We start from the raw sequence: 68077 nt of genomic DNA on the forward strand, positions 1-68077 counted from the left end.
AGTGTGTCTTCTCCTTTAGGTGTAGATAGACTGCTGAGTCTTGTCCTGAGGAGTTTGGCCTTCTGTGTTGGGCCATCCTTTTGTGTAGTGGTTGTTTGGTTTCTCCTATGTATAGGTCAGTGCAATCCTCATTGCATTGTACAGCATACACCAGATGCTTTTTTGGGTGTGTGGTACACGGTCTTTGGGATTCTGAGTGTCATCACCAGCCAGTCAGACTAGCTTCGTCTAGTCAGAAAGGCACGAACTGAGGAAGCCTCTTGGATGAGAGGTGAAACATCTTCACAGATATATACCAAGTCCAGTTGCACTTGATTCAACTCCTTTGGATAACCATGACCTGGATGAATGAGAACATTCACAGACACGATCAGTTGTATGGTTTCATGCCATAAAATATCACTACAGATGTGATGTTTGCTTTGAGAATGTTGATGGAGAAGTATAGCGAAGGTCAGAAGGAGTTACATTGTGTCTTTGTGGATTAAGATAAAGCATATGACAAGGTACCGAGAGAGGAGGTGTGGTATTGTATGAAGAAATCAGGAGTGGCAGATGAGTATGTAAGAGTGGTGCATGATATGTATGAGGGCAGTTTGAAAGTGGTGAGGTGTGCGGTTGGAATGACAGATGGGTTAAAGGTGGAGGTGGGATTACATCAAGGATAGGCTTTGGGCCCTTTATTGTTTGCCATGGTGGACAGGTTGATGGACGAGATCAGGCAGGAGTCTCTGTGGACTGTGATGTTTGCGGATGACATTGTGATCTGTAGTGAGAGTAGGGAGCATGTTGAGGAGAGCCTGGGCAGGGGGAGATATACAATGGAGAGAATAGGAATGAGAGTCAGTAGGAGCAAGACGGAATACATAAGCGTGAACTAGAGAGAGAACTGTGGAATGGTGAGGATGCAAGGAGTAGAGTTGGCAAAGGTGAACGAATTTAAATACTTGAGGTTGTTCGAAGTAACAGGGAATGAGGAAGAGAGGTGAAAAAGAGAGTGCAGGCAGGGTGGTGTGGATGGAGAAGTGTGTCAGGGAGTGATTTGCAGCAGAAGGGTACCAGACAAGAGTTTAAGTGAGGGTTTACAAGATGGTAGTGAGACCACCTATGTTGTATGGTTTAGAGATGGTGGCATTGACGAAAACACAGGAGGTGGAGCTGGAACTGGCAGAGTTGAAGATGGTAAGATTTTTGTTGGGAGTGATGAAGATTGAAAGCATTAGGAATGAATATATTAGAGGGTCAGCTCAGGTTGGATAGTTTGGAGACAAAGCAAGAGAAGTGAGATTGAGATGGTTTGGACATGTGTGAAGGGGAGATACTGGCTATATTGGGAGAAGGATGCTGAAGATGGAGCTGCCAGGAAAGAAGAAAAGAGGAAGGCCAAAGAGGAGGTTTATGGATGTGGTGAGGGAGGACATGCAGGTGGTTGGCGTGACAGAGGAAGATGCAGAGGACAGGAAGAGATGGAAATGTATGCTCCGTTGTGGCGACCCATAAAGGGAGCAGCCTAAAGGAGAGTTTCATGAAATAATACTTAGCACTCTGGATTTTGAATCCAGCAATCCAAGTTCAAATCTAGGTGGGACCTTAGGTAGCCCTATATATTTTTTCGTTTGCACAATATGCAAATTAACAAACTTTCCTAAAATAATAATAGAAATATTTTTCTTTTCAGATGACACATAACTCACAATGTTTTTGAGAAGAAATAAGTTAACATTTTGCTATGATGGTTGTTTCTTACAGTCGGTAGTCCTGGTATGTTAATTATGTTGGTAGGATGAGGATTAAAAACAATGGGACATGTCAAGGCATGTTGTAGCCACAAGCTGAATTAGCTAGTTTATTGCTCCTTCGATGGTTATATATCAAAGATACCTGAATTTGGATTTTCTAAGTTTAATAACTTTGTGAAAAAAAAGATACAGACCTGCCGCTCCCTGAATGCTCCTAAAATTACTGTAACGTGCATGGATAAGTAGACACGTTGGTCCTTGACTAATGGGTCGGACCCTTTAGTCGATTGGTTAACCTTGTCGCTTGCGGTGTGGGAGCCACGGGTTCGCGTCCTGGCTTTGGCGGTTCCCGGGCTGACCACCTGAATTTGCTACATTGGTGTCAGAAGTGGGATGGTGAGACCGTGAGGTCATCGGAAGCGCGTACGCCCAGAGGCGTGAGGGAGCGGATATGCTGAAGCGCGGGGACGCGCGTCCACAAGGAGTGGGGTAGTGTAACTTGCATGGATAAGTAGACACGTTGGTCCTTGACTAACGGGTTGGACCCTTTAGTCGAGCAGTTAGCGGTGTCTCCCGCGGTGCGGGCGATGCGGGTTCGCGTCCCGCCCGCGGCAGTTCCTGTGGTTGCCCCCGAATTTGCAACATTACATATAATTACATTAAAATGAGTTTTAGATCATTTGCACAAAAAAGTAAGATCCACCCTAAAATGACCATAATAGTAACTGAAAACCATGAAGGAGGGTCGTGTTCCTGGCTTTCTTAACATCTGTGTTTGTTGCCTGGGCAGCAAACAGAATCCTGAAATATATACTCAACAGAGTGAGCCACACTAGGACTAGAAAAACTATGTGGGAAGCATCCCTTTTCTCCAGACTGTAGGTGCCCCTGAAAACACAGTCCCTGACACAGAAAACTCTCGAATAGAAGAACTCCAGAGGTTCTGTAGCCAGGAGGATAAAGAGATCTGGTAGGATGGAGACTGTACTTAACACCCAGATTAATCCAATCACAACATAGGTTCTCTTAACTGTACAGATCTGTCCGTAACGGAGGGGGATGCAGATGGCGATGTAACACTCCACTGCCATACCAGCTAAATTTAGTGGGGTATTTCGGGGTTGCAAAGATGGCGACAATGAGTAGGAGGCAACAGAAGGACGCATTGATGGTGTATAGTCCTGGTATGTTAAATATGTTGGTAGGATGAGGATTAAAAACAACGGGACATGTCAAGGCATGTTGTAGCCACAAGTTGAATTAGCTAGTTTATTGCTCCTTCAGTGATTATATATCAAATATATCTACACTACCATTCAAAAGTTTGGGATCACCCAAACAATTTTGTGTTTTCCATGAAAAGTCACACTTATTCACCACCATATGTTGTGAAATGAATAGAAAATAGAGTCAAGACATTGACAAGGTTAGAAATAATGATTTGTATTTGAAATAAGATTTTTTTTACATCAAACTTTGCTTTCGTCAAAGAATCCTCCATTTGCAGCAATTACAGCATTGCAGACCTTTGGCATTCTAGCTGTTAATTTGTTGAGGTAATCTGGAGAAATTGCACCCCACGCTTCCAGAAGCAGCTCCCACAAGTTGGATTGGTTGGATGGGCACTTCTTGCGTACCATACGGTCAAGCTGCTCCCACAACAGCTCAATGGGGTTCAGATCTGGTGACTGCGCTGGCCACTCCATTACCGATAGAATACCAGCTTCCTGCTTCTGCTCTAAATAGTTCTTGCACAATTTGGAGGTGTGTTTAGGGTCATTGTCCTGTTGTAGGATGAAATTGGCTCCAATCAAGCGCTGTCCACTGGGTATGGCATGGCGTTGCAAAATTGAGTGATAGCCTTCCTTATTCAGAATCCCTTTTACCCTGTACAAATCTCCCACCTTACCAGCACCAAAGCAACCCCAGACCATCACATTGCCTCCACCATGCTTAACAGATGGCGTCAGGCATTCTTCCAGCATCTTTTCATTTGTTCTGCGTCTCACAAACGTTCTTCTTTGTGATCCAAACACCTCAAATTTGGATTCATCCGTCCACAACACTTTTTTCCAGTCTTCCTCTGTCCAATGTCTGTGTTCTTTTGCCCATCTTAATCTTTTTCTTTTATTGGTCAGTCTCAGATATGGCTTTTTCTTTGCCACTCTGCCCTGAAGCCCAGAATCCCGCAGCCGACTCTTCACTGTAGATGTTGACACTGGTGTTTTGCGGGTACTATTTAATGAAGATGCCAGTTGGGGACCTGTGAGGCGTCTGTTTCTCAAACTAGAGACTCTAATGTACTTATCTTCTTGCTCAGTTGTGCAACGCGGCCTCCCACTTCTTTTTCTACTCTGGTTAGAGCCTGTTTGTGCTGTCCTCTGAAGGGAGTAGTACACACCGGTGTAGGAAATCTTCAATTTCTTAGCAATTTCTCGCATGGAATAGCCTTCATTTCTAAGAACAAGAATAGACTGTCGAGTTTCAGATGAAATTTCTCTTTTTCTGGCCATTTTGAGCGTTTAATTGACCCCACAAATGTGATGCTCCAGAAACTCAATCTGCTCAAAGGAAGGTCAGTTTTGTAGCTTCTGTAACGAGCTAAACTGTTTTCAGATGTGTGAACATGATTGCACAAGGGTTTTCTAATCATCAATTGGCCTTCTGAGCCAATGAGCAAACACATTGTACCATTAGAACACTGGAGTGATAGTTGCTTGAAATGGGCCTCTATACACCTATGTAGATATTGCACCAAAAACCAGACATTTGCAGCTAGAATAGTCATTTACCACATTAGCAATGTATAGAGTGTATTTCTTTAAAGTTAAGACTAGTTTAAAGTTATCTTCATTGAAAAGTACAGTGCTTTTCCTTCAAAAATATGGACATTTCAATGTGATCCCAAACTTTTGAACGGTAGTGTATATTAAACTAGAACGACCAAGGCGGTCATTTTGACCGTTTTGGATTTTCAAAGTTGAATAACTTTGTGAAAGAAAAAAAAAGATACCGACCGGCCGCTCCCTGAATGCTCCTAAAATTACATATAATTGCATTAAAATGAGTTTTAGATAATTTGCACAAAAAAGTAAGATCTACCTAAAACGACCATGAGCGGTCAAAATGACTGCACGTAATTTGCGCGTCATCGTGCGCGTCATGTTACTATTTATGACGTGTGTTGGTCGCGTAATTTCCTTCGCGAAGTTCATTGCTCTGTCCTTGAAACACACTAGCGTTCTCCGGTGCAGAGTAATAGTCTAAACTTGATTTTTTATTATTTCCAACATGTCTGGGTACAGCCGCCGTTTCAGACGCACCATGACTACCACCGAGCGTTGCAGTATTTACAGGCGTGGGCAGCGGCGATTTTAAATTATCTGAAAAATAGTATTAAAGTTGTTAAAATGTTAAATTTAGTGTCAGTCGTTTCTTAACAGGCATACGAAGATATGCAATGCATTAATATCTCAATTGGGTATTTATCTTGACAGAATATATCGTTCTAGTCGTTTTTAAATTCCGGTTGTTGTTTGGGACTGTTTCAATCGTCATTTTCAGTTTTTTTTTTCTTTTTTTCTTTTTTTTTACACTTCACGTTTTATAGGCATTGTTACGTTTGTGAGATTAGCAATAGGTGTTTTCCGTTTTGCTTTTCGGATAATATTTTCACTTTTTCAATTTTGCTATTCAAGTTTGACCATGTCTCTGAAGTTTAAATTGTTTAAAAATAGTATTATAGTTGTTAAAATGTTAATTTTGGTGTCAGTCCTAACATACATACTAACATATGCAATTCATTAATATCTCAATTGGGTATTTATCTTGACAGAATATAGAGTTTAAAAACCGGTGGTCATTTTGACCGCCCATGGTCGTTTTAGGTAGGAGTGAAATCCCGGTCGTTCAATTTTGGGAACACGTTAAAAATCTTGTCAAGATGTCATGTTAAAACACTTTATTGCTCCTTTGTATTGCAATGAGTATGAGGTGTGTGTGTGTGTGTGTGTGTGTGTGTGTGCGCGCGCGCGCGCGTGTGTGTCACTCATTGCTAAGTAGCTGCAGGCGCGTGCCTGTGCGTCCCCGTGCGTGTGTGTTCGTCCTCATGTGCGTGCGTGTTTTGACACGTTGGGGAGGCGGTGGGACTTAGGGGCCTAGATTACATTTGATTGGTCAGGGGGTGGGACTTGAGGGTGGCTTAGGGCTTCTTACGATCAAAGGGCGGTACTTAGGGACGGTGTTTGCGTTTGATTGGTCAGGGGGCGGGGCTTTGGTTATTAATCACTCAAATCCTTTTGATATGCTAATGTTACAGAAGGGGAATACTACTTCTCTCTGGCATTAGCAAAAACAGGACCCTTGTCAAAATTAAGTTATTTTTTTATTTTTTTTCAGTGACATAACAAAGATAATGTCATATCTCAGGATCTGCTGGCCAAAAGGAATTAAAGCATAGTTTTGTGGCATCACATTGGTGACATCACAAAATTGTGAAGAAACTGCTAGCATAAATACTGGCAGTTGAGAGGGTGTGCCCACAACCATTGCACACTGTTAAAACATGTGACCAGAGCAGTGTTCTAACATTCAGCCACTCGTCAAGCTGACATGACTCAACTTGAGGCTAGAAGCCAACCCTTTGCAGGTTTTATATTGAAATTAATTGGAAGAAGCATGTTAGCCATGGCCAGTGTGAGGGGGCTGAAGATTACTATTAGAGGTTATTGCTCTCCCTGAGTTTTCGTTCCATTTTTTCTCCCTGTTAAATGGGATTTTTAGGGTGTTGTTCCTTATCTGATATGACGGTCTAAGGACAGGATGTTGTATTGCTGTAAAGCCCCCTGAGGCAAATTTGTAATTTGTGATATTGGGCTATACAAATAAAATTGACTTGACTTGTTATAGAGAATTGAAAATATTGTGCTGTGCCATCTTTTCAGTGGTAGTTACAGTATGGTACAGTATTGACAAAATAAGCGTTTTGTTTTTTTGTTTTTTTTCTGAAGGTGGGCTGGCAAAAGGAGGGACCAGTTGTTCATTGAAGGTGGCTTGGGCCACCTCTGGCCAACCCTAGATCCACCCCTGATTGGCCATGCTCTTCACTGAGAACACACGAGCTAGGAGGTTAGACCTGAAAGACATTGTCAGTGACTTTATTGAATTTTATTTTAGGAGGATGAAATTCTTGCACTGAGTACATTGTTGTTGTTTTTTTCCATTATTGATCATTAGGGTGAGGGTTGGTGTCAGTGGTCATTGATATGATAGTGATTTGTATGTCTTCTCCTAAGGTATTTTGGCAACATTTAACTTTTCAGAAAGACAACTGTGGTTATTTGATTGTGTGACATTTCTGGCTGTGATGGTTTAAGGGTTATTATGATGATAATATGTATTAGAGCAGTAAATTTTGGGCCACTGTGCTGTCAGTGGTCCTGAACATTGTGGGAACCAAGTTTGCTTGGTGGACTTAGTTGTTGTTGTCTACTTCCTGCTGAAATAGTAGGTCTGTGTGATGGAAGAGGAGGATATGTGTGATAGGGTGAGAAAAGAGGCCCAACAGAAATCTTGCACCAAGGCTCATGACACATATGCTACACTAGGGAGAAAACCAGCTGTGTTACATTGTTATAATTTTAGTTAACAGTAAATCCTTAATACCAGTATACACTGTTAACATTTTTGTTGTTTGCTGTGTTAGAATTAAGTAACAAATATCCCAAATGATCTCAAATTTAATTGTCAACTATTATTGCCTTTTGCTCTCTGCACTCAGCTGAGAAAAAGACAATTCTACTAGTTTGACCTGTTGAACACAATACAGTCAGAGTAAATAGAGTTTCTTTCTTACATATTTCATGTTCACACCTGCACTACACAAAATGAATTAAACTGAGAAAAGAAACTTTGCCATGTTCATTTAAGTGCACGTCTAGATTTATTTTTGTCTTTTTATTTTCCTTTACCCTCCTTTTGCAAAAACGATCAGTAAAGCCTTACAATCAATACAAACACCAAAATGGAAGCATACTGTAAAAACAGTTTTATCTTTTACTTTTCTTTTTTCTTTCTTTATTTTTTTTCCTACAGTGGTTTTCAGTGTGACAGAAACTCAATGACCTTTATATGAAGATTGTGACTAAGGTATTTTCACTGCCCTGTTACTGCGGTGCTTGACAATTTGTGGGTGGGTACTTGTTCTCACTTTACAACAAAGGTACCGTTTCAAGTACCTCCTGAAGGTCTGGTCCCGTAGCCCATACACAATAGGACTAACAAACCGCGGCAAGATCTGAATAAAGATATAGCCGGTGAAGCGCATTGTCAGGATGTGTTTGGGGAATAAGTATAGCAGGCTGTTTTCTAACATGGGCTGCACGTAAGTGAGCATGCATAATAGTAACTGAAAACCATGAAGGAGGATCGTGTTTCTGGCTTTCTTAACATCTGTGTTTGCTGCTTTGGCAGCAAACAGAATCCTGAAATATATATTCAACAGAGTGAGCCAAACTAGGACTAGAAAAACTATGTGGGAAGCATCCCTTTTCTCCAGACTGTAGGTGCTCCTGAAAACATAGTCCCTGACACAGAAAACTCTGGAATAGAAGAACTCCAGAGGTTCTGTAGCCAGGAGGATAAAGAGATCTGGTAGGATGGAGACTGTGCTTAACACCCAGATTAATCCAATCACAACATAGGTTCTCTTAACTGTACAGATCTGTCCGTAACGGAGGGGGATGCAGATGGCGATGTAACACTCCACTGCCATACCAGCTAAACTTAGTGGGGTATTCAGGGTAGCAAAGATGGCGACAATGAGTAGGAGGCAACAGAAGGACACATTGATGGTGTATAGGGCATAGCTGATGACATGGAGAAAGCTGGAGAGGGCCAGTTGCATCATATCATTTATTACCAGATGGATGAAGAGTATGTAACGAGGATGGACATTGAAGATCTGGAGGGAAACATAGATGAAAACAAGGGAATGAAAAAAGTCAATACAACTGCATAAACAATGAGGGATGTGTACATTAATGTTTTACATATGGGAACCAAATCAAGTAAATTCAGTTTATTAGTTAGTGGTTCAGTGGATCTTAACCATTTGGTTCTCTACTCGTTAGCCTAATTTAGCTCCTTGATAGAATTTCCCACATCACCCTCTGTAAAGACGAGGAATGCATGTGATTCCATTGTTTATTTGCTGGTGTTATTAATTTTCTTCCCTCTTTGCCAATCCTATAAAATAGGATGGGTTAAATGCAAAAAACACATTTCATTGTAACCTGTATAATGACAAAATAAAGGGGCTTTCTTTCTTCTTTCTTTTATCGCTTCCTTTTGTTGCACATAAACAGAAAAGACACTTGCCAGACCTGGTGTTTGTTGAAGGTGTGGACCAGGGTACCATTGATGTAGTTGATGCAAATGCAAAGAGCCACAACAATCACATTCTTGGTCACAGCTGTAGTGAGTGTGTCCCGATAAGTCACAGCCAAGGAACCATTACCATCCACAGATGAAAAATTCATGTCTTATATGGCAGGATCTTTTTTGATATGCTGGGCAGCTGTAAAATAACAATTAGTGCTGATAAAGGAGTACCAAGAAGGCTGCAAAAGACTGAAAGTGGTACTTTGTGCTCAGAGAACTGAAAACTTCAACATGTTAAGAGAGTAGAGTTCTGTGTTGCAAATTAAGAGTTATGTTCCCCCAAGAATTGGATTATGTTTCTCAAATTAAAGAAAATAAATTACAATTACTTCTTGCTTATATTTATGTTTAATGAATTATGTGTGAATCCACTAAGATCTAGCAATATAACCAATCTCTGGTTAAAGTTTAATTCACCCAACATTTTCTGTAAGACCTTACTTGTCTTACTAGAGATAGCAAAAACTATGTCATTGAAAATTTTAAGGACTTTGTTATACCAGAATACTGATAAACCAGATATAGCAGGATAGTATTATTACTAATGATAATAATGATAACTGATTATTTAGTAGTTTTCTAAAGCAAATATTTACAATGTGCTTCACAATTGTACCAATTTCCTACTAACTGGTTGATAACACCTAGGTAAATGGAGCTACAATATAGTGGTAATATAGCACAATTCAGTGGTATGTGATTAACACTTGAATGATGCACCACACACACTATGCTGATTGTTCAAACTGTAATGCCATTTGTATCCAATATGAAAAAAGCAGATGAGCAATTCTTGTAGGTGATACATGCAAACCGAACAAAGTAACCTATAAGTTGACTATCCCTATTACTAGGTCAAATGCTGTCCAATATAGATATTACAATGTACTTAGCGTAGATCATACTTACCTCACAGTAACAGTAACACCAATCTGAGTGTCATATTTATGGGATGAGTTTATATAGGCTGTTATGAGTCCTGAGTTGTGGTATAGACAAGTGTGTGTGTGTGTGTGTGTGTGTGTGTGTGTGTGTGTGTGTGTGTGTGCGTGCGTGCGTGCGTGCGTGCGTGCGTGCGTGGGTGTTTTACACCTTGAAATTTCTTTGTAGTCAAGTGTGGGGGTGTTTACTGTCTTCTCAGCTGTTTCTACCCATACGTCGAGGAAATCTATTTAGTGCTTTCTTTAGAAAAAAAACTAATGAACCACTACTTGACCAATAGCATCCCATAGTCTGTGTTGTGTTTTTAGATTATGCTCTTTTTCTGATTCATGCTGACATTGGATTCATGTATGTATTCATACATTCATACATGCATCCATTCATAATGTATTAATTCATTTTCTGATTCAATAACACATTAGGGGGCTCTCATGCTTGACCAGTGCTACATTGACAGACAGGATAATCATTAGTCACTCATGTCATATGGGTAGACCGCCCAGTCGCCCACTAAAAGTGCCCACTGGTGAGATTATTTGAGATTTGTGACATCACTATTTGTAGCAGTACAATGAGTCAAGTCTGTACATTCAATATGCATTTTACAGGGTGTAGCATTCAGTACACACACATCTTGTTGAGTATTTGGAGCTTGCCCACCAAATCGCAACACTCTTGGGTCATTCTTGCACCCTGATCTCACAGAAGTTTCCCACATCTTCATAAATAGAGTTGGACTATTTTGGAAAATTTGACAAGTTTGTTGTTTGTTATTGAAAGAAATTGGAAGGTATTTCATGTCAAAAGACAATTTCCATATTACGTTTAATATGTGTTTTGTGTTTTATGTTGGGGCAACTGAGTTTTCAGACTGCAGATGACCAACGTAATATGTCTTACCGAGCACAAGGGAATAATGCCAGAAGAGTCTGATTTTATAGAAAAAGACAAACACGAGAACAATCAGCAAAGGGAATGTGTGCTGACCTCTCAACCTTTTCAGTCATAGCTTTAAATGAAATGCTTAGACAGTTCTATGCTGCTGTAGCATTAACAAAGGAGGAGGACTACTGTGGAACAAGTTTTGTAGTATTGCAGTATGCAGCAGTAGAACAAGACTAGTCAGTACATTCAGTACATACCATTCAGTACATATCATTCAGCATATACCATTTGAAACTCAGAAAAAATCAAAATCTACAATTTTCATTTAAAAATTATTTGTCTCTTCAATTTCCCCACCACTACCTTTCAGTATACACAGTTGTATTGTAGCTAGTACTGAGTCCAAACTTTTTTACAGTCTGATTTCTAATTTGGTGAGCAGGCTGTTTCAAGTCAGTAATCAATCGCACCCTTAGTCTATCACTGTTGAGACAAGTAGGTGGACTGTAATATCTTAAAGAAATACTGCAGTCACATGATATTTACCTCTTCCGCTGAACTGGAACTCATGGGAATGTGTTGTTATAGTATGACGATTATGCCATGCAGCTGCAGTGCATGTGCTCTGACCAACAACTGCTAAATTAGGGACAGACTTCATCTTCAATGACAAGTAGACCAAATCGGAAACAGACCTGACATCCAGGCCCAGCTGATAATTACCTCAACTCCACCTGTTTTAATTCTAATTAACTCCATATATCATGAATCCCCAGAAATGCAGCATGGATAATTTGGCACAGAAACTCAGAAATACAATTTCACCATGTGACTACAGTATATCTTTAACTAGCAATAGCTGTATGTGCAAGTGCAGATGCAAGGTAAGAGGGTATTGTAATCATAAAGCAAGGCATAGCTGTAAGTGTTGATTCCAGGATGCGGGGATGCACTGTTGCACTTTGTTGATTTGTCATGGGCAGTACTCAAAGACTCATCTGTGGGGGTAAGGTGCCTAATTGACTAGTCCAATGAAATGCCTGAACACATATAGGTTTAATGCTCTAATAGCTAGGTAGGTAATTTAGTAGGTGATGTTGCCTGCGAAGATTTGCTTTCCTGTATGGTAACCTCTAACAGGTCAGTTTTTGAATCATGATATTGTTTAATATATCGGCTTTTTGTCCGAGTTGGTCTTCATTGTGAATGTTTACTCTATGTTCCTTGCTCATTTTGTGAATAAGATTAGGGATGTCATGTTAAACATCTCCCCCTCATCTACCCCCTTGAACATATCTCCATCTTGCCCCATCTCTTTTTGATTCTTTTTTGCTGATCTCTTTCATTGACCTCACTGATATGGTGAGCAATATGACACCTTCCTCAAGTCCCCTAGATATTTCACTATAATCCTTGCTTAAGAATGCCCTTTGGTCTATTGGTAATTGTGTGATTTCAATTTTAAATGTTTCACTTAAATAAGGTAGGGTCCCTATTTATTTTAAACATGCTGTTGTTCTACTGCTGCTTGATCTCAGTGCAGCTTTAGATACTTTTGACCACCACATATTGATTGATAAGCTCAGACAGTGGGCGGGCATCTCTGAGAGTGCCCTGGAGTGGTTCTCGTCTTACCTGTTGGATAGGAATTTTTCTGTGTCTGTAGGTAAATTTGTGTCTGCTGCATGTGCCCTGTACTGTGGTGTGCCCCAAGGCTTGGTCCTGGGTCCATTTCTTTCTTCTTTTTTTTTGTTTTTTGCCATATATACAGTGCATCCGGAAAGTATTCACACCCCTTCACTTTCCCGACATTTTGTTATGTTACAGCCTTATTCCAAAATGGATTAATTCCATTTTTTTCTCATCAATCTACACACAATACCCCATCATGAAAAAGTGAAAAAGGTTTTGTAGAAATTTTTGCAAATTTATTAAAAATAAAAAACTGAAATATTGGATGTACATAAGTATTCACACCCTATGCTATGACACTCAAAATTGAGCTCAGGTTCATCCTGTTTCCACTGATCATCCTTGAGATGTTTCTACATCTTGATTGGAGTCCACCCGTAGTAAATTCAATTGATCGGACATGATTTGGAAAGGCACACACCTATCTATATAAGGTCCCACTGTTGACAGTGGATGTCAGAGCAGAAACCAAGCCGTGAAGTCAAAGGAATTGTTTGTGGACCTCCGAGACAGGATTGTATCGAGGCACAGATCTGGGGAAGGGTACAAAACAATTTCTACAGCTTTGAAAGTCCCAAAGAGCACAGTGGTCTCCAACATTCATAAATGGAAGAAGTTTTGATCCGCCAGGACTCTTCCTAGAGCTGGCCGCCCAGCCAAACTGAGCAATTAGGGGAGAGGGGCCTTGGTCAGGGAGGTGACAAAGAACCCGATGGTCACTCTGACAGAGCTCCAGCATTCCTCTGTGGAGATGGGAGAACCTTCCAGAAGGACAACCATCTCTGCAGCACTCCACCAATCAGGCCTTTATGGTAGAGTGGCCGGACGGAAGCCTCTGCTCAGTAAAAGGCACATGACAGCCCGCTTGGAGTTTGCCAGAAAGCACCTAAAGTACTCTCAGACCATGAGAAACAAGATTTTCTGGTCTGATGGAACCAAGATTGAACTCTTTGGCCTGAATGCCAAACATCACGTCTGGAGGAAACCAGGCACCTCTCATCACCTTGCTAATACCATCCCTACAGTGAAGCATGGTGGTGGCAGCATCATGCTGTGGGGATGTTTTTCAGCGGCAGGAACTGGGAGACTAGTCAGGCTCGAGGGAAGATGAATGGAGCAAAGTACAGAGAGATCCTTGATGAAAACCTGCTCCAGAGCACTCAGGACCTCAGACTGGGGCGAAGGTTTACCTTTCAACACAACAATGACCCTAAGCACACAGCCAAGACAACGAAGGAGTGGCTTCGGGACAAGTCTGTGAATGTCCTTGAGTGGCCCAGCCAGAGCCCAGACTTGAACCCCATTGAACATCTCTGGAAAGACCTGAAAATAGCTGTGCAGCGACACTCCCCATCTAACCTTACAGAGCTCGAGAGGATCTGCAGAGAAGAATGGGAGAAATACCCCAAATATAGGTGTGCCAAGCTTGTAGCTTCATACCCAAGAACATTTGAGGCTGTAATCGCTGCCAAGGGTGCCTCAACCAAGTACTGAGTAAAGGGTGTGAATACTTATGTACATGCAATATTTCTGTTTTTTATTTTAAATAAATTTGCAAAAATTTCTGCAAAACCTTTTTTACTTTGTCATTATGGGGTATTGTATGTAGATTGATGAGAGGAAAAAAAAGGAATTTAATCCATTTTGGAATAAGGCTGTAACATAACAAAATGTGGGGAAAGTAAAGGGGTGTGAATACTTTCCAGATGCACTGTATATATATATATATATATATATATATATATATATATATATATATATATATATATATATATTTCCTCTTAGGCATATTATACAGTGGCTTGCAAAAGTATTCATACCCCTTGAACTTTTCCACATTTTGTCATATTTCGACCACAAACATAAATATATTTTGTTGGAATTTTATGTGAAAGACCAACACAAAGTGGCACACAACTGTGAAGTACAAAGAACATTATACATGATTTAAAAAAATGTTTACAAATAAAAAACTGAAAAGTGCGGTGTGCAAAAGTATTCAGCCCCCCTGAGTCAATACTTTGTGGAACCGCCTTTTGCTGCAATTACAGCTGCAAGTCTTTTGGGGTATGTCTCTACCAGCTTTGCACATCTAGAGACTGAAATTTTTGCCCATTCTTCTTTGCAAAACAGCTCAAGCTCAGTCAGATTAGATGGAGAGCGTTTGTGAACGGCAGGTTTCAGATCTTGCCACAGATTCTCAATTGGATTTAGGTCTGGACTTTGACTGGGCCATTCTAACACATGAATCTGTTTTGTTTTAAACCATTCCATTGTAGCCCTGGCTTTATGTTTAGGGTCGTTGTCCTGCTGGAAGGTGAACCTCTGCCCCAGTCTCAAGTCTTTTGCAGACTCCAACAGGTTTTCTTCCAAGATTGCCCTGTATTTGGCTCCATCCATCTTCCCATTAACTCTGACCATATTCCCTGTCCCTGCTGAAGAGAAGCACCCCCAGAGCATGATGCTGCCACCACCATGTTTGACAGTGGGGATGGTGTGTTCAGAGTGATGTGCAGTGTTATTTTTCCGCCACACATAGCGTTTTGCATTTAGGCCAAAAAGTTCAATTTTGGTCTCATCTGACCAGAGCACCTTCTTCCACATGTTTGCTGTGTCCCTCACATGGCTTCTGGCAAACTGCAAACGGGACTTCTTATGGTTTTCTTTTAACAATGGCTTTCTTCTTGCCACTCTTCCATAAAGGCCAGATTTGTGCAGTGCACGACCAATAGTTTTCCTGTGGACAGATTCCCCCACCTGAGCTGTGGATCTCTGCAGTTCGTCGAGAGTCACCATGGGCCTCTTGGCTGCATCTCTGATCAGTGCTCTTCTTGTTCGGCCTGTAAGTTTAGGTGGACGGTCGTGTCTTGGTAGGTTTGCAGTTGTGCCATATTCTTTCCATTTCCGGATGATGGATTGAACAGTGCTCCATGAGATATTCAAAGCTTGGGAAATCTTTTTATAGCCTAACCCTGCTTTAAACTTCTCCACAACTTTATCCCTGACCTGTCTGGTGTGTTCCTTGGACTTCATGATGCTGTTTGCTCCCCAATATTCTCTTAACAAACCTCTGAGGCCGTCACAGAACAGCTGTATTTGTACTGAGATTAGATTACACACAGGTTGACTCTATTTAGTCATTAGGTCAACATTCGATCATTCAGCAATCATCAGGCAACTTCTGAAGGCAATTGGTTGCACTCAGAGAAAAGAGGGCTGAATACTTTTGCACACCGCACTTTTCAGTTTTTTATTTGTAAAACATTTTTTAAATCATGTATAATTTTCTTTGTACTTCACAATTGTGTGCCACTTTGTGTTGGTCTTTCACATAAAATTCCAATAAAATATATTTATGTTTGTGGTCGTAACATGACAAAATGTGGAAAAGTTCAAGGGGTATGAATACTTTTGCAAGCCACTGTAAGTAGTTTTGATGACATATCCTATGAATGCTATGCAGACGATACGCAAATGTATTTCTCATTCAACCCTCACTAGCCTGATTGTTTGACATCCATTAAAAGGCTAGATGGCAAATAAATTTTACAGCTAAAAACTGACAGGGCAGAAGTCCTTACTATCACCCCAGATGGTGTGATTTCTAACCCAAGCACTGAGGATGCACAAACTAGTGCATTCTTAGTGCCGGTCCCAAGCCCGGATAAATGGGGAGGGTTGCATCAGGGAGGGCATCCGGCATAAAGCCTTTACCAAATCAAATATGTGGCTCATAAATCAGATTTCCATACCAGATCAATCGAGGACCGGGTTACCAAAAACCGCCATCAGTACTGTTTGCCAGCAGGGTGCCGGTGGAAACTATGCTACTGTTGGTTGAAGGAGAAGGAGAGGGAGAAGGCATGTCCAGAGGCAGCGGGATAGGAGGAAGGGTAGGAGTATGGAGGTGAGAGTCAGAACTTTGAATGTTGGCACTATGGCTGGTAAAGGGAGAGAGCTTGCCGAGGTATTGGAGAGAAGGAAGGTAGATATACTGTGTGCAAGATACCAGGTGGTAGGGGAGTAAGCAGGCCCACCGCTCCCACAACGCGCATCACGCACATCACCACCCCCAGCGCCATCAACTTCGGCTAAGGAACCATGGGTTGCCCCGCCCGATAAGTATGATGGAGATTTTGGACTTTGTCGCCCTTTTTTGATGCAGTGTGAGATTGTGTTTAACCAGCAGCCCCAGTCATATTCCACGGATGGAGCCAAAGTCGCTTACATCATGGGTCTTCTCCGGGGAAGCGCCCTGGATTGGGCTACAGCGGTGTGGGAAATGTGGGCCTCCACTTCCTCATCCTACCCTGAGTTCACCACTGCTTTTCGCCAGGTTTTTGATCCTCCCGTGCGGGGAAAGGATGCGTCAAAAAGACTGATCTCTCTCCGCCAGGGTTCCCGCAGCGTCGTCGACTACTCAGTTGAGTTCCGTACGCTATCAGTGGAGAGCGGATGGAACAACGAGTCCCTCCAGGCCGGGTTTTCCAACGGGCTAAGCGAATCCATAAAGGACGAATTGGTTTCCTACCCCGAGCCTGGAGGGTTGGAGGAATTGGTTACCCTGGCCATTCGTGTGGACAACCGTCTCCGGGAGCTGAGGCGAGAGAGGACGTGCCGCTTTCCTGGTCACAACAACTTACCACGGGCCACACCTCCAAACTCTGGGGGCCGAGCTCGCTCGACTGAGGTTGCCGTCCTCCGAGAAAGCCCGAGGCATGACTCTTCCCCAGCTTCGGAGCCGATGCAACTTGGCCGCTTCCGGCTCAACCCGGAGGAGCGTCAACGCCGCATCACCGAGAACAGCTGCTTGTATTGTGGTCAGCCTAGTCACTTTCTCGCCGCCTGCCCCCACCGTTCCGTCAAACTAGCAGGCTCACGAGAGAGGGGGAGGATCCTCGTGAGCCCAACTGTCTGTCCTCTGTCTCCTCGTCCACGTACCCAGTTGCAAGCTACCATCAGTTTTAAAGGTCAGTCCACTAAACTTTTGGCTTTAATTGACTCTGGAGCTGATGAAAGCTTTTTGGATGCAAGTGTTGTGAAGCAGCTAGGTCTTGCCATTGTGAGTCTGGACCAGCCTCTTGAAGCTAATGCCCTGGATGGACGTCTCCTGGCCCGGATAACCTCTAAGACCGAGCCTGTGCGCCTCCTGTTGTCGGGAAACCATCAAGAGGAGTTAAGTTTTTTCGTTATCAATTCTCCCTTTGTTCCCATTATACTTGGTCATCCCTGGCTGGTTAAGCATAGTCCCCATATTGATTGGTCATCGGCCAGAATTTCAAGTTGGAGTCCTGTCTGTCATGCCATATGCCTCCAGTCTGCTCTGCCTCAGTCTGTCCCCTGTCAGGTGTCAAGCTCTGAGACCTCTGACCTGTCACTGGTGCCTCCAGAGTACCATAACCTCCAAGCCGTGTTCAACAAGCAGCAATCTCTCTCCCTGCCTCCTCATCGCCCCTATGATTGCGCTATTGACCTGCTGCCGGGCGCTCCCCTCCCCAGCAGCCGCCTATATAGCCTCTCCAAGCCTGAGCAGGAGTCCATGGAGAGATACATCAAGGACTGCTTGGCTGCTGGTCTTATTCGCCCATCATCATCACCCCTTGGTGCGGGGTTCTTTTTTGTGGCCAAGAAGGACAGACCCTCCGGCCGTGTATTGACTATAGAGGCCTAAATAACATCACAGTCAAGAATAAGTACCCTCTGCCCCTCATGACTTCCGCTTTTGATTCTCTCCAGGGAGCCACAGTGTTCACTAAACTAGACCTCCGCAATGCTTACCACCTGGTCCGGGTTCGAGACGGAGATGAATGGAAGACTGCCTTCAACACCCCCCTGGGGCATTTTGAATATCTGGTGATGCCGTTTGGTCTCACTAATGCCCCAGCTGTCTTCCAGAGTCTGGTCAATGACGTCCTACGTGACATGTTGGATCGTTTCGTTTTTGTTTACCTGGATGATATCCTGATTTTTTCCAGAGACCTGTCAGAGCATGTCATGCACGTCCGCCAAGTCCTTCAACGGCTTCTGGAGAACCGCCTTTTCGTAAAGGCAGAGAAGTGCGAGTTCCATGCCCCTTCAGTCACCTTCCTGGGCTACATCGTGGCCGATGGGCAGGTGAGAATGGACCCCTCCAAGGTCAGAGCGGTTCTTGAGTGGCCAAGCCCGACCAGCCGTAAGCAGCTTCAGGGGTTCCTCGGGTTTGCCAACTTCTACAGACAGTTCATCCGCAATTACAGCCACGTTGCGGCCCCAGTAACCGCTCTTACCTCCACCTCCAGACTGTTCCTGTGGACCCCTGTAGCAGAGGCAGCTTTCCAAGCCCTCAAGCACCGCTTCACCACAGCTCCTATCCTCATCCAGCCAGACCCAACCAAGCAGTTCGTTGTAGAAGTGGACGCCTCTGAGATTGGGGTGGGGGCGGTCCTTTCTCAGCGTTCCGGTGAGGATGGCAAGACACACCCCTGTGCCTTCCTGTCTCGCCGTCTCTCCCCAGCTGAAAGGAACTATGATGTGGGGAATCGTGAGCTCCTGGCAGTGAAATTGGCAATGGAGGAATGGCGACATTTTCTGGAGGGGTCTGAGCTTCCTTTTATAGTGTGGAATGACCATAAGAACCTGGAATACATCCAGTCAGCAAAGCGACTCACCGCACGCCAAGCCAGGTGGGCGCTCTTTTTTGGTCGCTTTAATTTTTCCTTGACGTACAGACCTGGCTCCAGGAATGCCAAGCCCGATGCTCTGTCTCGTGTGCATGGGGAGGAGTCTGAGCCCAAGCTCCAACCTGACACCATCGTTCCCTCTACCTGTGTGGTTGCGGCTGCGGCTGTCACCTGGAACATTGAAAGGGAGGTCATGGCAGCACAACAGACTCAGCCTGACCAAGGTAATGGTCCCCCGGGGCGCTTGTTTGTTCCAGACGCTGTTAAATCTAGCGTGTTGCAGTGGGCTCACTCTTCCAAACTTACCTGCCATCCTGGAGTAACCCATACCCTAGCCTTCATCCGCAGGCGGTTCTGGTGGCCTTCCATGATGGAGGATACTGGGTCTTTTGTTTCTGCCTGTCCTGTTTGTGCCCAGAATAAGCCCTCCACTCGGGCCAGTTCCGGTCTGCTGCACCCCCTCCTGTTCCACACCGTCCCTGGTTGCATCTGCCCTTGGATTTCGTCTCTGGTCTGCCCGCCTCCGACGGTAACACCGTTGTACTGACTGTTGTTGATCGCTTCAGTAAATTTGTTCACTTTTTGCCCTTGTCTAGACTGCCTTCGGCCCGAGAGACTGCGGATCTGCTGGTCAGGGAGGTTTTCCGGGTCCACGGTCTCCCCCGTGATATCGTGTCTGACCGTGGCCCCCAGTTCACTTCTGCTGTCTGGAAGGCTTTCTGCTCTGCCATCGGTGCCACCGTCAGCCTGTCATCGGGGTTCCATCCTCAGACCAACGGCCAGGCCGAGAGGGCCAACCAGGCATTGGAGACGGTTCTCCGCTGTCTGGTGTCTGCCAACCCATCCTCTTGGTCCTCACAACTTCCCTGGGTAGAATATGCCCATAACACCCTGCCATCGTCTGCCACTGGGTTGTCCCCTTTTCAATGCCTTTATGGCTATCAGCCTCCCCTTTTTCCTTCGCAAGAGGTAGACATTCCGGTTCCGTCTGTCCAGGCCCATGTCCGTCGGTGCCGTCGGACCTGGCGGCACGCCCGTGCCGCACTGCTCAGGACCTCCGGCCGTTACCAGCGCTTGGCGGATCGTCATCGCACCCCTGCTCCGGACTACTCTCCCGGTGACCAGGTATGGCTCTCTACCAAGGATCTACCCTTGAAATCGGACGCTAAGAAACTGTCCCCCAGGTATATTGGTCCCTTTCCCATTGTCAAAGTCATTAACCCCTCGGTGGTCCGTCTGAAGCTGCCCCGCACTCTCCGAGTTCACCCTTCCTTCCATGTGTCCTGCCTCAAACCTGTCTCTACCAGCCCTCTAGTTCCTCCGGCCCCCCCGCCCCCACCTCCTTGTATGATCAACGATCATCCGGCTTACACCGTTCGTCGTCTCCTGGACTCTCGGTGCCGCGGTCGCGGTCTGCAGTATCTCGTGGACTGGGAGGGATATGGCCCGGAGGAGAGGTGTTGGGTCCCTCGTCGCCTGGTCCTGGACGCGAACCTCATCCAGGACTTCCACAGGACGCACCCTGACGGGTCTGTTAGGTCGCCCGGTGGCGCCCCTCGGAGGGGGGGTACTGTCACAGCCTCTCGCCCTTGACATCAAAGCGTTCGCCCTTGACACCTGCTGACCCCCCCTGTCACAGCCTCTCTCCCTTGACTTCAAAGCAATCAGCCTCTCGCCCTTGACATCAAAGCGTTCGCCCCTGACACCAGCTGGTCATCAAAGCAGTCAGCCGCTCTCCCTCGACATCAAAGCGATCATCACCCTTAAAAAGCCTCCACTGTGGTCCAGTCTTCGCTGGAACGTCGCCTTTCATGGATTTCTGCCTGCCTGCCTGCCTACCTGCCACTGAGCCGACTCCTGCTCTACCCCTGAGATCGGCTACTTCAATAAAGACTTGATTCTTCCCTTACCTGGTTGTCCCGTCTGCTTTTGGGTTCTTTCCTGATACGTGACAGAAGTAGGCCAGGGACATACAACTACGTGCAGAATAGCTGCACGGTGTTAACTTCTCACTTAAAACAGATAGTTGTGTATGTATGTAAAACTAAGCTAGCGTGAAGGGGAAATTAGTGAATGCATTTATTGTGTGTGTTGTGGTTAAAAAAGGGGATAGGTCTACAGGCTGATAACAGGTTGGTTTGGCTGGTTAGCTGATAGCTACTTGGCTAATGGTGGCAGGTGTTTTGCTGGTGTGTACTGCAGTGTATCGGTTTGTGGTCTGCAAGTAACAGCATTGTCGTGAGCACTCTGTGTGCGGCCTGTTCGTATCATTTTCTGAGAATATAGTATGAGCTACCTCTTGTTGCAGGTTATGTTTTGTCGGTAAGGCTATTTGGTAGTAACAGTTACCTTCGATGTAATTTTGTAGAGTCTTGTCTCTTTGGTTAGCCTATTCTTGTGAGAATTTGATAACAATAACCATGACAACGTTCAACGTAGAGGACTTTTGTGGGAGTGATGTTGGGCGCAAGGAGTTGCGTAAGCTTAAAAAAAGATCTGCTTGCAGTAGCTCAATATTGTGAGGTAGACATCACTCCAGAGACTAAAAAGCAAGAGATTGTGAAGACCCTGATTTCCGTGTTACACCCAGAGCCCTAGAAAGAGAGAGTTACGTCAATGAGGGGTCAGAACGCGAGAGGGTCACGTGGTTCATGTAGCCGCCGAATAGTGCCAAACGAAGCTTGGCGGGTCATTTAAATGAACTGCTTAGCCGCGATTTCTAGTAACTACTAACCAATATTTTCAGATTTTTACATTTATATATAGATATAGATATATTCCAACGTGACACATATTCTATGCGCATGTGTAGGAACATTGTTATTGCGATAATGTTTTTAGAATTGCTATAATTTCCTCTGAAAAGGAAGAATGTGGACAGTAAACTGGCTAACTTTACTTACGTTCTTAACTAGCAAACATTGCTTGACACTGTACTAAATTTCCTTGTTTGTAACATTACGTTGGTGGTTTTTAAAATTACTGACTTATTTTGAGTAACGTTAATCACATCCTTATCTATGTATATATGTAACTTTTCAGATGAGACATTTTTGAAGCCAGGAGAAAGAAGAAGCCTGTGTGATCCTTCTGAGTAGGAAACATGTTCAGATGTTTCAAGGACATTGTCTATGTTGTAACTTAGCTTTATTAATTTAAAGCATGTAGGAAACTCTGCTGTGAAGTATAAAATATCTGTAAGTGATCAATCTGTAGTCCATACACAATAGCTGTTGCAAGATACTCCCAAGTTGCAATATGCTGTTGTGGAGGGGGAAAAAAAAATTAGAATCTTAAATATATATACACACACACATATATATATATATGTGTGTATGTGTGTGTGTGCATGTGTGTGTATATATATATATATATATATATACGTGTGTGTGTGCGCACGTGTGTATATATATATATATTTGTATACATAGACAAGATAGACAGAGATATATCGATATAGATCTTTATTTCACAATATATATCCTTATTTCAGAAACTGAAACATTAAAACCACTAAATTAATGGAAAAAAGAAAGATAACCAAATTACATAAAGGTGCCAGGGTTATCAATAGTATGGTATATTAACAGTGGTACTTTATATGCAGTCCTCCAACACGCTATTAAAATAGTGAGAATTCTAATGGTTTCTTTGTCTTGTTTTGTATATTAATAGCATTATTGTAGTTTTAAATAGGAACTAGACAAACTGCACATCAATGACAGGCAATCCTTAGTCAGTCTGGGATTACATGAAGAGACAAAGGCAACTGACATGCCTAAATCCACAGAAGAACTGTGGCAACTTCTCCAAGATGCAGGAACAACCCACCGCCAAGTACTGTATGCAGGTGTACCGAGCAGAACTGCTGCTGTTTCAAAGGCAGAACATGCTCACACCAAATATTGATTTCATTTAGGTTTCTTCTGTTTAATCAACTTTGTATGAAGTCAACTGATAAATTAAAACTATTGAGGCATTATTTTTGAGAGGATCCTCACATTACTTTCAGTGCCTAAAACTTTTGCACAATACTGTATGTTCCTATTTAAGCTTCTCAAGCGCTGATGAACTTAAAAATAAATATTGTGTTAATGTCAGTCTATCCTTTTTTCTTCATGTTGTTCGTTCTTGTACTCAGTCTCTTTTACCATGGTTGGCTGCGCTGCATGGGGCTGCTCCAATCGCTCTGAGAAAGGAGCGCACATGTATGGTTTCTCTGCTGACAGAGAGAGGAGAGACATATGGTTGGCCCGAGTAAGCAGAGAGAGTCTAACAATTGTTAGAGACTTCAACAATAAAAAAACTTTGTGAGGTAATCAGCACAAACACATTGCACTTCTCCCTAGTCATCAACAACTTTAATAAATGTTTACTAAAATTTGACAGGTGGCTTCACCTTCTGATGCATCATCTTTCCTACAGCATTTATACAGGGTTCCCACTGTTATGAAAATTCTGGAAAAGTTATAGAATTTTTAATGACATTTTCTAGATCTTTTTTTGGAAACATGGAAAAAAATAAAATTATATTCAGGGAATTCATACGCTAAGCCAGGTTTGGGGATGAGAGCTGATGCTTACAGACTAGGACCACATTAACATCTATAAGAAGGATGACTGGCACTCAGATCATCTTAAATAGTCTTTTGGCTTGCACCAAATGGAAGACTATTTAAGATAATCTGCGAGCTCCAGTTATCCCCTTTTTTGACCATAAAATTGCCTTTAAAGCTTTGGAAAAGTCACGGAAATTTTAAATACATCTGAAATGTTCCCAGTTAACGTAATTTGTTGATCATTTCTTTCTTTACAAAACTGAATCAGCCAGTCAGAGGCATCATGGATATTGCAAATTTGTCTAGTTTCATTCCCTTTTCCCACCTTTTTTTTCTTCAAAAAATAGCTGTTATTGAATCAATCTCATGAGACATTAACTAGCCAAGTACTGCTAGCTTGTCATTCCAGATGACTTATGAGAGTTTGGAATAAATCTCAAGGTTGGTCTTACACCATCACATTTATTATTCTTCAAATTGGAGCCCAAATGTTTCCATTACCATAGCAGCTGGGGACACTCGTGGAACATTTGGGGAAAAGTTCTCAAAACGTTTTGGAATTTATTTTGGGAAAAGGAGTGGGAACTGTGTTTATATATTGCAGCAATTGTCTCGTGTTCCTGATTCACTTTGAGAAATCTAAAGAGTGGATATTCATCAAATACATTTGGCATTTAGAAAATTTTATCAATCCAATTTGCAGGCACACTTTGAGGCAGACCAGTTTACCTTCAACAAGAGTGGAAAGGTTAGGTTGAGATCAGATGCGGTCCCAACATTATTTGTGCATCGCCCTGAGGCCAAGAGAAGGAAGGCAGCAGCACATAGACACATTCCTCCTCCTCTGAATGTTGCTGCTATGACTGCTGACCACAGTTACAGTGCCAAAGCAGAAACAGGTTTGATTAATGTAAACACATACTGGAAGCAATAATTCTAATTTTATAGTTAAATTAGTATTCATGGATTCTAAAGCAGTGCCATGTCTTCTATCATCAGCAGTTATTGAGGAAGGCAGAGATGCAGAGAGAGAGAGAAGGGAGAAGGAGAGTGAGGACAGAGAGGAATTGGATGGCGATGAGATTTTGGGAGCTCAGACAGAAACTTGTCATTTGGAAGACAATCAGCTCACAGCCAGTCCACCATCAACAGGTCAAACAAGTGAATCTGCAGTCAGTCACCAAGATCTGGAGAGGGAACTGATTAAGCAAAAAAATACAGTAAGAAGAATGAAGGCAGCACTAAAAAAAATGAGGAAAGAAAAGGCAGCTCTCCACAAGAAAATTAATATCAGGGACAGAAAATTAAAGAACATATTTTCAGAAGACCAAATTAAGGCACTGGGCAGGAAAAGCACCAATGAAATGGGGAAAAAAAACGATTAAGAGAGCACTGAAACTTCATTTTGCCATGGGCCCAACAGGTTATAAGACCTTACAGGAAATGCACATACCACTGCCAGGGACAAGAACACTGCAAAAGAGAATGCAACATGTTAAATTTGAGCCCTCTAACTCCACCACAGCACTTTGCTGCTCCATGACCATCACTCCTGCTGTTCCACCAAACACTCCACCATCCTCTGCTTCTGCTGAGCCACCCAGTGCTCCAGCTGTGGTACATAAACCTCCTACTGTGCCACCCAGTGAACCACCTCCCAGTATTGTTTTTCCATAACCACTACTGCACCATCTAATGCTCCACCTAAACAATTTATTTTATTTTTTTATATTTTTCTAACCCTAACCTATTGTTCTAACTGTACCACCTAGCATTCGACCATTCAGTACTGTGCTCTACAACCAAGCACTCTAGCTCTGCCCTCCTGCAGTGCCGCTCAATGTTCAACCACCATTAAACCACCTAGCACTCTACTCTTCAGTACTATGCCCTGCCACCCAGTACTCCAGCTATGTCACCCAATGAACCACCACCCACTATTGCCTCTCCAAAACCCACACTCCGCCATCCAATGCTGAAGCTGCACAACGTAGCACTCCAACACCTATTATTTAGCTTAACCACCTAGTGCTGTACTATTCCGTACACTGCTCTGACACCAAGTGCTCCAGCTCTGCCAGCGTTGAGGAGCCACTCAACGCTCCTCCACCTAGTACCGTTCTGACTTCCAGTGAACCACCACCCAGTACTGCTGCACCATGACCATCATTATCGATTCCAGCTAGCATTCTACCACCAAGCACTCCAGCTCTGCCTTTCTGCTGTGGTACTCACTGTTCAACCACCCCTGCTCGACCACATCACACTCCTGTTCTCTGGCCCTGTGATCCACCACCTAGCACTATTCTGTCACACACTCCACTACTCAATGCTGCTGTTCTGCCATCAGTGCTCCTACCTCATCACTCAGCATTCTTGCTACACCATCAAGCACTGTTGTTCTCCATGTACCAGGACCTCTCACTCAATAACCAACCAACAAATAATCTACCACCTTGTATTCCTGCTACAATACTGAAAACCAACATCACTAATGCTCCACCAGCAACTCAAAGGGTAATTTTTAAAGTTTATAGTCTTAGAATTAAAGTCTTAAGAATGCTCAATTTGTCTTTAAACTTAATTTTTTTGTGTTTTGAATACTGTGTAGGTCCTCCAGGGCAATGTCTCCTATGTGCTGGCTGAGGCCTCTAGCTGCCAGATGAACACTGAAAAGCTGCAAAAGACAACACATTTGAGGTAACGTTAGACTACCACTACTACATCTTATGCCAAATAATAGCTAAACAAGGTATCACATCATCTTTCATAAATCTTATACCTAACATTTAAATACACTTGAATAGCAACAAAATATGACTATTCTCAAAATGGTTAGCTTACATATAAAAATGTGTAAGATTTTAGCCAAAAAAAACCTCAATAGGTAATTGTTATTATCAACTATTATCAACATCATCCACTTACCTCATCTGAGGCATAGTGTGGGGTTCTGAGTAAATATTCATCCACTTACATAACTTATGCACACCAACTTCAGTGGATGAACAGTTACTTTTAATGCGGACAAGGAAACCTAAAAATACAAATAATAGCTGCAACGCTAACGTTATTCCTTACCCAAGTTCAGCTTATACTTATCTTACTGTATATCAGGTGGTAAATAGAATATACGGTCTTGTTTATCACAAAAAATGGTGGCTGATGATCACGATACGTCAATGTTATCTATGACCTGTCATACTTGGTGGTTAAAATTACTGAATAACCACTAACACCCATCAAACTAAGAAGCTAACGCTTCGATTCAGACAAAACAATAACTGGTATTAGCATAACACGTTAGCACCCATTGTTAGAATAACATTACATTAGCTAATTATCCTTACTTAAACGAGACATTCGGTAAAATTAGGCTATAAAACGTCCTGCAATATCCTACTAGCTAAGTTATTGATGCCAGTTTCAATCATAGTTCAGCAATAGCAAAGGTAAGTTAATTAACTGTCGGCATTAGCCAAGTCAGCTTAGGAGTCTTTGCCAACGTAACATTAAAACTAATATTTTGTTTGAAATTTACGAGCTATCACGCTTTAAATTACATCGTTAATTTGATTCAAATGTGCTTGTAAAATGGTTATCATTAAAATGTCAACTGTAGCGTCTTACCTGTAAATTAACCTTTGATTAATGCGAGAAACATACCTTCGCCATAGAAATCCTATTGCTCCGGGTCGCACTGTTTGGAACTATCCGGGGCTCCCATGATCCGCCATTGCTGTTAAATAATTGGCCCATTAACGTCTACGGAGTTGACGTAACTCTCTTTCTAGGGCTCTGGTTACGCCTAAAATATCCCGGGGGAGCCAAGATGGCGGCGTAGTGTTCGGTCTATTGCAGAACCCGCTCTGTCTTGAAAACTTTTTAAAAGCAACAAAACGAACTTTCAGGATAAAAAATTGAAGCCACATATGATGGCAAAAAATCTGGGCTCAGATAAGAGAAAAATTACGACTCTCACTTCTTCTCCATCCAAACGTTTTGGCAAGAGACAAAACATGGAAACCGACGCCGCAGAAAACATCATTGCTACGCTCAAGATGGCTATCAAAGAGCAAGGAGCTAGCATTGGGAAAAGTATCAGTGACCTGCAGGTTACTGTTAACTTTATTTCTGAAGATCTCGAGGAGCTGAAAGGAAAGTTGACGCCCACCGAAGCGAGAGTGAGTAAAGCAGAGGAAAAAATCCAAAATTTGGAAAGCAAGGTGCTGGAGCTGTCACGATACAAACGAAGATGGAATCTGCGACTTCACGGGCTAACTGAGGAAGAGGGAGAAGACGTTCGCAGAAAGGTAATTGAAATCTGCCAAAACATGGCTCCTGACCACCGAGAGAAATTCCCGGAGGTACTCGACTCAGTGCACAGGCTTGGGCAAAGACGTGAGTCTTCAGCGGCACCACTGCCCCGTGTAGTAATCATTCAATTCACTATGAGGCCTTTTCGAGACATTATCTGGAAGATGGCGAAACGATCCGACTATTTGACGACCAGGAAGCTGCGCTTTAAGGAAGACCTTTCTCCCGAGGACCGAGAGAGGCGCAACCTATTGTGGCCGCAGGTTGAGAAAGCACGAAAGGAGGGGAAGATTGCATACTTCGTGGGAGCCCGTGCGTTTGTGAACAGAAAGGAGATTCACTGAAGTGCCTTTCATCATGTAAGCTAATATGACTCAGGAGTTATTTTTCCTTATTCGTTTTCTAAATATACAATATGCTGTTGTTGCTAAAAACACTTATGTAATGACAGAGTAGTTCTGTTCTCTCTGTAATTTACACACTTTTTCTCAGGGTGAAAAGTTAGTTACACTCAAAATTTCATCTTTATCTTTTGTTTCTTTTAATGCTCGAGGATTAAGGGACAATACCAAAAGGAAAGCACTGCTATTATATGCTAATAGCCTGAATACTGATTTTTGTTTGATACAAGAATCTCATTCTGAACCTAATGACATTAGATTCTGGAAATCCCAATGGGGAGATGACTTGTGGATGTCTCATGGCACAAACCACTCAGCAGGAACTCTGACTTTGAAACACAAGTTTAAAGGGAAAGTTATCTCTTCACAGACAGATCCAAACGGTCACTTTATTTTGTTGGTTATTTCATTTAATGACCAGGTATTTTTATTGGGAAACGTTTATGGTTATAACAACAAACAGGAGACTATTACCTTAATGCATTCAGTAAATGCAAAAATTGATTCTATAATAAGTAAATTTGCAGATCTAAAGATCATATTCGGAGGAGACTGGAATCATTCAATTAATGATATGTTAGATAGATGGTCAAATAAAAGTAATACAAATAATAGTTATTTGTTAGATTTTATAAATGAAAGATCTGATTGATATTTGGAGGTATAAGAATCCTACAGTTAAAGAATTTAAATGGAAGAACAGGTCAGGGTCATTACAGTCTCGTATTGACTATTGGTTGATTTCTGATCCATTATCTGAACATGTCTCTTCAGTTAAAATGTTGCCAACACCCTTGACGGATCATAAAACTATTTTTTTGGAGCTGTATATGTCTACTAGTCATCAAACTAAAAGAGTCAACTCATATTGGAAATTAAATAATTCTCTTTTATTGAATGAATCTTTGGTAAAGGAGATTAAAATAAAAATAGATGAATGCTGGGATAGGGCATGTGCTGAAAATATGTATGGCAAAAATTGGTAGTTCATGAAATTTGAATTAAGGTCCCTTACAATGAAAAGAGGAGCTGAAATAGTTAAAAACAGAAAAAAAGAAGAATCAGAAATGATCTCTGAAATTATTGCTTTATCATCACAGCCACTTGAAAATTTATCAGAGGATAACAAGAACAGACTTCAAATTCTACAATTAAAATTAGATAATCTATATATTCACAAGGCAAAATGAGCCTTTGTGCGCTCTAGGAGGAGATGGCTTGAGGAAGGAGAGCAAAACTCCAGCTATTTCTTCAAATTAGAGAAACAACATAATACACATTGCAGCATGACCAAACTCTGTTCAGATGATGTCATCACACAAGACCCTAAAAAGATTTCTGAGAAATGTGAACTATTTTATAAAGAATTATATAAGTCTAAACTGTCAACAAATGACATGGAAAGTTTCTTCAACTCTTTAGGTAATATTGAGAGCATCAGCAATGCTAATAAAGATTTGTGTGATGCCCCCATCACAACATTGGATGTTGAGGATGCTATTGGAAAAATGAAACTCATTAAGAGTCCTGGGAATGACGGATTAACCTCAGAGTTATATAAATGTTTCTCCAAGGACTTATCACGCTTTTTACATAAAGTATATATAGAAAGCATTGCTAATGAAAAGCTCCCTCCTTCATTGTCTCAGGGGTTGATCACTTTGATTCCCAAACCGCAAAAAGACTATTTGTTGTTAGATAATTGGAGACCTATTTCACTCTTGAACAATGACTACAAGATAATTGCTATGTGTTGAAAAGTACACTTAATGACATTATTGATGAAACACAGTCTGGTTTCATGACTGGTAGACATATAACAAACAACATAAGACTGGTGATTGATATCTTGGATCATTCAGAATTAATTACAGATAACAGCTTCATTCTTTTTTTAGATTTTTATAAAGCTTTTGATTCCATTGAACACAAATTCATATTTAAAGCACTTGACATTTTTGGTTTTGGGAATATGTTTAAAAAATCTGTCAAAACGTTATATGCAGGTGCAAATAGTTCAATCAAACTCCCATATGGCACTACTAAAAGATTTAACTTAAATCGTGGAATCCGTCAAGGTTGTCCGATCTCGGCATATCTCTTCCTTCTTCCTATGCTATTACTCTCCATTCATTTCAAAAACGGTGATGTATTGGGTCTCTCTATTGTTGGCAGAACACTGTCTATCATTCAACTTGCAGATGATACAACACTTTTTTTAAAGGATAAATTTCAAGTTAATAAAGCAATCAAAGTCATTAACTCTTTCTCAATGGCCTCCGGCCTTAAACTGAACATTTCAAAATGTGAGCTTCTTCCTGTTAATAGTTGCACGGATACTATTATTTCTGGGATCCCTGTGAAGCACAAGGTTAAATATCTTGGTATTATAATTGAAAAAGACCAAAGCTCCAGACTATCTGAAAATTTTAATCCACTTATAGCTTCAGTCCAACAGAGGTTTAACCTTTGGCTTCAAAGAGATTTGTCTATTACTGGAAGATCCTTGGTAGCTAAAGTTGAAGGCCTCTCCAGACTTATATATGCAGCTATGGCACTTGATGTCTCAAAAGACATGCACTAAAATTGATAGAATATTATTTGAATTTATCTGGAAAAAAAGAATACATTATATTAAGAAGAATGTCATGATAAATAAGTTATGTTCTGGTGGGATTAATTCTTTAGACTTCACCTCCTTAAACTCTTCTTTTAAAGTCAAATGGATCAAACTTTTCTTAAAAAATCCCAACTCAATCTGGAATTTTATTACTGCCCATATATTTAATTCACTTGGAGGAATGCATTTTCTCTTAAGGTGCAATTACAATATTTATAAATTACCGATAAAACTGTCCAACATTCACAGTCAACTTTTGTTATCCTGGTCAATGATGTACTCACACAATTTTTCTCCCCATAAATATTTCATTTGGAACAATCAAGATATTAGGTTTAAGAACAAATCTTTATATATTAAGAGATGGGTTGATAATAAAATTTTACTTGTTAGTCAATTACTGAATGACAATGGTCAGCTTTTCACTTATGAAGAATTTCTTTCTGTATATGGTTTCCCTGTTACACCAAGAGAATATTCTATTGTATTTGATGCAATACCAGATGGAGTTAGAAGGTTATTGTTGTCTGCTCCTAAAGGTAAAAGTTGTACTATTCCAGGTTTAACTCCTGAAGACATATATATTGGTAACTTGTGTCCTTTATTAAGTGATAAAGCCACTAATCAATGCGTTAGAAATATTATTCAGAGAGACATTGTTTCTAAACCTGCAGCCATTTTCTACTGGAATAATATTTATAATGACATAGATTGGAGGAACACTTGGATTTTATCACGAAAATATTGTATTACAAATAAGGTACGAGAAGTTACATTTAAACTGCTTCACAGATGTTATCCAGTCAAGTCCCTTCTTGTAAAATACAAGATTAATATTGACACACTCTGTTCCTTTTGTGGCAATGTGGATGAAACCATATGTCATTTATTTTGGGATTGTACCTACTCTCAGGTTTTTTGGATTGATCTAAATAATCTCATAAATAACAAAATTGACTCTTATTGTAAACTGGACATCCAACATGTTTTATTTGGTCTGTCACAAAATGAGGAAATAAGTTCAGAAAAAATGTATATTATCAACCTTCTATTAATATTTGCTATATTTCATATTCATTGTACCAAATTTGCACACCAGCGTCCAAACAGTGTATTCAAAGCACTTCTTTCATCCTATTTAGAATCTTTAAAAGAATGTATGAATCCTAAAGCCAGCAAAACCAGAAGACTATGTGAAGAATATAATTTAACTTAAATCCTGTATCTCGAGCTTTTTTATTTTATCTTTTCTTTTTTTTATGGATATGTAAATTTTAATTTTGAAATAATATATATTTTTGTAACTACTTTTTGTCCTATTGTGATGTAATATTTTCTTGTTTATATGTTTTGTTAAAAAAAAAAAAACACCTAAAAGATCCCGTACAGGAAAGAGCAGAGCAGAGCAAGAGAGAGAGAGAGGGGGGGCTGTTTCAGCTTGAGTTAGCAAAGCTGACATTAGAGCAAGAGAAGCTTAGAGTGAACAACAGCGACTTACAACGTAAGCAAGAAGCTTGTTTTGATGTTTCCAGCTGTTTTAGACTCATGCCAAAGTTTAATCGGGATGATGTGGGCTCATTTTTTGACGCTTTAGAGAAAATTGCCAAAGAGCTAGAATGTCCTGAGAATAGGTGGATGTTGCTTATCCAGAGTGTGCTTGAAGGGAGAGCTCAGGAAGCTTATGCGCCATTGGATGCTTCAGACAGTAGAGACTGTTACTGTGATGAAGGTGGTTTTGGCAGCCTATGAGGTGGTGCCAGAAGCCTACCGACAGAAGTTCAGGTCTGTGCAGTGAAAATCAAGTGAAACTTTCCTTGATTTGGCTAGGCATTTGTCAGGCAGAGAAAATGTTATTGTGGACACCCTGTCAAGGGGATGTGCATATGGTTTGGTTATTTTTAAAAGTTTGGGAATACATTGTTGATAGTAATGTACATGAATCAATGGAATAAAAAAAAAACGGATTAGATAACAGTAGTGTTGATGTTGTTTTAAGAAACGAGAAAATGACTAATATAAAAACGATAAAAAAAACCGAATTGGTTGAAACCAGATTTTTTTTTTGTAAGGGCGGGGGGGTGTTAGAAGTGATATGGGGGTTATATTTGCCTTTTTCCCTTCTTCCTTTTCTTAGATACTTGGACTGGTTTTAATTGAGGAATGATTGGAGGCATGGTTAAGTAGTAAATGAATCAAGGAGTCCTGTGTGATTCTCCAGGATGTCAGGGACAGTAGCTCCAGGAAAGCAGCGGGACCGCATTTACATAATGGATGTTTCGGACTATGGCGTTCCCAACGATCAAGATAGTAGGGGGAAGAGAGGAGTGGGTGACTGATTAACAGTGCTGTTAGGGACAGTATTGGGAGGGGTTAAATTTTGTTGGCCTTGGGAATGGGAGTGATGAACCTACCAAATGCCAAGGAGGACTCGTGCAGGAGGACCCACGGTGGCAGCGTCAGCAGGAGGTGGTTCAGTAAGAGCTAGGATTAGAGCTAAGCTTAAATTGGGATACAGTGGGTTTGTGGGAGTAGACATAGTGAAATCAGCAGGAGTTACAGTATACCATAATTATCTTAAAGCAAGGAAAAGCATAGATGAGTAGAGTTATAGTAGAATTGATCTTGCATAAATTCGGAAGTCTGTGGCTGTGCCCCTCTCTCATTTTGCCCCTGTTCCCATTAATGTCAAGTACTTTTAATAGATATCAGGATATGTCACCTGATACAAATGTTGCCTAAATAGATGTCACACTCAAAGATGGCTCATTATTTGTACACTCAGAAACAAAACCAGTATCTGGCTCATTATTTGTACACCCAGAAACAAAACCAGTATCTCTTCCGAATATTACCTATTTATTATTAACTCATGCCAGCAAACCTAATACAGATGACAGCCAAGTCCTTCTGAAAACAGATTTTATTTCAATAAAAAAAAAAGAGTAAAAAACAAGACTTAAAAAAAAAATAACATGGTGATGGTGGTCAGATGGCTCAGGTCCTGGGCTGTACTGGTGGCATCTGGACACTGATGGCATCCTTCTCATCATATTCTTCATATATAGTATAATTCTATTATCCTCTTTCAATGTTGTATTCTGTAAATTGTGTAAACACCATCCATTGCACGTTGTCTGTCTTGAGAGAGAGATCCCTCTTCTTGCTCTCCCTGAGGTTTCTTCTGATTTTTTTCTCTCCCTGTTAAAGGTTTTTTTTTTTTTAGGACGTTGTTCCTTATCTGAAGCGAGGGTCTAAGGACAGGATGTTGTGTTGCTGTAAACCCTGCTGAGGCAAATTTGGGCTATACAAATAAAATTGACTTGATTTGACTGTTGTAGCCTATACAACAGTGGAGATTCTTCATGGAAAATGTGGTGTGTGTGTGTGTGTACATGCGTGCGTGCGTGCATGCGTGCACATGTGCGAAATATGTGAAATTCAAACTGGTAAATAAAATAATGAAACTTGTTTTTAGTTTCGTTATTTTATTTTACCAGCTAATGGTGAAATTTAATCACAATTGTTTTATAATATCTAGTCTTGGAAAGTTCATCTTGAGGTCAGGAGGAATAGATATATTAAATATTTTTATGTTTTTCACCCATTGTATGACTTGCTCAGTCTAGCTGGAGCACAGTTAAAAGAAATACGTGTCATCAAATATTGCGGATTTTTTCTTCCATAATATTACGTCTGCAATTGTTGACACAAGCTTATTAGTCTAAAAATTCCCTGAATGTTTGTTAGTAAGATTTTTAACAGATTTAAAAAGACAAAAATTACATGACGTGAAAATGTTTGCCAGAGTAACGAGTTTGTTTCCCACTCTATTCATTATTGTACAGAAAAAAATCAATTCTATATGTTTGGCTCCTACAACAAATAAAGTTCAGGGAATTCTATGGCCATAACAATTTTTAAGAGAAAAACAAGAAAATTACATCGTGGCATGGACTTGCTCTTTTTAGGGTTTTATTCATACTTTCTTGTTCCTGACTCATGTCAATTGTAGTTGAGATATAAGCCCTTAGGAACCACAAATATACAAACCTTAAAACAAGCCTCGATATTACCGGGGTGATTTAGGGGCTTGCAGTGGATCTACGTAACTTTTGATGCAAAACATGCTACACAGCAGGTAGTTTTTCAGGTGCTTCCGAAAAGTTTGGTCCCTTAAGCCGTAGACAATAGGACTGACAAACCTTGGGAGGATCTGGACGAAGATATAGAGAGCAAAGACCAAATTTCTATAATGTGCTGGATACATATACAACAGAAACTGCTTTAACAAAGGGGCTATATAGGTAAGCGTACACAACAGTAGTTGAAAACCATGGAGTAAGATAGTATTCCTGGCCTTCTTAATATCTTTTGCAGCTGCTGTAGCAGCAAAAATTATGTGAAAGTATGTGTAGAGGATCGTTAGCCATACTATAACTAATAACACTATGTAGGATGCTTGTCGCTTCTTTATTATCCAGGAGTTATGGAACACCGTGTCCCTTTCACAGAAGATTCGAGAGTAGAAGGTCTCCAGAGGCTCTGTGACAAGTTTGAAAAGCAGATCAGGTAAAACTGTGATAGCTCCTATGGCCCAGATCAAACCGATCAGAATGTGTGTTCTCTTCACTGTACAGAACTCGGCATGGTGAAGTGGGAAACAAATGGCAATGTAGCACTCTACTGCCATGCTAGCTAGATTTAATGGAGTGTTGACAGTGGTGAGACTGGCAATGGAAAGAAGGAGGCAGCAGAAGGAGACATTGAGTGTGTAGAAGGTATAGCTAAGGATAAAGAGGGATATTGCCACCGTGAGCTGCATCATGTCATTGACCACCAAGTGGATGTATAGGATATAACGAGGGTTCACTTTAAGTATCTAGAAGAAAGGAAAAGGAAACAAAATAAGAGTTTGTAAGTAAGAAATTGCTTATCCATTTTCATCTCTCCTCTCACTTATCTCTCTACCACCTAACTTTGTTTCATCTCTTACCTGATGTTTGTTGAAGATGTGAAGGAGAATACCATTGACATAGTTGATGGTGAGACTTAGTGTAAAAACAAGCACATTCCTTGCCACGGCTGTGCTGAATGTGTCCCTGTACCTCACAGTCATTGAGGCATTACCACCAGATGAGTAATTCATATAGGCAGTGTCTGGATGCTCCAAATTTCCTTTACAAGAGACATGACTAAGTAAACATGGCTTTGCCAAATGAATTTAAGCTTTAGATGAAATCAATTCTGTCAGAAAGGAATAGTCTGTAATGTGATGTGAATGGGGAAAATTGAATCACTCCATATCCTGGAATGTGTAAATTCAAGCCCCTGAAATGTGTCAACGAAAAACTTTTTTTTTTTAACGAGTATATACTTACCATACATAACATTATGTCATTCGTTAAACAGGGCGGTTTTGTGGTATCCAACACCGTCCTTCAACCAGTGGATCCGAGTGCTGTGTTGCGAGCATCCTTCCTATGACATGACAGTGAACCTCAAGGGGTGCTGTTCTTCTGTGAACCTTTCACCTTCATACGGGAGAGGGCATGCAAAGACCAATATTTCCCAGAGGGAACAATGAAACCAAGTGCATCAGTTAAAAAATCTATTCAGATACAAACCAATTTAGCTCTTAAAATTGAATGGTTTGAGAATTACCTGGTGGCATTTTCAAACACACACTTAATTGACATCTCTTAGTAGTAAGCAAGTATATAGTAGTAATTATTAAGAAACTGACTGACATTAGAGATGTTAATAAATTATTTTGTCTGTTTCAAAATACCATTCATTCCACTGTATAGTATCTAAATCTGGGACCAGCGTGAAAATGTAGTTCCGTCAAAGTTTGCTATTGGTGCAAGTTTAAAAAGCACAGCCAGATTTAAAAAGAAAATTAGAAAAAAATATCTAATAGCAGAAGTAATTTTCTCTTGAATATCTTTCTTTTATTATTTTTTCATGTTCAGTTCAAAAGCGAAGCAGTAATAATCATTACTTTCAGTCCAGTAATGCAGTTATCAGTTTTTGTTGAGTGCCAGCACAGTTATCCTTACCTCTGATCAGAATTCCAAGTTCATATTGAGATGAGACAGGAATGTAAAGAGGACTTTATATATCTAGTAAGTAGGTGGTGACGATAGTCCTAGGATACGCAGTTCACGTGTGTGTGTGTGTGTGTGTGTGTGTGTGTGTGTGCGTGCGTGCGTGCGTGCGTACGTGCGTGCGTGTGTGCGCGCGCATGTGTGTGTGTGTTGACTTATGTGTAGTTGTTCGGGTTTGTACATGCATGTTTGTCTTTTAGATGTTGTGTTGCCTCGAAACTGTTCCCACCTGCATACCAGGTAAAGGTGAGGTTTTCCTTCAGACAGCGTTAGAAAGAGTACTTTACTTTCACTCAGGTGAGTGAAAATGTTTACTTTACTGGAAAGTCTCTTCGGTGAAATCACACATAATAATATTACTAGAGTAAAAGTCTAACTAACTCACACTCATGTTTAGCCACTAGTGGCAATTAAAGCATTGCACAGTGGTTCCCTAAAAACAAAAACAAAAAATCATGCCATTCCCCATCTGTGAAGTGGCTTTTTGGTCTGGGAGATGCCAAATATTTTGTGGTGTAAAATAGACAATAAACTCTCATTAGCTGTCAAAAAACAATTAACAATCCTTTCATTGATATTCATCTGTGCAGTGTTCCTCTTTTTTAGTCTTTAGTTATAACATTCAGAAGTGCCACATTTAAATAAATCTTTATTATTACAATAATACAAATTGACTAATTACTGGGTGAAAAGCTAGTTTGTGTTTGCTTTTATTTTCCTGTATCATATATATTTCAGTCAAAGTATGATTGCCAGTTAGTCATTTACAGAGATTTTTATAAGCATCAGCGCTGTATGTACATTAATGATTAGTGAGTTTAGTATTAGAGTTTAATAGCATACATTTTAATAGCTTCAACTATTCCTGATCTAGAAACATGGAGGATAATCTTACCTCTAAAATGTTAGTCAGTTGGCTTTTGTAATGACATACTCCGATAGGATATAAGTGCAAGCAGAGTTGTTTCTTCGAAGTCTAGGCAGAAGTCAAGTGGAGAAAAGAGTTCAGTAACATGTAGATAAAGATAGCGATGGAAAAAACAAAAACAAACAATGGACGGAACCATGAGGGAAGGTTAATGGTAAAAATGTCAAGCAAACATTACCAATACTGCCTGAGGTGTTGTGAAACTGAGCGGAAGATATAGAGAGTTAGAAGAACATGATGAGCAGCCTGGGCCACAGGACGGCGTTGGCCTGGGGGCTGACCCTGAGGACGTGGAGCGGGTCTATCAGGATGGCAGAGGTGGAAATCCTGGATCAAGTTGGGATCCAGGATGTCAGCCACTGTGACCCATCAATGATCCTCAGAGCGGAACCCTTCCCAGTCCACCAAGTACTGAAGCTGCCCCCATGATATCTCTAGTTCAGGAGGGTCTCGACAGCATACGCATGTGCTCCATCAATGTCCGGGATGGGGGTTGACAGGTTGTTGTGAGGGACTGCATCAACCAAGGGACCAGGATTCACAGACCTTAGGAGGGCAACATGAAAAGTAGGTCAGATGCGGCAATAATTAGGGAGTTGTAATTTGAAAGATACCTCATTGACCCTCTTGAGGACCTTGAAGGGTCCCATAAACTGTGGACTTAGCTTCGACAGGGCAGGCGGAGGTTGATATTTTTGGTGGCGAGGCAGACCCAATCCCCAGGCTGGTAAACGGGAGCCTTACTGCGATGCCAGGCTGCTTGGTTCTTCTGGCGGCGGATGGCTCGCAGTAGTAAAATATGACCCTTGTTCTATACCTCCTTGGAACGACGGGACCAGTCATCCACAGCAAGGACCTTGGTCTGGCTTGGGTTCCAGGAGACCCAGGGATGTTGGTAGCCAAAGACATACTAGAAGGGGGTCAGACCAGTAGAGGAGTGACAGGAGGAGTTCTGGGCAGACTCTGCCCAGGGAAGAAAACAGGCCCACTCAACCTGCTGCTCCTTACAGTAACTTTCAAGGAATCTCCCCAGCTCCTGGTTCGTGCTTTCCACTTGCCCATTCACTTGTGGTCTGTAGCTGGAGATAAAGCTCACTGTGACCCCCCAGCCTCTCCATGAAGGCATTCCATACCCGTGAGGGAAATTGGGGGCCACAGTCCAAGACGTTGTCCTCTGGGAGTCCATAGTGCTGGAAGACCTGTTTAAGCAGCACCTCCAAAACCTGGATGGCTGTGGGGAGACCAAAGGGAGGGAGAAACCAACAGGCCTTGGAAAATGTGTTCACAACCACCAACATGGTGGCATGACTTTCTGACAGGGAGACCTCAGACAGTAAGAGCAGGTACCAGCTACTCATCTACCATAGTTCTCAACACAGGAACACCGCAGGGTTGTTGCTGTAGTCCTTTACAGTATGTTCACACATATTGTGTTGCCAAATATAACAGCATAGCGAAATTCGCAGATGATACCACAGTAATTGGACTGGATAAATGACGACAATAAAGATGCCTATAGGAAGGAGTTGAGGGACCTATCTGTATGGCGTCAAGATAACATCTCCCTAAATGTTGAGAAGACAAAGTAGATAGTTGTTGATTTTTAGAAGTCTAAAACAGTTCAGACACCAGTTTGCATCAATGATATCCCTGTTGAAATTGTGAAGAACTTCAGGTTTTTAGGCATTCAGAAAAAAATTCTACAAAAACTCTGGTCAATTTCTATCAGACGACCATAGAGAGCATCTTTACTGGAAGTATACTGGTGTGGTTTGGCAACCTGACTGAAAAGGACCACAAACAACTGAACAGGATAGTAAATGCGGTTTCAAAAATCATAGGAACAGCCCTGCCACAGCTTCAGGAAATGTATACCACTCCTTACAGAAGGAAGGCCCTAAGTATCATGGAGGACACCAGCCACCCAACACATGGTCTGCTCTCACTGCGTCCCTTAGGACAGCACTTTTTTTTTTTTGATTTTCCCTTTCTTTTTCTACCCAATCGTACTTGGCCAATTATCCTGTTTTCCAAGCCATCCCAGTCGCTGCTCCACCCCCTCTGCTGATCTGGGGAGGGCTGCAGACTACCACATGCCTCCTCTGATACATACATGTGCCAGTCGCTTCTTTTCACCTGACAGTGACAATATTCACCAGGGGGACGTAGTGTGTGGGAAGATCACGCTATTCCCCCCAGTTCCCCCTTCCCCTCGAACAGGCGCCCCGACCAACCAGAGATTGTGTTAATGCAGTGACCAGGGCACATACCCACATCTGGCTTCCCACCCGCAGACACAGCAAATTGTGTCTATAGGGATGCCCAACCAAGCCAGAGGTAACACCGGGATTCGAACTGGCGATCCCCATGTTGGTAGGCAACAGAATAGACCTTTACACCACCTGGATGCCCCAGGACATCGCTTACAGAGAATCAGAGCTTCGATCAGCCACCTCAAAGATAGTTTTTACCCCCAGGCGGTCAGAATAATGAACAGTATGTGCCTCACATAACTTTCATTGATTTATTGTATTGTGGGATTTCTTATATATTATTTTTTATTATTTATTATCTCCTTATATATATAGTTTTAAGGGCTGAGAGACCCAGGGCATGTGCATTTCATTGCATTTGAAGGTACATGGTACTTTTTATATGTATATGAAATTAAAGTGAAACTTGAATTTTAATTTGTAACTAAGGAAAACTGGACAGGACTGGGATGGTGTTGTCAGAGCATGGCTAGGCATGACACACAAGAAACAGGGCTGGAGTGGCCAGAACTGGGAGCGGCCATGACAGTTTTAGTAAATTTATGTTTTAACAAAAGTTGTAGGTTAAATGAAATGAACACACCTTAAGCATTTGTGGATGGCAGCAGTATCCATGAAAACCTTCTGTTAATTGCTGTAGTGATGGCAAATGTAAAAACAAATCACTGTTACTTTGTTGTTTTTTTTTTTCATGACAAAGTGTTTTGAATTTCAAATTGTCAGCACACAAAACATCATAAAAAACCCAGCAGCACAATCCCCGAACAACACCAGACATAATAATATTAATAATAATAATGAAATAAGTAAAATGTGACTATCCATCCATTGTCTTAACTGCTTATCCTGCTCAAAGGGTTGCGGGGATGCTGGAGCCTATTCCAGCAGTCAATGGGCAGCAGGTGGGGAGACACCCTGGACAGGCTGCCAGGCCATCATATGGTGTGTGTGTACACACACACACACACACACACACCCCATTCATTCCTAGGGACAATTTAGTACGGCCAATTCACGTGACTTACATGTCTTTGGACTGTGGGAGGAAACCGGAGCCCCCGGAGGAAACCCACGCAGACATGGGGAGAACATGCATACTCCACACAGAGGACGACCCGGGATGACCCACCAAGGTTGGACTACCCCAGGGCTCGAACCCAGGACCTTTTTGCTGTGAGGCAACCACGCTAACCACTGCGCCACCGTGCCGCCTTCTAACAAACTAACAAAACAAAGAAATAAGGTAAATCAAAATAGCAGCATTAACATATATGTAAATTTGTCAGATGTCGATAGTACCACTGTTAGATGTTCACTGATTCAAAGATACATCCTAGAATGCACTGGGACACATCATCAGTGATGTTTCCTGAGGTCATTGGGTGTTTCAGGTCTTTCAGTATTATACGCCCTCGCTCAGGCGACCCAGCCAGGGTTGATCAGGCTGTGGCTTGTGTCCCAGCAACACTGGCCCACAGATCCCTCCTTCTGATCCAAAGCCATCTTTAGGCCCTCAGTGCAGCCTCCATGGAAGACTTGATGGCTTTCCTTTTTGCATCCCCAGTGATGCTAAGTAGAGTGTAGACCTTGCACAGTGAGCGGTCAGCAAAGCCGCTACACCACATTTTAATGGGTTCACAATGCGCCTTCCAGCCTCTCCCCCGGCATTGATCCACCAGCTCCTGGTACTTAGACCGCTTCTGTGCATTTACCTCCTCCATCCGGTCCTCCCAGTGAATCATCAGCTCTATAAGGAGCACCTGTTTTGAAGAGGCTGATGATAGCACTACGTCTGGCCTCAACAAAGTTGTCATAACGTGGTCCAAGAGCCTGAGCTACCCCCCCCCCACAAGTCAACTCACAGCTCCCGGTCTGATGCAGAGGTGAGGAGACCGGCTGCTGATTTGGGCTGTGACTGAGGCTGCTCACCAGCACTGACAGAGGCAATGTTCGTCTGTCTGCGGGCTTGGTTGTTGTTGGCCATAGCTTTGGAGATGGCCTCTGCAACTGTCTTCAGCACCTGGTTATGTCACCAGTGGTAATGGCCTTCCCCCAGGGCTGATGGGCAGCTGCTGAGGATGTGTTCGAATGAAACTTTTCCAGGGCACAGAGGACATGATGGAGAATCAATCTCACCCCAGAGATGGAGATTTGCTGGGCTAGGTAGAACATCGTACACAGCTTGTACCATGAAATTGATTTGCTGCGTTTCTGCCTGCCAGATATCTGCCCAGGATATCTTCCTCTCCAGTGCACCCTCCCACCTTGTCCATGCTCCCTGCTGCCGTATGCCCACAATTTTGCTGGTCCTTTCCTCCTCGACACCTGCCTGCACCTCCTTGCCACGGGCCTTATCATAGTGAGGTTGTGGGATGGTTCCCAGCCCTGCCTGTCCAGTTGCCCCTGTGCCCATCAAAGCCCTGTGTCTCAGACAAGACAGTTGTCTTCCGGCCTTCCTGGGCTCTCCACTTCCTGCCTATCTGCACAATAATTCTTGCTGGTGCCACTCTAGAGTCCTTGGAGTCCCGATAGAGCAGTGCCTCTCTTGTGCAAGAAACCCTGAACTCCTCATCGAGGCCTTTGATAGGGATCTGGAGTTTGTTGTTTCCCATACTGCAGTGCTAAGGCTGCACAACAGACCCAGACATCTCTGGAGGTAGCTGCTGATCTTCCTCTCCAAGGTAGGAGCATGTGGCCTGGGAATTGAAGCCAGTCAGGCATGCTGGGGACTGAGGCATGTCTTGCAGCGAGCATGGAGGTCGATGTCCATAATGTACCTGGCATTACAAGACAGACAGAGATGGACTCCGTGGGCAGAACACTGGAAAGGGAATTCTTTCTTCTTCACTTTCTTGCTATTAGTTTTAGTTGTCTGCATTTGGGGCAGCATGATGGTGCAGTGGTTAGTACAGTCGCCTCACAGTGAGAAGGTCCTGGGTTCGAACCCTGGGGTTGTTCATCTTGGGGGGGGTCATCCCAGTTTGTCTTCTATGTGGAGTTTGCATGTTCTCCCCATGTCTGCGTGGGTTTCCTCTGGGTGGTCCGGTTTCCTCCCACAGTCCGGAGACATGTAGGTCAGGTGAATCGGCCATACTAAATTATCCCTAGGTGTAAATGTGTTGGCCCTGTGATGGACTGGCAGCTTGTCCAGGGTGTCTCCCCACCTGCTGCCTAATGACTGCTGGGATAGGCACCAGCACCCCGCGACCCAAAGTAAGATAAGCGGTTTGGATAATGGAATGGATGGATGTCTGCATTTCTTCATACCTTGAAGAAAAAGAGGGCGCAGAGTTCAGGTCAAGCAGGGTTATACACAATCAATGTGGACCTGAGGGAGGCTTATGAAGAGCCCAAGGGCTCCAAAGGAAGTCTTCATGACTGTATGCATGAGAGATAAACTCAATAGCGACGGCTGTTAGAGGACAAAACCTATACGAAATAGAACAAATTGGAGGTCAGCGGTTTTGGGTTTATTGTTGGTGCAACTAACTATACAGCAACTCTTCACCCTAGCATTATTCAATTTGAATTGGCATGTTTAAAGTGTTTACACTGTAAGACTTCTATCCTATAACCCACATTATAACCCACTATAACCAGCTGAAATTTTGACGAACAGGCTTAAATCAACTCCCTTTAAGCTTAATTGAGGAACGAGAAAGAGCTGTCCCTTATTTCCCCTACTGTTTACCCTTGCTATTGAGCCACTGGCCATGGCAATCCATAAACACATCAATATAACATGCTCAAAAATAGGAGCTATAGAACACCGAATAGCCCTCTACGCAGATGACCTGATTCTGTTTTGCACCAATTTGAATCAAACTTTACCTACCTTACGTGACCTGATAGGTGCTCTTGGCGTCTTTTCAGGCTACAAAATAAATAAGGACAACTCTGTAATACCTTTTAGGGCAGAAAATGAAATGCTCAACCCTCCCATTTTAACTCTGTTTGTGGTGTCAAAACTAGGATTTACTTACCTGGGCATTAAAATCACCCCCACTATTAACGAAATTATCCCAGCTAACTACAACCCCCTCACACAGGCATTTACGCAGCTTATAAATAGGTGGCCAAAATCACCCATATCCTTGACTGGATGCAACATTTTAAAAATGACAATTTTACCTAAAGTTTTGTACCCCTCCCAATCAATTCCCCTTTCCCCGCCATCTTCCTTTTTTCAATTGTTAAATAAAACCTTTTCAAGCGTTATTTGGAACAATAAACGTCCAAGACTTGCACTATGCTTGTTACATTTGCCATATGATGGAGGTGGACTACAACTACCAAATCCTATATTGCATTTCTGAGCAGCTCAAATTAGAGCAGGTATGTTTTACTTTCTTAAGGACCATCTACCGACATGGGTCACAATTGAATCCCAGTCAATTATAGTCCCTATAAATTTGTATAAGTACTCCGCAGATAAGAAAAGGTTAATTAAACAGACAAAAAAAAAAACCCTCCCTGAAAAACACAATAATGTTTTGGCACAGTGCTATCACACATTGGGTGAGACACAACACTTATCTCAATTTTTGCCAGTTTTTGGTAATGATAACTTTCGGCCAGGCAGAGCAGACCCTGGCTTTAAGCTCTGGTCTACCAAAGGTATAGCTAAGGTATTTTACCTTTTATAAAGGAAATACATTTATGGGGCGTCCAGGTAGCATAGCAGTCTATTTCGTTGCCTACCAACATGGGGATCGCCTGTTCATTCCCTGTGTTATGTCCAGCTCAGTTGGGTGTCCCTACAGACACAATTGGCCATGTCTGCAGGTGGGAAGCCAAATGTGGGTATGTGTCCTGGTCGCTGCACTAGCTCCTGCTCTGGTCAGTCGGGGTGCCTGTTCAGGGGGGAGGGAAAACAGGGGGGAATGGTGTGATCCTCCCACTTGTTATGTCCCCCGGACAAAACTCACTCTCAGGTGAAAATAAGCGGCTGGTGACTCCAGATGTATCGGAGGAGGCACTTGGTAGTCTCTAGCCCTCCCCGGATCGGCAGAGGGGGTGGAGCAGCGACTGGGACAGCTCAGAAGAGTGGGGTAACTGGCTGGATAAAATTGGGGAGAAAAAAAGGGGGGGAATCCGAAAAAAAACAAAAAAAACAAATGTGTTATTTGTAGAATTTCAAACCACATACAGCTTTCCTACAAAGCACTTCTTCAAATATCTTCAGCTCCAAAGTTTTATTATATCAAAGCAGCACAACCATTTGTAGCTTCCCCCTCCATCTACCTTAGAAAACATCACATTAAAACGTCTGGAAGACGGGGGGCACTTGACTTTACTATACAATATGTTTGTAAACAAGTGCAAAGAATCTTCAAACAATATTCTGCAGGTATGGAAAATAGATTTGAAAGAAAATGTAAGAGAGGAAGAATGGTCAGAGGCTTGCTCCTTAGTTTAAACCCAAATAGTAAACACACACTCCAGATTACTACAATATGTAAATAGCTAAGCAGACAGTACATCACTTTGGCTAGGTTGTATCACTTTAATCCTAATATTCCTGATACATGCATTAAATGTAACCACTAGAAGAGGTCTCTGTTTCATTGTATGCGGGAGTGCCCGCAGATAATCTGCTTTTGGAAAAAGTCATCTTCTGTCACACCAGCCACCTGCATGTCCTCCCTCACCACATCCATAAACCTCCTCTTTGGCCCTCTTCTTTTCCTCTTCCCTGGCAGCTCCATATTCAGCACCCTTCTCCAAATATACTCAGAATCTCTCCTCTGCATATGTCCAAATCATCTCAATCTTGCCTCTCTTGCTTTGTCTCTAAACCGTCCAATCTGAGCCGTCCCTCTAATATATTTGTTCCTAATCTTGTCCGTCTTCATCGCGCCCAACAAAAATCTTAGAATCTTCAACTCTGCCACCTCCAGCTCCACCTTCTGTCTTTTTGTCAGTGCCGCCATCTCCAAAACCATACACCATAGCTGGTCTCACTACCATTTTGTAAACCTTCCTTTAACTCTTGCTGGTACCCTTCTGTCGCAAATCACTCCTGAAATTCTTCACCGCCCAATCTACCCTGCCTGCACTCTCTTTTTAAGTTTCCTTTATTAATCCCCTTGGGGAAATTCAGTTACTGCAAATTAACCCATCCTAGCTGTGATCTGTGTAGCTGGGAGCAGTGGGCTGCCACCTTCGTGTTGTGCCCGTGGACCAACTCCAGTTCTTTTCCCATTGCCTTGGTCAGGGGGTCGGGCACAGACAGGAGTATAAATCCTAACATGCATGTTTCTTTTGATGGTGGGGGAAACCGAACCACCTGGAGAAAACCCACCGCAGACATGTGGAGAACATGCAAACTCCACACAGAGGACAACCAGGGATGACCACCAAAGTTGGACAACCCCAGGGTTTGAACCCAGGACCTTCTTGCTGTGAGGTGACAGCACTTACCACTGGACCACCATGCCACCCAATTTATCTCTCTTCTGTACTCTGCTACTTTGAACAGTTAACCCCAAGTATTTTAACTCGTCCACCTTTGTCACTTCTACTCCTTGCATCCTCACCATTCCGCTGTCCTCCCTCTCGTTCATGCATATGTATTCCATCTTGCTCCTACTGACTTTAATTCCTCTTCTTCCTCAACCTGCACCCTACTCTTGCTACAGATCACAATGTCATCCGCGAACATCATAGTCCACGGAGACTCCTGCCTGTTCTCTTCCATCAATCAATCTGTCCATCACCATTGCAAACAGAAAGGGCTAGGAGCCGATCCTTGATGTAATCCCACCTCCACCTTGAAACTATCTGGTATTCCAACCACACATCTCACCACTGTCACACTGCCCTCATACATATCCTGCACTACTCTTACATATTTCTCAACCATTCGCGGCTTCCTCATACACCACACCTCTTCTCTTGGCACCCTGTCATATGCTTTATCTAAATCCACAAAGACACAATGCAATTCCTTTTGACCTTCTCTATACTTTTCCATCAACATTCTCAAAGCAAACATCACATCTGTAATACTCTTTTGTAGCATGAAGCTATGCTGCTGCTTGATAATCATCGCCTCTCCTCTTAACCTAGCTTCCACTACTCTTTCCCATATCTTCATTCTGTGGCTGATCAACTTTAGACCTCTGTTGTTACTACAGCTCTGCAATCAGTACCAGTTTGCTTCTTATCCACTCCTCAGACATCATCTGACTTTCCAAGATTGTGTTAAACAATCTAGTTAAAAAAAAATCCACTATCATCTCTCCCAAACACCTCCATGCCTCCACTGGGATGCCAACTAACCTTAACCTAACCTGCCTTAGCCTGATCTAACCTCAACTTCTACCTAACCCTAACCTTAACACAATGCTCCCAATACTTAAGCTAACCTATTTGACAGCTAACCCACAGGGCTGAGGGAACATAGGGCTGACCCCCTTTCTTTTTTTTTTTCATTTAATGCTATGCTAACTATAGTTTATAGCCTACATATGCATTGATTGCCTGAATGCACACTCTGTTAATAGTAAGACTGCAAATTTCATGCATTTTCCTTAACTAATAATTGAACACATAACTAACCATCAATAATCGATTAATCATAAATAATTAAGATACAAAATGGATGTATTTTTCTCAGTTTAAGTTTTATGTAAACAGTTCTAGCAGCCACTCAAATGTCATTTTGAGTTCGTCACACTACATCCGGATTCTTTTTTTTTTTTGCTTATGGCAAAATGACTGAGATTGTTGGACCACCCTGTCCTCATATGTTGAATTATGTATGTGCAAAACTTACTTAATTCAATTTTATATTTGCACACACGCACACAGGTTACAGACAACTAGACTAATTAAGTCAGTAGTTAATCACTTACTAAAGAGGACAACATGTCACTTGTATTTTATATGTTCTAACAACTTACCTTGATTCTAAAATATGTTAACAGCCATGATGTGGATTTTGCATCATCTTTCTTCAGTAAATCTCTTTCCGATCAAAGGTAGGCCTAACCATGCTTATACTACAGCCTGAAAAAAAACTTATTTTTTATGTGCCCGGTTACATGGTAGCGCTCACTCTTTTTGTTTGTTTTCATCTTTAGAAAAGATATTTCATATCAGAAATGGATGCTTACATGAAAGTACAGGAAGAGAGACAGTGGTAGAAGTAAAGGACACTTGGACTGTAAACATGCAGAAATTGTGACATTAAATTATGCAAGTACATTTATTTATTTTTCAACTTCAAAACACACCAGAATTCATCTCAACAGATAAAAGCATTAATGAATCTCTTCAAATGTAAAACTTACTAATAATAGGGTTTGATATATTTAGTTCATTTTTTGCACTTTACCATTGAGTAGAAATTTAGATGGACAAGGAATCCTGTATCTGGTTATCAAAATGAAGGCACACTGTTAAGATTTATATATTTTTTTTAACCCCCAGCGTATCTGGTGAATTACTCGTCTACCCTTTCGTGGGTTGCGTTACATTTGGCTTACTTCCTGTCTTGATCAGCGTATCATCAGAGACTGCAGTTTTCTGTTTTTCCTGCAGTTTTTCTTATATAAAAAAAAACAATTTTATTGAGATGTTTTTTTTTGTGTGTGGAATTAAGCTTTTGTTGATGCAGGCTTATTAGCTAAAAATATTGACACTGAAAAGGTTGCTAGGATGAACGAAATAATTGTCACTGTGTTATACTATTTATCATTGTCCATAAATTTACATAAAAAAAATTTGGGTCTCTAGACAATTTCTGCCCCGAGAATATAAATATCCTAGAATTTGAAATATATATATGAGATGAACAAGAAATGATGTTTTGGAATTTGTCTTGCTCTTTTTTCCCCCCATTTCTTCACTTATCCTGATAACTAATATTGCCAATATAAAGTGCCATAAACATCCAAATATTATATACAAGACACTGTATTATCAGAGTGTTTTTGAGCAGATTGAGGATTGATTCTTTTGCTTACTGTACACAGTAGATGGTTTTTCAGATACCTCAAAAATATTTGGTCGCGTAAGCCATAGACAATAGAACTGACAAGCCTGGGGAGGATCTGGACAAAGATGTAGAGGACAAAGATCAGATTGACATAATGTGCTGGATACATGCGCTGCAGAAATTGTCGTAACACAGGAGCTATATAGGTGAGCATACACAGCAGCAGCTGGAAACCATGGAGTAGGATGGTATTCCTGGCTTTCTTAGCATTTGTGGCAGCTGCTGTAGCAGCAAAGAGAATATGAAAGTATGTGTAGAAGATAATTAACCATACTAGAACCATCAGCAGTATGTAAGACACATCCCTCTTCTTTATTATCCAGGAGTTATGGAACACTGTGTCCTTTTCACAGAAGATTCGAGAGTAGAAGGTCTCCAGAGGCTCTGTGGCAAGTTTGAAAAGCAGATCAGGTAAAATTGTGATAGCTCCTATGGCCCAGATCAAACTGATCAGAATGTGTGTTCTCTTCACTGTGCAGAACTCAGCGTGATGAAGTGGGTAACAAATGGCAATGTAGCACTCTATTGCCATGCTAGCTAGATTTAATGGAGTGTTGACGGTGGTGAGGCTGGCAATGGAAACGAGGAGGCAGCAGAAGGAGACATTGAGTGTGTAGAAGATATAGCTAAGGACAAACAGGGCTATTGCCACCGTGAGCTGCATCATGTCATTGACCACCAAGTGGATGTATAGGATGTAACGAGGATTCATATAGAGTATCTAGAAGAAAGGAAAAAAGATTAATAGTTTGTGACAGTAGAAAAAGTGTACCCATTTTCATCCCTTCTTTCACTGATCTGTTCATCACTTTTTAAACAATGTCAAAATATCTCTTACCTGATGTTTCTTGAAGATGTGAAGGAGAGTACCATTGACATAGTTGATGATGAGGCTTAGTGTAAAAACAAGTACATTCTTTGCCACAGCTGTGCTGAATGTGTCCCTGTACCTCACAGTCATTGAGACATTACCACCAGATGAGTAATTCATATAGGCAGTCTCTGGATACTCCAAATTTCCTTTACAAGAGAAATGAATAAGTAAACAAACTGCTGAAACATAGTTCTGTCAAGTAAGGAAAAGCTTCTGATGAAAGCTTTCTTTATATTCAAAATCTTAATACAAGCCATCATTAAAAGTTGACACTGTTTACTATATTCAAGTTTTAAAGATTGTTTGGACTTATTTACCTTTGACGTTATATCTTGGGCATTACAATAGAATTCATCAAAGCCAAACAACTGTTCTAAATGCATAATAAGCTTCCATTCCTAAGTATATTTTTGATATTAAGCAAACATTTCAGTTTTCTGAACGACCTTTTACAGTTTCTTGAGTGTGAGTGATTACGAATGGGAGGGGGGGTCAATTCTGGAAATTACTGCCGTGAAATCATTGATTGCAAAAATCATAAAATATCCTTTATAGATTGATTCAGTTAGTGTATGGGCAAAAGTATAGACTTAGAGGTGCATTTGTCTAATTCGGTATATCGCACCGCTGTCTATTGCTGTTTGTTATCTGGTAAGTATGAACAAATCGAATTGCAAATATGTTAACCAGGTTTGTTCACAGGTTTAAAAATTTAATGTTATTATTTAATGAGAATGTGAAAGATTTTCAGTGATAGGTGATTTTTTTTCCCCGTAAGCAGGACTGCGTTTTGTACAGATATCTTTTTAGTACACGCATTGATTTCAAAAGCCATGTAATACTACACCCTACACATAATAATAATGCACTAGTATACTAGTACAGCGTCAGAGTACATGGGTTATTCTTACCTTACATCTAGAGTCCCAGCTCATTCTGATAAAGCAGTCAATGTGGCAACTTTATATATACTTGGTTGATGAGTGTGTGTGTGTGTGTGTGTGTGTTAACTCTGTCCCTTTCTTTCCCCCTCTCTCATTTTTTTTCCCTTGCTGCCTTTTTGCTCAGCCCATGGCTCCAGCTACAGTCCAGGCCCTCCCACTGCCCCTCTTGAAGAGGTTTGTCAATCGATGCACTTGTCAACTTAGCACGACACACATGATGTGCTTTAACATGATCTGGAGTGAGATTCTCTTATTGCTAATGTATGTGACTATGGTTGTTTATCAGGAATCAGAAACACTGTCATTTCATTTCAAGTACTTGCGTACATGAAATGAAATGAAATGAAATATTGTTTCCCCCAGCCCACAACAGTGCAACACAAAGACAAAAACATATCCAAAAACTACATGAACACATATATCCAAACTAACACATGTATCCAAACTAAAAAAAAATAAATACTGTCCAGCAGAACGAATGCCAGCCGATGACTGTCGTAACTGCCAGCACAAACTGACTGCTAATAATCAGACATTTACTGTGGTCAATTCAAGACAGCTTTCAGAGGTGGGTCAGAGGTCTAATCTGGTCTGTATATTTAAGCTGGTATTTCAGGCTAGCATGATCTGATTTACTGGAGTCATACCTAATTTTAAAGCGCAGAGATTCTCCTCTTTAAAATGAGCATTGGCTTTCCATCCTAGCACAAACTGGATGCTAATAATGAGACAATTATTGTGGTCAATATCAGACAGCTTCCAGAGGTGGGTCAGAGGTCAAATCTGGTCTCTATATTTAAGCTGGTATTTCAGGCTACCATGATCTGACTTACTGGAATCATACCTCATCTTAAAGCTTGTGTTCTCCTCTTTAAAAGGAGTATTGGCTTTCCATTCCAGCATAAACTGGATGCTGGATGCTAATAATGAGACATTTAGTGTGGTCAATATCAGACAGCTTCCAGAGGTCGGTCAGAGGTTAAACTTATTTGACTTACAATGCTTAAAAATGCTGCTAATAGAATGATTTGCTTTTTTAAGCTACAGGACATGTTTAGGCGTGTCCAGGAATGTGTTTATTTAATTGTAACCTCATTAGAAATTACTTTTATACAAGTAGTTACATTTTGTCACAACCTTACTCAGTCTGGGAGCCATCACCACTGATGACTAGGGCTAGCAGTTAGCTTAGCCTACCCCGCTTCCGCATTCTGTCAGACCGCCCTCAGTGTAACCTCTTCGGGTGCAGCACCGGGCAGGGCCATGGTCCCTGGGCCTGCAGGACGCCGCAGACCAAGCTGTCCCAGCCAATCCAGCACCAGCTCTCCCAGTCATCAAACTAATAGTGTGATCCTCCCACGTGCTACGTCCCCCTGGTGAAACTCCTCACTGTCGGGTGAAAAGGAGCAGCTCGTGACTCCACATATATCAGAAGAGGCATGTGGTAGTGTGCAGCTCCCCTCGGATCAGCAGAAGAGGTGGAGCAGCGACCAGGATGGCTTGGAAGAGTGGGGTAATTGGCCAGATACAATTGGGGAGAAAAAGGGGGAAAATTCCACACAAAAAAAATGTTTGTAAGTGATGCATTTATTAGTTGGCATGATCCATAGGAAATCAGCTTCACAACTGTTTTTCCCAGTTAACCTAAAAGCCCCCATTTCTCTTAATGTCAGTTGTCAGAGGAGGATTTTTATTTAGAAATGTGTGTTTTATCATGGTACCACACATTACTTAAGTACAATGAAAACACCTATTGAAAGCTAACATCAAAATTAAATCAGTAATTTCATGTGATATGTTAAAGTTCTCATAAAAGCAATATAAGTTTACATTTTAGGGCAATTAGTTAAAGCTCATGTAACACAGCATGACATACAATCGGTGCAGAGAATAAGCATATCGACAACAAATTAAAATGGGATATCAACACCAACTCCAACATCAAAAAGGCACAAAAACGACTTTACTTCCTGATGCAACTTAGGAAGTAAAGGGTCAATGAAGAGCTAATGGTCCAATTTTACACCACCATCATCCAAAGCATCCTCACATCCTGCTTTACAGTCTGGTATGGATCATAAAAACCAAGCTCCAACGGACAGTGACAAAGGCCTCCAGAATCTTTGGACGTGACCTCCCCCCAGATATCTCTCTTCACCACCCACACAGACAACCAGGCTGGCAAGATCACCCAAATCAGCCAACTAATTCTTTAAACTCATGCCATCAGGAGGAGGCTATGGGCCATTCAGTTAACAAAAAAAAAAACACCTGTTGCAAAGAGATAGAACTCTCAACTCCATCCCCTCCAAACCATGGCCCCCCATACCCCTTAATGACTATGTTATTGTTGTTGTGTGTGTCCTATGAGTATTTGCTGTATGTTTGGTATGCTAACATGGAGCTGCCATGCTGTACTGTGAATAAATACTGCCAACCTGGATGTGTGGCAGTAAAGCTTCTTGAATCTTGAAGGTCATTCAAGATAGTGTTATTTACTTGTTGAAAAAAAAAAATCCTGCCTGAGATTCAAAAGATATTTCACTGGCAGGAAACTAGTGGTGATAGGCTAGACATTAGGCCTGGAGACATGGGGCTGTAATTTCCTTGGTAGTTTTCTAGATCAGCACAATTTGTTGATAATATTACCCACTGGGAGAAGGGTGACATTGGACTTTAGGGGATAAAAAAAAAAACACCAAACAAGGCTGTCATGGGATTGTATGTTCAGTGTTCCCTTTTCTTATAAAGGTCTCTTAAATATGGTTTGTGGATGAATGGTTATGGTTACTTTACATGTCAGATACCTCCTCAGATAACTCCTGAGCTTCTTGTCACGTAAGCCATAGATAATCGGACTAATGGATCTTGGTAGAATCTGTATAATGATGTAGCAAGCAAAGAGGGAGTCCACATAGTTTTCTGGTGACCATTTCTTCAAAACTGGTGTGAACATGGGGCCTACATATATAGTCATACACAACAGCATTTGAAATCCGTGGAGAAGGATAGTATTCCTGGCCTTTTTAGCATCCTTTTTAGCTGCCTTGGCAGTGAATAGGATCCTGAAATATGTATAGAATAGGATGAACCAAACTATGACCAGAAACACGACATAGCAGGCATTCTTCTTCTTGGTGAGATGGGGACTAGGAAACACATTGTGCCGTAGACAGAAGACCTTGGAGTGAAAAAACTCCTGGGGTTCAATAGCCAGGGTGATGAAGAGATCAGGCAGTACAGAGGTCATGGAAGTCACCCAGATCAAAACGATAAGCAGGTATGTTCTTTTGACCGTACAGATCTGGGTGCAGTGGAGGGGGAGACAGATGGCAATGTAGCACTCTACTGCCATGCAAGCCAGATTCAATGGGGTGTTTTCGGTGGTGAAAAGTGTGATTAGGACAATGGTGCAACAGAGGGACACATGGAGTGTGTACATGGTGTAACTGAGGATGAAAAGGAAGACTGTTAGCATCAGCTGGATCATATCATTGACCACCAGGTGGATGAACAGGATATAGCGAGGGTTCATGTTGAAGACCTGGAGGAAAGAAAGGAAAGGAAATGAGAGACAAGGGCTAGAAGGAGAGCTTAAATGACTAAATGAAAAATATTGAAGGGTGGATGGAGAATACAGCATAGATGGAAGAAGCTTGGTAAAGTGTGAGGAAGAGAGGGATTTCTTAAAGGAATGATTATTACTGAAAATGTACTTTCGGATATACTTTTTTCAGACCCCTTTAACCAACTTTGTAGCTGCATATTTATAAGAGTGCCATGTAAAGTATGGCTTAGAATTTTTCTTTTTTTTTATGGAGCACCTTTCCAGATCTCAAGGTGGCTTAACAATAATAAGTATCAATGCAACACAAACAGCAACAATCAGACATATTCAGAATATGGTGAGATAGAACGAGAGACGCAACACTGTAAGAAGAGATGAGTCTTTAAATTAGATTTCAAAGATAAATTGGGGCAATTTCACAGATGCTTTGTGGGAGTGAATGACAGTTTTAGGAGCCATGAAACAGAGCCCTGCCACCCATAGAAGACAATCTGAATGTGGGAATGGAGGGTAAACCAGCACTGGAGGACCCTGCTGTACTGGAAGGAACCTATGGATGAAAAAGTTCAGAAAAATACTGTGGGGCAAGACTATGTAGAGCTCTGTAGGTCAGGAGAAGAATTTTGTAATGAATACGGGATGAAACTGGTAATCAGTGGAGAGAAGTAAGGATGACGGTGATGAAAGCTGAGGGTTTGGTGTGTCATCTCCTCCTCCCTCTGCAATGGCCCATCTACTAGGCACTGGCCCCTGATCCCCATCATCACCTGTACTATTCCCACTCACAAAGAGCAATTTTATGTCCTTTAAATTTTCCTTTAAAGGACATACACTCACTAGCCACTTTATTAGGCACACCTGTCCAACTGCTCGTCAACGCAAATTTCTAATCAGCCAATCACATGGCAGCAACTCAATGCATTTAGGCATGTAGACATGGTCAAGACGATCTGCTGCAGTTCAAACCGAGCATCAGAATGGGGAAGAAAGGTGATTTAAGTCACTTTGAACGTGGCATGGTTGTTGGTGCCAGACGGGCTGGTCTGAGTATTTCAGAAACTGCTGATCTACTGGGATTTTCACACACAACCATCTCTAGGGTTTACAGAGAATGGTCCGAAAAAGAGAAAATATCCAGTGAGCGGCAGTTCTGTGGGCGAAAATGCCTTGTTGATGCCAGAGGTCAGAGGAGAATGGCCAGACTGGTTCGAGCTGATAGAAAGGCAACAGTAACTCAAATAACCACTCATTACAACCGAGGTATGCAGAAGAGCATCTCTGAACGCACAACACGTCGAACCTTGAGGCAGATGGGTTACAGCAGCAGAAGACCACACCGGGTGCCACTCCTCTCAGCTAAGAACAGGAAACTGAGGCTACAATTTGCACAGGCTCACCAAAATTGGACAATAGAAGATTGGAAAAACGTTGCCTGGTCTGATGAATCTCGATTTCTGCTGCGACATTCGGATGGTAGGGTCAGAATTTGGCGTCAACAACATGAAAGCATGGATCCATCCTGCCTTGTATCAACGGTTCAGGCTGGTGGTGGTGGTGTAATGGTGTGGGGGATATTTTCTTGGCACACTTTGGGCCCCTTAGTACCAATTGAGCATCGTGTCAACGCCACAGCCTACCTGAGTATTGTTGCTGACCATGTCCATCCCCTTTATGACCACAGTGTTCCCATCTTCTGATGGCTACTTCCAGCAGGATAACGCGCTGTGTCATAAAGCTCGAATCATCTCAGACTGGTTTCTTGAACATGACAATGAGTTCACTGTAGTCAAATGGCCTCCACAGTCACCAGATCTCAATCCAATAGAGCACCTTTGGGATGTGGTGGACCGGGAGATTCGCATCATGGATGTGCAGCCGACAAATCTGCAGCAACTGCGTGATGCTATCATGTCAATATGGACCAAACTCTCTGAGGAATGTTTCCAGTACCTTGTTGAATCTATGCCACGAACGATTAAGGCAGTTCTGAAGGCAAAAGGGGGTCCAACCTGGTACTAGCAAGGTGTACCTAATAAAGTGGCCAGTGAGTGTATGTCCTTTGATTGTATGATACTTCTTCCCATGTGTCGAGACTTTACCTCCCTTTTATGGTTCTGTCTATACTCCATTTATCTTAGCTTGTCTATCTTTATGCCAACAAGTAAATAACTCTTGTTACATTCTTGGTTTCTGACTATTGCCTCTCCCTTGCTTTGGTTCGATTAACACTTTAATTAAACCACATCTGAATTTACATCCAGTGTCATGGAGGATTATTTACACAATTTTACCATTGACTGAACAAGAAGATTAAGTCAGGAAAGAATACCGGTTTCCTTCTATATAATTAAAAAAGACTTTTGTTTTACAGCTGAAGCTGGTGAATCACTGTCATTTCCCCAGGCACTTGCTACAATACATGTTTGAATCGAGGCAGTGAAAAGCCCTGAAGGTGCTGACAGTTTCAGACATGCATGTACTTACTATGAAAATGATGGAAATGCAATTTCATTGCCTATGAGAGGCTCTCTAAATGACTGGAACATCCTGACATTGAGTAACAAGTATTATGCAAAGATTTATTTCTAAAGTGCATCTAAAAGTACTTAAGAAATCTAGTGGCATTCACCGATTATTTTTCTTCTAGATTTGTTCATTTGTCAGATCAAAATTTAAGAGTGGTGCAGATCTGTTGCACATGAATGAACACAAATAGCCCAGTTCCTCAGCTGTTTCTTTTGAGGAGTACAGGTGTTGTGTTGTGCAGGTACAAATGGGGGAAAATTGATAAAATGCACTTATCAAATACAGGTAGAACTTAACATACTGCACTTTTGAAACAATTTCCCCCATTAGACAATGACAAGATTCAGAATTGGCACTCTTTATAGTATCTTTTTGATGTATTAACTATGCTTGAAGGTATTCAGATTGGAGTCATACATTTGACTTTCATGTAAGAACAATTTTGGGCTGTTTAGGGCATTTTGTGAATGTGACAGTGATTTCTTTTATGGGCTTCTTGTAAGTTGCAAGTAGGCAACTTTCTTCTAACACAATTTCTTTATATTTGGTGAAATTCCCATATATATGCATAGATTAGACGATATGAATTTTGTCAGGCAAACTCATACACACATGAAACTGGTATGGAGGGAAGGGTTACAGGAGAGAAGGAAAAAGCAGAGCGGGGGGGGGGCATTTTTTTAGGGATGCATGGCCTTGTACTAGTAACCAGTCTAGCCTCACAACGTTTCCTTCCCTTGAGTGCCTAACTCTCTTGCCAGCTGTTATCATTCCTGATTTGATAATGGAAATGACAAGAATGGAACAGGCAAACCTGGTGTTTACGGAAGGTGTGAATGAGGCTTGCATTGATGAAATTGATGGAGATGCCGATAGCCACAACGATTACATTCTTGGTCACAGCTTTGGTGTAGGAGTCCCGATAGTTCACAACCACAGTTACATTAGTGGATGACACGTTCATCTTTTGGTGACTCAATGTATTAAAGTCTACAGTAAAACAAGAAAAAGAAGGGTTTTTTCCCCCAATAAATATTGAAATAAGCATGAAACAAAATATTCAAAATATATGCAACCATATAGTTACTTTTGACATTTTGACCATTCATGCATCTCTTCTAAATCATCTACTTTACAATTTTTTTTTACATTTTTACGTGACCTTTACCCAGTAAGTCCCCTAAAGCTTCAGAATCTCTTTTGCAAGGATGACATGGCCCAGGTGGCAGCTTACAAACACAGTACAAATTGACTGACTCAATAAAAAAATTCAGTAATTTAGTGTCTTAATATCACATTTAATATTATACTGTTACGTCGATAAATTAAAATGTGCATATGCCATTTTGACAGTCATAGTTTTACACAATTTTTCATACTAACCTCTACTATATCTGTTAATATGATTTCATTTCCAAACCCCCCCCCCCCAAAACTAAATAATGCATAAAGCACACTAAATGCTTCGTATGCACTGGTTTGATTACATAAAACATTTTGCAAGTGATTTACTAAACTTCAGAGATATTTTATCTTGCCAAGCTAGACAGCACTCATTAGTTTAACCCTCAGAGTTCCTGTATTCTACAACTGAGAGCTTTTTATTATGAGTGTTTTAAAAAGGACATTTCTGAAAACACCAAAATGGAATTTCCCACTAGGTACTTTGTAGAGGAATTATGGCCCTTTTTTTTTTCCTTTCCCAGTTGGAACAGTATACAGTATAGAGTTTGTGTACCAAACACAAATTCCCCTGGCCTTGGTCGTGTGGCTAATAAAACAATCTAATCTAATTTATACATATGAGCACTTACCTCAAATGTCAGGTGGGGGAGTCAACATAGCATAATAAAAACAAAAACACAGTAATTAGAACATGCGATTATAGCTATTATTGTAGCTTGTTGAAAGATTAAAGCATGAACATATTTCACGACAATTGTTCTTTCTACAACTGTACTTTGTGTGTTTAAAACTGTTAAAAATTGTCCTCGTGACTAGTGATAAAATATGTTAAAGACTGGGTGCAAGAGTGTTTTCATTCTAAATTTAAAAAAAAAATCCCATCCAACATATCTTAGCTCAATAAAAATGTTTGAAAATTTACTCATTGCAAAAAAAAAAGAGCTCAGCAAACCAAACTTAATAGAATTACTGTAGTGTTGGGATAATCAGCATGTGCACCACCACCGCCGCTGCACACCTAGGCAAGGAAACTCAAATACCAATATACAATACCAGTCAAATCAGGACAATATTTTTTACTCTTTAAAAAGCCATTCTGCACTACAGTCATTGCAGTGCTGCTGTCAGATCCACTCTGATGTACTTTGTATAGCAATATTGACTATGCATAAAATGCAGACAGTTGATACTTACTTTGCAACAGCAATTAGATCAAGATGTTGATATGACCTGCCTGCAGATTTGAAGGCACGGCTCTATATGTACACAGGAGGACCATTACTAATCAACAGGAGGGGTGTGTTGTATTGATGTGCGCATGCATGCATATTGCCAGACAATGCATGTTTCTGTTTGTGTCTGTTAATGTTGATTAACTTCTCAATGAAGTACAAATTAAAGATTAACTAAACCCTAGACCATTTTTGCGAGCTTGCTGAAATCTATAGGGTAAAAACCATGTAAATGTTAAAACATGCCAGGCTGGTCTTGGTGCTATGTGATGATAGCATAGCAGGATAAACATGGCTGCAGATAATGATACTGATAATTGCTCTTTTTGATTTAGGTTTAGCAGCACATCTGTTAGCTTTGACAGACAGAGCAGGCACTAACAATTGCCAATAGTATGCTGGGTTTTTTAGTACACCTACATCCAACAGAGCGATTAATAATGTTATCTGCAGCTGTGTTTAAAACAGCAGTAAAAACATTTTTTGCTTTAACTTAATCAATATGAACTACATGTTGATTGTACAGTGTAATGACTATAGAATAATGACACCTTCGGCATTTAGATTAGTTTCCTACTCCGTTGCCTACCAACACAGGGATCGTCGATTCGAATCCCTATATTACCTTCGGGCGACCCTGCGGACACAATTGGCCGTGTCTGTGGAGGGGAAGCCAGATGTGGGTATGTGTCCAGGTCGCTGCATTAGCGCCTCCTCTGGGCAGCAGGGGCGCCAGTTCGGGGGGGGGGGGACTGGGAGGAATAGTGTGATCCTCCTACGCGCTATGTCCCCCTGGCGAAACTCCTCACCATCGGGTGAAAAGAAGTGGCTGGTGACTCCACATGTATCGGTGGAAGAATGCGTTAGTCGGCAGCACCTCTATGGACAGGCAGAGGGGGTGGAGCAGCAACCGGGACAGCTCGGAAGAGTGGGATAATTGGCCGGATACAATTCACACTTCGCTAAGCCACGCCCCCGAAACGCAGACTGGCCAGTTGCAGCGCAGCATAGGACAGGCTCCGACAGAGGTCCAAAACTTCCCATGGCGGCGCTCCGTTGACTCCAATGCAAAAGTTTCAGATTTTCTTCATTTTCGAGCTGGTTTTGTGGACTTTTAGCTAGTTATGGTTAAACGTTGTGCCTGGAGCACTTCTAATAGTGACACTCGTTACCTGGAGAGGTTAGAAGGAGATGTACGTTTTTCCCCTTTCCAAAACCAAAATCAAACCCTGAAAAGTGTAGGCTGTGGATAAAGCTATGCGGACGTCCTCAAATCCAGTTGAACCCATCAAAGATCAACAAGCACAGCTTTTTCTGCTCCAAGGTAAGTAATTACTTTTATTAACCGTAAAATAATGTTAAAGCTTAACGAACTTCGCAACATTAACTAAGGAGGTTGGATCTTGGCGAAGGGTCAATGGGGGGGGGGGGCATCCATATCCGATAAGCCTCGCATTCACTATGCAATTCTTTCTGCCACCGAGTATGATCTCTCGGGAAATTTAAAGCTCGATTTATGGCACAAAGGAAGGGCGTCAACCATTGCAATACTAAAATAGGGAGAGGATAATGATTTTGACACTTTCCATGGCGGCGCTCCGTTTACTCCGATGCAAAAGTTTCAGATTTTCTTCAATTTCGAGTTGGTTTTTTGGACTTTTAGCTAGTTATGGTTAAACGTTGTGCCTGGGGCACTTGTAACAGTGACACTCGTTACTTAGCAAAATTAACTAAGGGGGGGCTTAGGGGGGGCTTAGCGAAGGGTCAATTGGAGGAAAAAAATAAGTTCCGATAAGCCTCCCATTCAGCTTGGTGAACACCGTGGCGTGAGTGAGTGGCTCGAACTTGGAACTCATAAGGGGGAGTGGATATTTATTTTTCACCGTGATGGCATTTAACTGTCGATAATCTATGCAAGGCCTCAGGCTGCCCTCCTTCTTTGCCACAAAAAAGAAGCCCGCTGCCACCGGGGAAGACGAGGGCCTAATGATTCCTGAGGCCAGGGACTCTGATATAATTGCGCATAGACTCCTTCTCCGGGACGGAGAGGTTATACAGCCGACCGGTGGGAAGGGCGGCCCTGGGAAGGAGATCTATGGCGCAATCATAGGGACGGTGAGGGGGGAGAGAAAGTGCACTGTCCTTACTAAATACAGGGGCTAAATCGTGATATGGGAGGAACACGAGTGAGATCCATGGGAGGAGGCACGGGTCTGAGACCTCTGGACGGAGAGTGGGCGGAGCGAAGGCAGTTGGCATGACACGCAATGCTCCAACCCAAAATCCGCCCAGTAGACCAAGAGATGTGGGGATCGTGCCGTTCCAACCACGGTCTTCCTAACACCAGGGGCGCTGTGGGGGCGTGCAAAACCAAAAAACGCATATAGTAAGGGAAATATATGAAAATCTGGGAACTAAATCCTTACCAATAAATTTCTTCACCAATGTATTTGTAAGGGTGTGTAACAGCATGTATTAAAATGTTGAAATTCAACTCCCGTGGGAAACCTCGTAAAAAACTGTTCAAAGTTGGGGCACCCATAACCGATTTTCAAAAAATCGAAAATGTTTAATTTGGCCTTAAGTAACTTGTGAGGGGTCAAATTAGGGGTTTTTCACGATTCTGAGTTGATTGCAAGCATTAGTTTTTCACCCAAACCACTCCTTGGTGGAAAAGCGGCCACACCTACTTTTACATTTAAATTTTAAGTAGCTTTATTAGTTTATTTCAATATCTTGCATAATACTTAGAGCAAATACTGATCCACTATATCAAATGCTTCAGGAGTCAATGTCTGAGTCTTCTCCAGACTTAACACCATCATGAATACAATTCTTGCATGTAATGCCTTTACAAACTCCACATGCTGAGATGCATTTGACACCATTCTTCTTGCAGCTGCACCGCCGGTTGCTGCAATCTCCGTTACAATTACAGCTTGTGAACTGGAGTACCTCCTAGTTTTGGAACTGGCTTATCACCGTCAACACCTAATGTCCATCCATAGTCATTGGGGTCCAAAGACATGCTCTGTAGAAGGATCCAGCCCCGGGTTTGTAGATAGGCACGGAGAGAATGCTGTGCAGCTGCACCCTCTGTTGGAGATAGAGTCTCTGGTTTGATCAGCCCAGCCGCCGCTTTCTGTGAGAACATGTATCGAATTGCACCCAAAGTAGTACCTGGTGCATGGTAAATGTACTGGAAGATCGCAGTACCAGCCTGAATCACTGCATCCTTAGTAGCTTGTATGTCAAGGAAGATGTCCATGTGTTCATCAATGTACCCTGCACAAAACCTGCAAAAAATGCACTTTGAGTTTTTCAAATAGAGTTGTTTTCCCATGGCCAGCGATTGCAGAAACCATATCACAACCAGTGAAGGCATGACAAAAGAGCAGGTAGTGTCTCTGTCTTTCAGAGAGAGCTTCTTGGATCCTTCTGATATCATAAGAGCCCTTCGATGTGGTTAAGAAGAGTGGATGGTTGGTGCTTGAGCTATGGTGCACCAGCATTACCAGCACATCTGCGTCTTCTGCCCGCACCTGAAAATAGAACAAGATATGCAAAGCGTGTTGAACTATGCAAAAACAGATAACAATTGTCAAGTTATTCAACAATGTGAATACTCTTCTTTTTAAAGTAATCATAGCTGAAGAAAGTAAAATACCTACACAAATGTTACTGACCTCAACAGAGTGATCTGTAGCAGCAGACAATGCCTCTCTCACAATTGAAGTGTCAGCATCATTGTCACATTGCTCCACGGTGATGTGAAGTTTTCGGAATGTTGAAGAGAGGAGATGGATGAGCTCACTCTTGTTATGAGTGTTGTCCAAGAACTTTGCTCTTGGTGTCCAATGTATCATATCCGGTCAAATCTGGAGATCACAGCATGACTTCTTGGTACGCCGGATGTGGTCGTGATCTTTTGGTGATCTGCTATTGCCATCAAAGACCACGATGATCTTCTGAGAGTGACGGCCAAGACACTGCATGTAGCTCAGGTAACTGTTGGCAATCTCCTGCCAAGTCTGACCTTGTTCCCATTTCACCATGTAGAGAAGCCATCCGCCATCAACCACCAGAGTGGAGCAGGGTTGGTTAGTGAGGTCAAGCGGATCAGTTAACTCCTTCAGGCTAGTCTTGGAAAAGCCTGCCTTGTTATCCTTGTTCATTTTCTGATCTTTGTTGTTGAACAGGGACAATGGGAAGGGAGTCGGCTCCTACTCTAAGCTTGTCTCAACTGTCATATCCCGTTGGGCCAAAATGATGAGTCAAGGTGAATCTTCTTCTCGTTGACTTTGGGAATCTTTACTTCACCTCCATGGTCGATGTCGCTGACCGTCCATCCAGCTTTATCTGAATCTCCCTCCCTACTTCAGCTGCTCTCTCTGCATTGACTGGGTCATCTCCTGTGCCTGTGAATCCTGTTGAGAAAGACACAAGCAACTACTTGTCTTGATTGTGGTCGAAGGGGTTGTTCTCCTCAAACCATTTGAGGGCAAGTTCAATCGCTTCAGCATCTCGCTTCATCTGTGTTTTGGCAAGGTCTCTGTGGAGTGGACCATGTTCCTTGACACCTTCCTCCATGTGCTGGTTGACATTGGAGAAGTTTTTGAGAGTGAGCACCCAGCACTTGTTGCCAGAATCACTATTTCTCATCCTCCCTCTGCTCAGTCCACCTTCTGCTTGGCTGCCTTCATTAATGTCAGCTCAATACAGATGTCACACCAGGTGCCAGACCAATCATGGCTAGAGTAACGGGCAACGTGGTTCCCATGGGCAGTGAAACTTTCTAAGGTCTCCTTGTAAGCAGGCAAAGTTTCAAGTTGCTTCATGAATTAACAGTACAGCCGTGCGCCCTTGGCATATTGGTGATGCCCCGCAGCTGCAAATATTTCCAGCATCCTGGTAACAATGCAGGACAGGTGCCCATTGTGATCTGCAAGCCGTTCAGTTCTGATGAAGATCTTGATGACATCTACCATGTAGTGGTACTGCACCCAGGGTGCAGGCGTTCTTCCTCCTTCGGCAAGTCTTTTAAAGGTTTCTTCAAACCTCTGTTCAAACACTGCAACTACTGGGTCTGTGTGTCTGGCTCCCATCTTCGCATCAGCTACCTTCTCCATGAAGGTCCTTCATCTGATCTATCCAGCTGATCTGGATAGATCAGCTGGATCAGCTCTAGTAGCCCAGAATCCTCCATGACATTACCCAAGGATCCAAGGTAGGACTTTAGCAGGTGAAATCCGCCCAACCGTGGAATGACGGGTAGATTTGCCTGCTTTATGATGTCCACATTCTTGAGCCAGATGGGGAGATCAAACGTCACTATAGTGACTTTGTCTTCAGAGAGCTGCATGCACTCTTTGAGAGTGGTGAAGATGGTGTTGTGGTCATTAGGGTCACCTTCGATGACTGGGAGGAAGTCGATCTGCGTCCTTTGCTTGGTATCTGCATGGATACGCTTCATCCAGCCATTCCAGTTTGAGTGTGGGAACTCAGGATCCTGGGCTTTGATCACCCACCCTGCTGCCCAGAGTGTATCGCCAGCAGTGAGGAGTGGCTGGTCTTGTGTCATAGAGGAGGAGAGCTCAGCGATTGGAAGAAATGTGATGGTGTTTATCCCTGTCTGTTTCCTGTTGGTGAATGGAAGAATCTTCACTTCAGCTTCCTTCAGGAGCTTAGCTTTGTCGAATGCCTTCAACTTCACCCTGTTGACAGCTGCTGTCGTCCACGGATCTGCCAAAGGTGGTGCCGGAGAGGTGACTTTGATCCAACCTATTGAATGAAAGGGAGTGTTTCCGTGAATAGAGACAATGTTTAAATCTGTATTGTCTCCAACAAAATAAGTGACTGTATTGTTTGTTTCCCCAACCTCCATGGAGATCACCTGGTCGTCACTCCATATTTCACTTTCACTGGCTGTCGTAACTGATAGATCCTCAAGTGCAGCATCAACCTCAACCTCATCATCTGTCTGATCATCAGTTTCTTCAATAATGGTAACAAGAGTGCCAGAAATATCAGAGATGACATCTCCGTTCCCATCATTAAGGAAGCAGTATTTGTAGTTTTGTGTCTCTGAGTATGACTCAGTGTATCCCAGCCGGTGTAACTTGTTGAGCATCCATTTTGACCCAAATCTATGATCCAGTTGTATGGCAAGCCCCATCTGGTATGGCAATACTCCTGACTGAGGCCGACAGGCCTTTATAAAGTACTTCCCCCAAACAGCTACTCTTTCGTCTGTCTTCACTATCGGTCTCAAGAACATCTGAAGGCTCTCAGGAACAAGTGCCAGCTGACTATGGATATCAGTCATACTGTGTGCAGTGGGGTATGACTTTGGATCTTGATCAATTGTGGCAATGTCGTTGCATATGAACTTTAGTGCAGTCTTTATGATCTGAGTCTTCTCATCTCCAAGCTCAAGATTAGCATGATGCTCTCGCAGAATGTTGCTGGTGTTATCTTTGAGGCAGAGCACAGCTGCCCTTCTCTCCTGTGATGTGAAATACAATGTGTCATGGTATTTCTCTTCGAGTTGCTTCTTTAGCCATTTCTTTGAATAAGAGAGGCTCTTATCTGGTGACTGGTCAAACTGCTGCAGCTTTCGTGGACTTGGTCAAGTGTCATCACCCCATGCTCAAGTTCTAAGTCTAACCATTCGCAGAGTTCATTAAAAACAGCCTCTCGCTCCTCATCCATTTTCTTCTGTCCTCTCTTCCTCTGTCCTCTATCTTCAGTCTCGGAGTAATGACTACCTGTTTCAAAAAGAACTTTGCAGCGCAAATGATACAGGGTTTCTTCTGCTACCAAGTCGTTGATCCCTTCCAGGCGCCCAATGACTTCAGTGCCCCAATCGTCCCTGCGACTCTGTGCTGTCTTCAGCAAGCTTGTCTTCAGTCTATCTGCAGTCAAATTATCCGGCACTCTATATCTCTTTCTAGCAGCCTCTGGGTTATTTGTGTAGAGATGAGCGGGTTGGTTGCAAAGAATGCATACATTCTTGTACAGAAGTTGAACGGACCGTGAACTTGTAGAACTGCATGCAGTAGATGCACTGAACTCAGAGCAAGTGTGTCTTCTCTTCATCTTTGCTGACTCTTTCTCCGCCTTTGATGCATGAGCTGACTTCGTGGTGACCTCGACAAACTTGTTGTAAAAATAATTTGTACACATTATGTGGTACCTAAGTCTTCCTACATTTTGAGCCTCCTTCATACGCTCCAAAATTGTAGAATTTTCAACTGCTTCTGCATGTGCCACAAAAGTAGAGTAGCCTTTAGGAGTTGCCTGTGTGAGTCTCTGAGCTGGTGTCTCCAGGCCCTCACAGATGAAGCAATTGAGCATAGGTGGAGGAGTAATATCTTCATCCATACTGCTACACTATAATGTCCTACAAAGTAAAAAGGGTAGAATATAAGTTATATTATATGAAGTATTTAGTAGTAATATAAGCATTTTTGTGATATTAAAGACAACCTCTGTCATTTGCAGGAATAGCTTCTCTCTAATATATTCTATTGAGGATGAAAATAGGAGATCAGCTTTACAGTAGCGTTAACTGCAAAAATCCTCTCTAAGACAATACACCACTGTAACCTAGCTAGATAGCTAATGGGGCAGTCAGCTAGCATTTAAGAACATAAAATAGTCATCAGGTGCAGTTTGGGGTGTGTAATACACACGTGGGAGTTGGCTAACTAACCATGTTACTTACTGTTAGCCAGCTAACAAGTAAGCTAATGACAAATTTAGTGGGAGTTAACGTTAGATAGCTAACCATGTTATTTACTGTTAGCTAACTAACACGTAAGCTAAGTTGACAACTTTTATGTTACTTATGCATATTATCAATGTAGTGACATGAAATATTTCAAGTTCTTAAAAAAAGATGTGGATAATACTTACGTTTCAGAAGTAGTTTGTTGTGTCCGTCAATGATCAACATAGAAGAAGGTTGCAAATGGCTTCAGCATGTCTGGCACTAGCTAACTCCAAACTTCCTCACTTTGAGTGCCAACCAACTACAACAACTACCACTAACCAATAATTAGGCCTATTTACCATGGCAAATAATAATAAAAAAGAAACTAATTAAGCAACTTTTTAATTTACATGTACCCAGCAGTGGGAAGGGGGTGGGGGGTCTTGGGAGGGGGGCCTGTGATGATCA

At 42.0% G+C, this 68077-nt stretch overlaps 4 protein-coding genes across 4 annotated transcripts; all 4 read right to left on the minus strand.

Annotated features, from left to right (window-relative positions):
* Positions 1 to 7881: 7881 nt before the first annotated feature.
* LOC130131297 (odorant receptor 131-2-like) lies at positions 7882 to 9277 on the minus strand. The gene is made up of 2 exons (XM_056300943.1): positions 9122 to 9277; positions 7882 to 8700 (listed from the first exon to the last, which is right to left on the minus strand). Exons 1-2 carry the CDS (start codon positions 9275 to 9277, stop codon positions 7882 to 7884), a joined length of 975 nt encoding a protein of 324 aa, XP_056156918.1.
* A 26039-nt stretch (positions 9278 to 35316) lies between these two features.
* On the minus strand, positions 35317 to 38328 carry LOC130108015 (odorant receptor 131-2-like). Its single transcript, XM_056274849.1, has 4 exons — positions 38257 to 38328; positions 36633 to 36785; positions 36248 to 36429; positions 35317 to 36133 (listed from the first exon to the last, which is right to left on the minus strand). Exons 2-4 carry the CDS (start codon positions 36637 to 36639, stop codon positions 35324 to 35326), a joined length of 999 nt encoding a protein of 332 aa, XP_056130824.1. The 5' UTR covers positions 36640 to 36785; positions 38257 to 38328; the 3' UTR covers positions 35317 to 35323.
* A 3739-nt stretch (positions 38329 to 42067) lies between these two features.
* Positions 42068 to 50557, minus strand: LOC130131305 (odorant receptor 131-2-like). Its single transcript, XM_056300953.1, has 5 exons — positions 50405 to 50557; positions 49535 to 50287; positions 43203 to 43339; positions 42827 to 42982; positions 42068 to 42176 (listed from the first exon to the last, which is right to left on the minus strand). Exons 1-5 carry the CDS (start codon positions 50555 to 50557, stop codon positions 42068 to 42070), a joined length of 1308 nt encoding a protein of 435 aa, XP_056156928.1.
* A 3570-nt stretch (positions 50558 to 54127) lies between these two features.
* On the minus strand, positions 54128 to 58442 carry LOC130131314 (odorant receptor 131-2-like). Its single transcript, XM_056300964.1, has 2 exons — positions 58293 to 58442; positions 54128 to 54928 (listed from the first exon to the last, which is right to left on the minus strand). The coding sequence occupies exons 1-2, from the start codon at positions 58440 to 58442 to the stop codon at positions 54128 to 54130; spliced, it is 951 nt and encodes a 316-aa protein (XP_056156939.1).
* Positions 58443 to 68077: the final 9635 nt, after the last annotated feature.

Source organism: Lampris incognitus, chromosome 2 (assembly GCF_029633865.1).
Source record: "Lampris incognitus isolate fLamInc1 chromosome 2, fLamInc1.hap2, whole genome shotgun sequence".
Classification (NCBI taxonomy): Eukaryota; Metazoa; Chordata; class Actinopteri; order Lampriformes; family Lampridae; genus Lampris; species Lampris incognitus.

What these genes read in the sequence shown, in the direction of transcription:
- LOC130131314 (XM_056300964.1), bottom strand. Translation starts at nt 58,442, where the DNA reads ATGAACGTGTCATCCACTAATGTAACTGTGGTTGTGAACTATCGGGAC. An exon ending in ACACCTTCCGTAAACACCAG is followed by an intron (nt 54,929 to 58,292) that starts GTTTGCCTGTTC and finishes TCTTTCCTCCAG; the next exon opens with GTCTTCAACATGAACCCTCG.
- LOC130131297 (XM_056300943.1), bottom strand. Translation starts at nt 9,277, where the DNA reads ATGAATTTTTCATCTGTGGATGGTAATGGTTCCTTGGCTGTGACTTAT. An exon ending in ACACCTTCAACAAACACCAG is followed by an intron (nt 8,701 to 9,121) that starts GTCTGGCAAGTG and finishes GTTTCCCTCCAG; the next exon opens with ATCTTCAATGTCCATCCTCG.
- LOC130108015 (XM_056274849.1), bottom strand. An exon ending in ACATCTTCAACAAACATCAG is followed by an intron (nt 36,134 to 36,247) that starts GTAAGAGATGAA and finishes CCTTTCTTCTAG; the next exon opens with ATACTTAAAGTGAACCCTCG.
- LOC130131305 (XM_056300953.1), bottom strand. Translation starts at nt 50,557, where the DNA reads ATGAATTACTCATCTGGTGGTAATGTCTCAATGACTGTGAGGTACAGG. An exon ending in ACATCTTCAAGAAACATCAG is followed by an intron (nt 50,288 to 50,404) that starts GTAAGAGATATT and finishes CCTTTCTTCTAG; the next exon opens with ATACTCTATATGAATCCTCG. An exon ending in CTACCTCCAGAGATGTCTGG is followed by an intron (nt 42,983 to 43,202) that starts GTCTGTTGTGCA and finishes TCTGAGACACAG; the next exon opens with GGCTTTGATGGGCACAGGGG.